We start from the raw sequence: 72,089 nt of genomic DNA, 5'->3' as shown, positions 1-72,089 counted from the left end.
ATACTTGAACATCCTTTAAGTCAGATTAATCATGATTAAACGTCAAGTTGACTTAGGATTAGTTAACTTAAAGTGTCACATTTTGGAGCAACTAATTCTGTGCTTTGTGTACTTTAATAGTATACTAAGTGTACTACAACATACTTTTTTGAACAACTTAAGTTACACTTAGTATACTGTAAGTATATTGTTTTTTTATGTAATATAAACGAGCTTGATTAGTATATTTTGAGCGTACTATTTTTGTGATTGAATTACATTTAAAATATACTTATAATGTATTTTAAGTATATTGGCATTACATATTTTATATATTATTGGTGTGATTATAATATGCTACAGTTACAGTTTTGGTTTATTATAATTATAATGTAGTGTTTTTCTTATTATAATGACATAGAAATCGTTACTAAAACAAAAACATTAAAAAATCAGTTCCAGTGTAGGGGCCCCTTAGTGGCCCTGGGGCTCTAAGCGGCTGCTTAGTTTTCTTATGCCTTGGGCCGGCCCTGGGTTGCACACTTTCCGAAGAAGGGCCACAGAAAGATAATGATTGTTGTCTCAGTCCTTAATTCTAAGTTCCTCATGATACATTTGCTTTGTGGACTCCTCTTCCTGTTGAAGCTGAAAGTCAATCACTGTAGAGTATTGTGGGATTAACAGCCTTAATGCCAGCCTCCTCTATTCAGTCCTTCATGGCTCTAACATCTGGCACCAACACCTTAACCAAAGTCCTTCCAGACTTGTTAAATTTTTAATGAAAAAAAACCCACAAGTTTAACAGACTGAATAATAAAACTCATGTTCATTCTGGCTTCACATAAGAGGGTTTTGAAGGACATTTCTGACATGTTCTCAGTGTTGCTTCAAACAGTTGGTGGAGATCAGGATGTCGTCTAGGTCAGTTTTTCCCAACCCTGGTCCTCAAGGCACACTGACCTGCAGGTTTTAGATGTTCCCCTGCTCCAACACACCCCACTCAGTAACACCCTGTCAGCCAGCCATCAATTGAAGTCATGTGTGCTGAAGCAGGGGATTGCCTAAACCGTGCAGGGCAGTGTGCCTTGAGGAGCAGGGTTGGGAAAAGTTGATCTAAGTAGGCAAAGACAAATCTGTTCAGAATGTCCCTGAGGACATTGTTAACTAGTGCCTGGAAAAATACTGAGGCGTCAGTTAAGCCAAAAGTCCTAACTAGGTGTTCAAAATGTCCAGAGTGCTTTGTAAAGGCATTCTGTCACTCTTCACTTTCCCAAATGCATAGGGATGAAGATACGTTTTTATGTATAAACTACACATGATGAATATAATCAAAGCTAATGAATCAGCCTGAGCAGCTGAAGTATATGATCATTTCATGAAGACAAACATTAAATGTTCACCTGCAGGGTGAAGAAGCAGCTGCAGCTCCACAGGTTTTTTCCTGATTGAGGATGAAACAAGGTTCACTTCCATCCTCATCTCTTTTCAGCACTTGAGGCCTCACTCACAAAACGCTCCAGTATTTGTCTCATGTATCCTTCAGGCTGTTTCACCAAACAGTTAAAATGCTCTCATAACAAGACAGACAGGCTCATTCCATTCATGTTGTGGTGATTATGAATGCAGCTCATAATCACAATGATTTTAGATAAAGCGCTATCTTTTCAATCAACAACCATATTAAAAACTAATTACACCATTTCCACAATGTCTGGTTTTATGTTCTACACCTTCTGTCCTTCAGCAGATTGTAAAATGACATAAATACAACAATTCATTAAAATTAATGTTTTTAGTTTTTATTTGATAAAACTCACCCACCACCACGCCCTGAGCAGCACTTACTTCATTCACACACCACCCACATGTTCGATGTCAGAAAACCCTTTTCAGTTTGTCCAAGACAAATCTCACTGCTTTCCATCCTCTGAGGATAGAAGGGAGATGTTTTTTGTTTTTTTTATTACATTTGGTGAAATACATTGAACCATGTGATCCAATGTGATGCAGAGGCTGGTGCGTCAGATGATGAACCAGATGGTAACTGAGTGTGAAGACGAAATGCAATGAAAAACATCTGGAAGAGCAAACACTTGTTTATAGATCATGTCTGCCCTCTGTGTGTGCAGCAGCATCTTTCCACCCCCCAGCTCTCCATGATCTCCTGCTCCACCCAAACTGTGCTCTATTTAGCCTCCACCATTCCCACCTACCCCCCCACCCCCCTCCAACCTCCCCCCATGCCTCCACCCTCACCCCCAGTCTGCCTGAGAGACTATCTGTACATCCTGCATTATTTCCCTGTGTGCTTTTGAAGTAAAACTTTCCTTAGTAGGTAATTCTATGTGTATGCCTGCAGTGGCAGCCAAAGTGTTTTAGTGTGTAGGCGGGTGTGCGTGTGTGTGTGTGTGTGTCTGTGAGGCGTGTGTTGTGCAGTTGATATCATAGCCAGTTTATCAGCAGCTGGCTCTGATTGGAATTGAGCCTGAGGACAGGAAAGTAATATACTGTTGAAGTGAGATCTCCTCTCATCAGATCTCAGGATTCAATGTTTATGTGTGTGTGTGTGTGTGTCAGATCTCTGATGGGCCAGATATTATTACTGTGCAGAAGTAATATGCTTCCTAAGTGTATAAGAGCAACAATGAGATGCATGACTGAGAAATACTGAACAATTATAATTTGATTCTTTTTATTTGTCATGCAACAGTGTAATTAAATCACCTGAAACTACAAACCTCAGTGACAGGCTATACTGTAGAAGATCAAATCTAGATTTGACCACCTTTGGTGCTCAGTTATTTTTGAAACTAGAAAATATTTTCTATAGAGAAACATGAACCTTGTGTTCACTTTGTTTTGCTATTATTGTGTTTTTTTGAAGTATTCACTTAATATATGTCTTCTCTTTTGTTTTTTGTTTTTTTAACTAACTTAAATATTTAAAATGATCTAATAAATGTAGCAAAACAAAGATTACATGACTTAGTAAGATAAGTTTTTAAAGGATTTTATTCATAAAGTAAGAAAGCTCTCCAAACCAAACTAGCCTAAGATGGGATTCACATGTAAGTATCGACCAATCACGATCCCCCAAAATGAAGGAAATCGGTGCTCAGTAATCAACTGGTCGGTAAATCAGTTGGCCAATAAATGCATCCTATATTATACATGTATTTAATGCCAGAAATGCAATATGTTTATAGCAGGTGTGTGAATGGTCTAATGATTGGGCTCCTGATTGCAGCCAGTCCACATTGTTAGCAGAACTAGAGGGCCCCAAAACCACATTTAGCTTAATTTTGTTGGTACAAATGACTCAAAGTGTTAAGAAGAGAAATGTTGAGGATACAGTTAGTTGTTTTCTGCTCCGGCTCTGGCACTACGCTCTTCTTTCTTTCTTGAGGGAAGCTATCCAGATTCACTTCTTTTATTTTTTTCTTTTTAATTACAGCTAATACTGACACGGTGTGGCATTATTGAAAATTACACCAGTCAAACGCAATATAATAAACAGTAACTCAGGTAAATTTTGCCTTCCTGTCTTTACTCTGTAGATTCCAGTACAGATTGGACCATGAAACAAAATCAACCCATCGAGTGAAAAACTGCCAACCTTCACAGGTGAAAACTATAACAAAAGATGTACATTTATGAAGTAATTATGAGTTTTGGCAAATCACAAACAGCAATTTTTTAGCTAACAGGAAAATTCCAAAATATTTTAGACCAACATGTTCAACTAGTCCTGGATCCCTTTAAATTCTACCCAAATAACTTATTGGTGTTTTACCTCCCCCACTTTGAATCAAATCACAGTACTTTACTCTGGTATCGGACCCAGAGCACCACTAATTTATATGCAAGTCTGAACAATCCAAATTAACATAGAACATTTAGCCAGCCCCTCCTCCTCTATAGAAACCAGTTTGAGCTCAACCTGGAATAATTAAACAGTTACCAGATACAAATGCAGGTGAAAGTCTCATGTTCGAGGGTAGTCTGTGACCCACATGCAGAATCAAACCTGTGAAGCAACAGTAAGTTAAGAATTTATTTACAAAATGTACCATCACAGGTTTCTTGCAGGTGATTCTTTGGATCGGGTCCAGGGATCGTCTGGAAGCGGAGAGACGGGTCAGTGACGGTGCAAGGAGAGGACAGAATGTCTGATAGGACAGCAGGAGAAATTAGTTCAGGTCTCCTGGAGGGCTTCTCAGTGGGGGGAGGAAGAAGCAGGCTAGATACGGGCAAACAATTGAGGGGTCAGAGGCAAGTTTCTCCAGCAAGAATGAGCTATGAACTGAAGCAAATGAGCAGGCAGGTGAGGTTCAGAGCTGCAGGTGGGACTGTGGGTTTGGGTTCTGGCTAATACCTGGAGATGAGACACAGAGAGACAGAGAGACAGAGCTGAGGTTTTCTCAAGAAAGTCACAATAAACCTAGAGTTTTGCTGGAGAAGGTCTAGCAGTTAGAGGCTACCCCACTATAGGAGAGGTGAGGACTAGCAGCTCCTTGAATTCTCTCTGGCTGATCATCCCAACAAGCAGCAGATGCACAGACTCTGCTCCAGGCTGCTCCCAACAGGGAGACAATGAGGAGAGAGACTTCCATAAACCCAGATCCTGACAGAAAGAAGCCAAGCCTTTTGTTATTTCCTCCTGTGAGAGAACGCCGTTCCTCTTACTGGTGTTACTGGTGAGAGGTAGTTCTCCCAAAGCCTCTTAAAGTGGCTGAAGATCTGCTGTTTGTCCTTCCAAAGACACAGAGCATGAAACACACAATGACATTTAACTGTGCAGTTTTGGGCCACATGGAGGCTTGTAACATGTTCTGGAGACAAATGAAGTTTCATAAGCATGATTACTGTTGATCTACTTGGTTAATTCAAAGAAATGACATTGTCTAAACTGTTTCTGTCAGCCAACAGAAAAAGATTTAGTAGAGTTTGAACATGACTGCACTGTAAAAATATCCATATATGAACATTCAGGACAGGCTTCATAGATCTAATATCTACACAGTTCACATCGCACTTCAATATTTATATTTGTTATTAAATGATATCAAAAGCATCAATTACTGCCAATTTGAACTTTTCTAATAATTCCCAAGTACTTTAAGTGCAGCCATGTCATGTAACAGAACCATCAAGATGAGTTGGTGATTTTTACATGAAAGATTCCTCAGAAAGCAGAAAAAAGCTTTGACTGACTTAAAACTCTTTAAATGTACATACAGTCCCTCATTATTGTTATGCATCTATTGCAATAATATTCTTCAGTGATGTCACTGAGGGCCAAATGAGCATTATTGTGGCCCTCAGAGGCCCAGTAGAAACTGTATGACAGGATATATTTTACTAAATGCAATGTCATATAAAGTGAATTTGTAACGAACTCATGAACAAGATATATTTCTGTATTTAACTATTTATTTCAGTAATTACTGAATTCAAATGTTACATTGTTTTGAGTAACAAAGGACTTAATTAGAGTTCAGATAAATGATCGTCTTTTTCATCCTTGCCCCCCTCTTGCACCCCATAGATATTTTTCTAGATCCGCCCCTGCTTGCACTTTTATCTGTCTGGTATTTGTAAAAATTGTTTTAGATTAGAATGTTTTTGTGGGTACCAAACATGTCCATGATGAAATCAGAGAAGTAAAGCATGTATCTAATTCCTCTTTAAACCTCTGATGACCACATTTGGCCTGTGGGCCTTCAGTTTCACACTTGTGATGTAGATAAGACACCCAGTCGTTTGCTTGGTGCAGAAGGTGAGTACCACCATTCAAAAACAAATGCAACCCTTCACTCTTTTGTTCCTTCGAATGTCCTGGATTCAGAGAGGACTGCATATAATCTGGGCTCCTTGCAGAGAGAGACATTCTTCTTCCCAGAAGGACAGAGCAGACCTCACATTTTCTACTGTTATTCCTACAGACTTTTGAGGATCTGTTGGAACTGCTGAGCACAGCCACATTTGAGAGGACAAAACTCAAACCTGGATTTCTTTCAACTGTTTTTTGTTGTTTTGTCTCGTGGACTGTTGACCACTTTGCAACATTTTGGAGGATAAAAACCAGCTTGGAGATTTTTCTGCTCTTGGTTTTGAGCTCATAACAACAGGTAAGTTCCACACTTTACAAAATTCCTCCCTTGTGTTCTATTTAGTCTGTAAAGCAACAATACTAACAGATTTGGATCTTTTCATGAAGTCACTCGTGTTAACAAGCTTTTGTTGCCTTTTGTATAAACAGTCATTTTCAATCAAGCTAAGGTTTTAAGACAGTGTACCATGTCTAATATTAATTTACATTTTTACAGAGACAATGAATCCTAAAGGAGTTTGTCCTGAAGAAGAAGCCTTGCACTTCATTGCTTCTGAGAAGGACAAAGACATATTTCAGAAGAAATTCATCAGTGAAGACAAAGGTATGATTTTGTTTGAGAATATAAACTTTTGTGTTTTCTGAAGAAGGTTCTACTTTTAAAGAACCTCATTTGGGTTGGTGTGGAGTACACTGAGCTGCATATTGCTGCAGTCTGTGTTTATTATCTATATAACTATTATATGTTCTCAAGCAAGGTTCAGCCAGTTTGAACATTGTGGGACTGTAAATGCAAAGCTCAATGAAACCCTGGTCATGTTTTTCAGGTCATGGAGTTATTGCCACCAGAAACATTGAGCCAGGAGAATTCTTGCTGGAGTATGTTGGAAGACATATCTCTGGCTCTGAAGGAGAGGACCTGGTTAAAGAGTATTCAGCTGAAGATGCAGCATTTTTGCATTTCTATAACTTCCAAGGACAAAACTTCTGGTGAGTACAACTGCATGAACACCTGAACTTTGAATTTAAGCCCAGGAATAAATATAATTGATCTCTTTTTTTCAGCATTGATGGCAGTAAAGATACAGCAAGACTTGGAAGATTCATAAATGATGATCACATCAAGCCAAACAGCAAAATTAAAATAGTAAGTAACACAGTCAGAAGTCTCTGTTAATGTAGTAACTGTTTTATTTAACAAACCTACTGAAATAATTGATGTCTGTACCTATGTGACCAACAGATATTGGATGAGCAACAAAAACCACATCTGTGTGTATTTGCAAAGACAGAAATTCTTGCAGGAGAAGAAATCGTCTACAACTATGAAAACCCCAACTGTCAATGGCGACAGGTATGTAACTATTATTAAATATATTTATATTTTATTCAAAGCATGTTTTAGCAAATGTTATGAATCTCAGATATTACTTTTTCATCTCTCATTTTTACTATATTGTTAATGAGCTTTAAGTGGCATAAAAGTTAGCAAACATTTTAAAATTCAAAATACAAAAATACTGTCACTAGCATTACCAGGGATTTCAACCTCCCCCCTAAAGTTCCGAAAGAGGGTCAAAAGACCCTTAGTCCAAACTGACGACTCTGATGGCTCAAATTAGCATCCCTTGTTCAATTGTTAATATGGCCATTGCCTGAGGAATCAGCAGGGGGGAGGAGAGCCGAACTCACAAAAGGATTCCACACTTCTGTACCGTCAGGCCAGAGGGTAGGAGTGTGAATAGTCCATGTTGGGGGTGGGTGCGATCTATGATGGAGGCAGCTCTACAGAAGACTCTCCTGTTGGTAATGCTCTTCAGAGAGGGTTGGGTAGTTTTGAAGCATACATGAAGTGTTTTTGGAGAGATGTGACCTTTTGCAGCTGATCCATGATGTTGTGCAGCATTATCCAGGTCATTTTGCCAAATGTACATATAGTTTGCAAAACATACAATCTGTTTCAAGAAATATGCAAAGGTTTTTCTAAAAGAAATTAGTAATGTTTTTCTTTTATATAAAGCTAAGTGGGTTTTAAATGACAGTTTAGAAATAAACTAACCAAATTAATTGTGTTGATCCACCTCAAAAAAATCATGCAAAAAGTGTAAGCAAAAGAGATCTGGGAGACTTTGCACATGCAAATTTGCATGCAGCCTTTTGTGCTGTGGAGGATAAATAACTGACTGCTTCATCTATTTAGTTCACAAGAAACAAAATGCAGAAGAGGTTCACCACTCAGGAGGCATTGGAACTGATTCTGAGCAGTGCCAACCCTTGTGATTCAGATGGAGAAGACATAGACCTTCAACCGGATTCGGACTCTGAGCCGTCTTCAGGTTAGATTTCTCAACCTACCTATTTTATTTTCCTGACTATTTTTTATTTAGAACCAAACAAAAAGTTAATTTGAAACTGTTTATCTTGCAGATGAGGAGACTCTCCCTCTACCAAAAAAGAGAGCTCGTTTGTCAGAGACCGCAAAAGATGGCACAGTGTGGCGGGAAGAACAAGTGGGGACACGTCTCCATTTCACTCCAATAGAACCGTACGCCACAGATGGAGAGCCAAGCGCTGAGGCCAGACAAAGTATCCGGAGTCGCCTTCAGAGCTTCCTCTGTTTTATCACTCTTGACATGCTTCGTAGTATTCAAGAATGGACTACTCAACATGCACGTCACACGGAGCAGCAGGATTGGTTCATGGATCTCCCAGAACTAATGGCATTTATTTCAGTCATTATCTTGCGGGGGGTGACCAAGGTTCCATCACTGTGTGACAGCTGGTCAGCAAACCTGGCAAACCCAAGGATCATTGCAACTATGGCCCGAAACCGCTTCCAAGACATCATGCGACACCTACGCTTTGATGACCTGTTTACACGCAGTGAGCGAGCGGGGACCGATAAGTTTGCTGCAATCTCCGATGTTTGGGGATCGTTTGTCACTAACTGCATCGCATCCTACAACCCTGGTCGACACATCACTATTGGTGAACAGCTTTTTCCATCAAAGACTCGCTGCTGTTTCTTGCAATACATTGCAACAAAACCGGACAAGTTTGGCATCAAATTTTGGGTGGCTTGCGACTTGAAATCAAAGTACATCTGTAATGTCTTCCCATATCTTGGAAAGGACCCCAGTCGTCCCAGCGGGGAGAAACTGTCCGAGACTGTAGTGATGAGGCTGATGGAACCGTTCATGGACAAGGGCAGAACTGTAACCACGGACAATTTCTTTACATCACTGTCACTTGCACAACGACTGCTTAGCCGGAAAACCACTATCCTCGGCACAGTCAACAAGAGACACCGGGAAATTCCTCAATCCGCTAGACAGATGGATCGCACTGAATTCACCACTCAGGTGTTTTCAACCACTGGTGCCACGCTGACCGTGTATGCGCCCAAACGGAAGAACGCCGTTTATGTTCTCAGCAGCATGCACAGCGTGGTTGAGACTGAGGATACCACCAAAAGGAAGCCAAACACGGTCACACAATACAACAAAACAAAGTGCGGTGTGGAGGTGATGGACCAAATGGTGCGGGAGTACAGCGTGCGTGCAGGAACACGGAGATGGCCAGTTGCCGTGTTCTACAACATGATCGACATGGCAGCACTGAATGCACATGTGCTTTATCAGGCATGCATTGGGGTGCAGGAGAGACGGGTGGACTTTCTGGTTGAGCTTGCAAAAGAGTTGGGTAACTCTCATGTGAGTGGGAAGAAGGCACACAAGGAGAAACTGCTTCGGCAACAACCTTCCACACCCAGCTCAGGCAAAAGAGCGAAGTGTCAGGTCAACCATCGATGCAGGAACAATTGTGCAACTGTGAGATGCGTTGACTGCTACAAATACACATGTGGCAAATGCACCAGGGTCATACCCTGGCAGTGCCAGGTATGTTCCGACAGTGCAGACAGACTGCTGAGTGAGTCCTGAAATGCCAGTCACACAAGGACATGCCACTCACACACACACACACGCAGCACCCCACTGTGCCTAGTGTAAATATGTGTGGAATTGTTTTATTTCTTGTATTTTTTGTATTGTTTTTAATGACAAAAATAAAAAGCATTTAAACAAATAACAGTTGTTCTTTTGTATATTTCTCATGCTGTAATTTCAGTCCTCTTGACTTAGACACAAATACTTCTGGTCATTGCTCACAGCTGTACCTGGCTGTAAAATTTCTAATTCTCCATTTAAAATATTAAAATTAATTCATCGTGCTTTTTTGCGAAAATAAAACTAAGTTAAATATAATATATATAATCTTTATATTATAAAATACAATATACTGAATAGAACTAACTAGACAGTTAGTTGGGAGATAAGCTTTCCCACTTCCTTTGGTGTGCCAGTAATGGCCTTATTTACAGAACACAAGCGCCTGTTCACACCTGCTTATAGGATGCTAATTAAAATCCTTCAGGTCAGTCGACCCGTCTCTGGGCTCCAAAGGTAGAAATGTTAAATGACCCTTCTCTGGTAATTCTAGTGAGATACCAAGCCAGCGAGTCACTATCTATCAGTCTGGAGAGGTTATGTTAAAGTCTTTGGATGTTCAGAGAGTCACAGAGAGAAACATCCACAACAACAATGGAGACCCTTTCTGAGGACCCAGCCAACCACGATAACTCCAAAAGCTCAAAGACGACTCATCCAGGACGTCACTGAAGACCAGAACAACATCTAAAGCTCTGCTGCCTTGGTTAAGGTCAAAGGTCAGGATTCAACACAAAGAGACTCGCTTGGAAAGTTCCAAGACCAAAACCACAGCTGACCAAAAAGAACACAAAGGCCTGTCTCACAATCTACAAACAGTCTCTTGATAACTTTGAAGAAAATATTCTGTAGACTGATTCAGAAATCATGCAATACTGACTGAGAGCCACAAAAAAACATGTGACGTTGGGTTATTCTACTTATTACAGTCTAAATAGAGGAATAGACGGAAAAGAAAGTCAGGTCCAGATGTTCATTAGACTGTAACAAACACACTGCACAATGAGCAAACACAGTTCCATCCTGCTCCACACATCCAAGACCATTCTGGTAAAAACCAGCCTCTACTTCCACACTTTGCTTCATCCAGACTAAAATGAAAACAGAAAACTGCTTAATTAAAACAGTTTGTTCAATATCCCCTGTGTTTACAAAGGAAGACAAATATTTTCTGTCTTTCAAAGTTTCTTTTTAATGTGATGGAAAAATCTGGCGACCATTTTGATAGATTACACAGACCTGGACACTTGGTGCAGATGTGCAGACAGTTCCAACTTTATGCACAGAGAACATCTCAGAGGTCACTATATCAACAAATAGAACAGAACAATAGAACAATCTAGAACAGCTGAACCACTGACATGAAGAGTCTTGGCAACATCTAAAAACTTCAACTGGTGAAATATTACATTTCAAAATGTCATCACTGCATTGAAAAGTTAAATATAGTAAGTTTGATGATGACACAGTGAGCATTTTCTCTTCCACTTGTTGAATATTGATTAAGCAGAATAACAATGAAATGCAATTAAATATCATTAGAACCATCTGAAAAATTTGATGGGAAAAAATGAACTGACAGGATCTTTTTTGACACAGTTTGTTAAAAGGACAGACAACAGAAAACTCTAGAGCAGGGGTTTTCAAAGTATGAAAGGGTGAGCCCCCCTCCAAGGAGCCCAATGCCTGCTGCGCCCCCGCGGAGGTGGAGTTAGTAAAACTCCGCCTTCAGCCCCCGCTCTGGCCAAAACCAGTGATGGCATAGTTACTTTGAAAAAGTAACTTTAATCGGACTACTGATTACTCCTTGAAAAAGTAACTTAGTTATATTACTGACTACTTGACTTGGAAAGTAACTAAGTTACACTAAAAGTAACTTTTTAGTTACTTTCAGCAGCTGCTAACAACAACGCTCTGCCTCCTGTGAAAATCACATTGATCTTTGCTAATACTTAATTGGAAGTTATTTTATAATGATAACATTAACAATGTGTCTCCACTGATAAGGTTGAACTGAAGAGGAGATTGTACAAAAAACAGTACAAAAATAAAAAACATGAGTAATTTGTGTGGTCCACTGTTGTCTGGAAAACTCAAAGAAGGATTTTAAAGCCCCCCTCCCCCCAGCCTCCAGGATCTGCGTTACGCCCCTGAGTTTGATGTCGCAGCGCACAGAGCTCCTCCTGCAGCTCCACAGCTCAGATGGCTGCGACACTTACCGTAATATTAATAATTATAACGGTGCTAACTTGCCATTATAACTATTGCCAACTACGGACACGTTTATTCGTGGCTGTTTTCACGTTTATTGCGCTGTTCATATTGGTTTCGATATTTTAGTTTTCTGGAGCGCAACGCGAAGCTCGATGTCATTGAGAGGTAATAAATTAAGTTGACATTAACAAAGACACAGCGGGACGGATCATCCGGGAAATGATGAACAGGGAGAGACTGACTAAAACTAGCTTAATGACGGACAAATTCTGGGATTTATTATGAGTCTCTGCTTATTTCCAAGCCCAAATGAGCAACTTCACGTTCAAAAACAGCCCAAAGAGGCGCTTAACCCGCCGTCATTAAACTTGCAGCGTTTAATTTTTAAAAGATGTAGCCCAAAGCCGCTATAATAATCGGACTTGGCGACAGAAACTGAAAATAGTTCCAGTTTTTCCACCAACAAAATGCGCATCTCCCTCCATTGTTTACATTTCTGTTGCATAGAGACGTCGGTCACTCGACAAGACGCGTAGAGGAAATACGATTAAATAACAAAAGAAGATAGTAACGCAGTAACGCAAAAAATGATTTTGATAAGTAACTGTAGTCTAACTACTGGATTTGAAATAGCAACGCGTTAGATTACTCGTTACGGAAAAAAGTGGTCCGACGTCAGAAACGTTACTGACATCACTGGCCAAAACATCCTCTAAGGTGGGAAACATTTCCACTGATCCCCGCTCCACACACGCACCCCACAGTACCAACTTTTTCCTAAATCCACAGAGTTGATCGTAATGCGTAAAAGACGCTTTCTCTCACATCAGTAGACAGCAAGCAGATAGCTTTTTCCGGTTTACTTTTTCCTCGCTGCGCCTCCCCTAAAGTGCTCTGGCGCCCCCCAGGGGAGGCGCGCCTCACACTTTGAAAACCGCCGCTCTAGAGCGACCTCCACTCCAAACTGGGGTTTCTTTTGATAACTTCTTTTGTTGTTTTTGGAGGATCAGCAAATAACTTATTGGTGTTTTACCCCCCCACTTTGAATCAAGTCACAGTACTTTACTCTGGTATTGGACCCAGAGCACCACTAATTTACATGCAAGTCTGAACAATCCAAATTAACATCGAACATTTAGCCAGCCCCTCCTCCTCTGTAGAAACCAGTTTGAGCTCAACCTGGGACAATTAAACAGCTACCAGATACAAATGCAGGTGAAAGAAGCCAAGCCTTTTGTTATTGACTCAACCCTTACAAAAGAATCCCACAAAAATCACATCTGGTTCCCATTTTCCACATGTGGTTCACATAATCCATATTTTCACAATCCATGAAAATAATCACGTTTTCACATGTGCAAACATGTGATCACATGTGGGTCACATTTTCCACATGTGGTCAAGTATTTTGTTCATGTGTTCAATGTTTCTTGCATCTTGTGATCACATAATTCTCACATGTGCACCACTTGTTTTTTTAAACGTCAATATCATTAGATTGCCTGTCATATGCATCTTACATTTCTCAATATTTTTAAGTACTTGACTGTGTTATTATAGTTACACAGTTAATATATATTTAATGAATGTACAACATAAATGTTCATATTTTAGAAATGTTATATGTCAACAACGGAATACATCTGACAAGTAAACACTGACATCCATCTGTAATGTAATTCAATTATTTCAATGTTTTAAAAACATTGAAACATGTTGCATATTAAGCAACATGTCAACAATAAAAATCAATGTTAATATGACAGAGTTGGCACAAAAGATCATTTTCGTCAGTTCTCCTAAGGCAGACAACAATACAAACATGACCACAAACATAAAGTTATAATAAAAACAGGATGCCCTAACAAAATATACAAACTGACTTGACCAGACTAAAAGTATGTATAATATATATATATATATGCATTGTCCAATAGTTTGAACATGACTGCACTGTAAAAATATCCATATGTGTGAGAATGATTTGAATAAAGACCATATATGAACATTCAGGACAGGCTTCATAGATCTAATATCTACACAGTTCACATCGTACTTCAATATTTATATTTGTTAGTAAATGATATCAAGAGCATCAATTACTGCCAATTTGAACTTTTCTAATAATTCCCAAGTATTTTAAGTGCAGCCATGTCATGTAACAGAACCATCAAGATGAGTTGGTGATTTTTACATGAAAGATTCCTCAGAAAGCAGAAAAAAGCTTTGACTGACTTAAAACTCTTTAAATGTACATACAGTCCCTCATTATTGTTATGCATCTATTGCAATAATATTCTTCAGTGATGTCACTGAGGGCCAAATGAGCATTATTGTGGCCCTCAGAGGCCCAGTAGAAACTGTATGACAGGATATATTTTACTAAATGCAATGTCATATAAAGTGAATTTGTAACGAACTCATGAACAAGATATATTTCTGTATTTAACTATTTATTTCAGTAATTACTGAATTCAAATGTTACATTGTTTTGAGTAACAAAGGACTTAATTAGAGTTCAGATAAATGATCGTCTTTTTCATCCTTGCCCCCCTCTTGCACCCCATAGATATTTTTCTAGATCCGCCCCTGCTTGCACTTTTATCTGTCTGGTATTTGTAAAAATTGTTTTAGATTAGAATGTTTTTGTGGGTACCAAACATGTCCATGATGAAATCAGAGAAGTAAAGCATGTATCTAATTCCTCTTTAAACCTCTGATGACCACATTTGGCCTGTGGGCCTTCAGTTTCACACTTGTGATGTAGATAAGACACCCAGTCGTTTGCTTGGTGCAGAAGGTGAGTACCACCATTCAAAACAAATGCAACCCTTCACTCTTTTGTTCCTTCGAATGTCCTGGATTCAGAGAGGACTGCATATAATCTGGGCTCCTTGCAGAGAGAGACATTCTTCTTCCCAGAAGGACAGAGCAGACCTCACATTTTCTACTGTTATTCCTACAGACTTTTGAGGATCTGTTGGAACTGCTGAGCACAGCCACATTTGAGAGGACAAAACTCAAACCTGGATTTCTTTCAACTGTTTTTTGTTGTTTTGTCTCGTGGACTGTTGACCACTTTGCAACATTTTGGAGGATAAAAACCAGCTTGGAGATTTTTCTGCTCTTGGTTTTGAGCTCATAACAACAGGTAAGTTCCACACTTTACAAAATTCCTCCCTTGTGTTCTATTTAGTCTGTAAAGCAACAATACTAACAGATTTGGATCTTTTCATGAAGTCACTCGTGTTAACAAGCTTTTGTTGCCTTTTGTATAAACAGTCATTTTCAATCAAGCTAAGGTTTTAAGACAGTGTACCATGTCTAATATTAATTTACATTTTTACAGAGACAATGAATCCTAAAGGAGTTTGTCCTGAAGAAGAAGCCTTGCACTTCATTGCTTCTGAGAAGGACAAAGACATATTTCAGAAGAAATTCATCAGTGAAGACAAAGGTATGATTTTGTTTGAGAATATAAACTTTTGTGTTTTCTGAAGAAGGTTCTACTTTTAAAGAACCTCATTTGGGTTGGTGTGGAGTACGACACTGAGCTGCATATTGCTGCAGTCTGTGTTTATTATCTATATAACTATTATATGTTCTCAAGCAAGGTTCAGCCAGTTTGAACATTGTGGGACTGTAAATGCAAAGCTCAATGAAACCCTGGTCATGTTTTTCAGGTCATGGAGTTATTGCCACCAGAAACATTGAGCCAGGAGAATTCTTGCTGGAGTATGTTGGAAGACATATCTCTGGCTCTGAAGGAGAGGACCTGGTTAAAGAGTATTCAGCTGAAGATGCAGCATTTTTGCATTTCTATAACTTCCAAGGACAAAACTTCTGGTGAGTACAACTGCATGAACACCTGAACTTTGAATTTAAGCCCAGGAATAAATATAATTGATCTCTTTTTTTCAGCATTGATGGCAGTAAAGATACAGCAAGACTTGGAAGATTCATAAATGATGATCACATCAAGCCAAACAGCAAAATTAAAATAGTAAGTAACACAGTCAGAAGTCTCTGTTAATGTAGTAACTGTTTTATTTAACAAACCTACTGAAATAATTGATGTCTGTACCTATGTGACCAACAGATATTGGATGAGCAACAAAAACCACATCTGTGTGTATTTGCAAAGACAGAAATTCTTGCAGGAGAAGAAATCGTCTACAACTATGAAAACCCCAACTGTCAATGGCGACAGGTATGTAACTATTATTAAATATATTTATATTTTATTCAAAGCATGTTTTAGCAAATGTTATGAATCTCAGATATTACTTTTTCATCTCTCATTTTTACTATATTGTTAATGAGCTTTAAGTGGCATAAATGTTTGCAAACATTTTAAAATTCAAAATACAAAATTAGTGTCAAAGGTTAAAACAAACCAAATTCTGTATAATAATGAAATGCTGTAATTGTCGTTTCTTTCAGAAGACAACTTCATTCTCTTTTAATGAACACATGGAAAACAAGGTAAAGAAGTGTGGAAGTTTTTTCTTCATCTATATTTATTGAATAAATTCATAAAATGTTCCTATTATGTTTATGCTGTAGCAGAAAGATAATGCATAAGATAATTGGTACTCTAACGTCTCATTGTTTTTTTGTTGTTTTTTTGTTTAATTTTAAAGGAATCCCGATGGAAGAGCTCACTAGAACGTCTCAAGTCAGAGTCTGACGTGATGGAAATTGATGGCCTTGTATTCTCACCAAACATAAAGATTGGAAATGGATGCAATGGACTAGAAGTCTTTCCAGGACTCTTCCACAACAGCCCTGTGGCAGTCAAGCGATTTCTTAAACATACCAACAAAAGCCAATTGAAAATAGCTAAGTTTCTCTGTTCAGACAGATTAAAAACAAGACATCTGTTGCAGCCCCTTACTGTGATTGAAGACACTTACTTTGTCTATTTAGTCTTGCCTCTTTGTGAATATAGTCTCAAAGACCTGATTGAAAATAAGGATTTTCCTGAGAGACAAAACCTGACTGAGCAGTGGAGACTGGGAATCTGTCAGGAGTTATTGCTGGGACTTCAGGAACTCCACTCACATGGAATGTTGCACGGAGACCTGAAGCCTGAAAACATCCTGTTTGGTAAAGGAAACTTAATCTGCAAACTGTACAGTCATTTTATTCACAAATGTTCATAATGAAAATGTTAATTTTGGTTAAATTATGTTTTGATATTTATGTGACTGAAGATATTTTATTTGTCTACAGATATCAACAATAAAATGTGTATTGGAGACTTTGGAGAAAGCAGAAATCAGGATCTTGGAGAACCTGCATCATTTTCACAATTAAAAAGAATTTTGTCCTGGACCAGTTATGAGGCTGTTGGAGTTATAAACAGCAAATACAAGAAGGAGTCAGATATCCAGGTGTGTTGACCTCAAAATGCTCATTTAATTGTATACTAGATACTACGACTGTTTGTTGCTCTATAATTTTGTTCAATCATTAATAATAATAATAATAATAATAATAATAATAATAATAATAATAATAATAATAATAATAATAATAATAATAATAATAATAATAATAATAATAATAGTTATTATTATTATTCACTCTGTATAGTTTGACTTTGAGGACATGGTTTTAATGTAATCCATTACATTTTAGGTAGCAGGGTGCTTGGTGCATTACATCTTGACAGATGGACAACATCCCTTTCAAACTACAACACCATACTTCAGTGATGCCTTTGGACTGAGTCTTAACATCAGAAAGGCCAACTTCACTCTTCAGTGTGAGAAAAGATGGAGCGGACTAAAAGACATCATTACCCGGATGTTGAGTACATCACTTGAAGAACGTCCCACCATTGAAGAATCCCTAAAGGCTGTCATGTGTAAGTAGCATTGTTTAGAACTTTATGGGCTGGAAAACACTATCTTAAATTATACATAAATATTGATTAACCCTATTTTGTCTTATTTACAGGTTTGTCACATCAGTCTGATTATTCTGGAACCACAAACAACACTGGGCTTGAGAATCAAAGTGCAGTAAGTTTTTAATCCACTGCCTACTTACTTGATATATTCATTGATATTTTCATTAATTCACTACGTTTTGTTATTACAGGATGGAATCCACACAACAAATTACCCCAACTGTCAATGGCGACAGGTATGTAACTATTATTAAATATATTTATATTTTATTCAAAGCATGTTTTAGCAAAGTTTATGAATCTCAGATATTACTTTTTCATCTCTCATTTTTACTATATTGTTAATGAGCTTTAAGTGGCATAAATGTTTGCAAACATTTTAAAATTCAAAATACAAAATTAGTGTCAAAGGTTAAAACAAACCAAATTCTGTATAATAATGAAATGCTGTAATTGTCGTTTCTTTCAGAAGACAACTTCATTCTCTTTTAATGAACACATGGAAAACAAGGTAAAGAAGTGTGGAAGTTTTTTCTTCATCTATATTTATTGAATAAATTCATAAAATGTTCCTATTATGTTTATGCTGTAGCAGAAAGATAATGCATAAGATAATTGGTACTCTAACGTCTCATTGTTTTTTTGTTGTTTTTTTGTTTAATTTTAAAGGAATCCCGATGGAAGAGCTCACTAGAACGTCTCAAGTCAGAGTCTGACGTGATGGAAATTGATGGCCTTGTATTCTCACCAAACATAAAGATTGGAAATGGATGCAATGGACTAGAAGTCTTTCCAGGACTCTTCCACAACAGCCCTGTGGCAGTCAAGCGATTTCTTAAACATACCAACAAAAGCCAATTGAAAATAGCTAAGTTTCTCTGTTCAGACAGATTAAAAACAAGACATCTGTTGCAGCCCCTTACTGTGATTGAAGACACTTACTTTGTCTATTTAGTCTTGCCTCTTTGTGAATATAGTCTCAAAGACCTGATTGAAAATAAGGATTTTCCTGAGAGACAAAACCTGACTGAGCAGTGGAGACTGGGAATCTGTCAGGAGTTATTGTTGGGACTTCAGGAACTCCACTCACATGGAATGTTGCACGGAGACCTGAAGCCTGAAAACATCCTGTTTGGTAAAGGAAACTTAATCTGCAAACTGTACAGTCATTTTATTCACAAATGTTCATAATGAAAATGTTAATTTTGGTTAAATTATGTTTTGATATTTATGTGACTGAAGATATTTTATTTGTCTACAGATATCAACAATAAAATGTGTATTGGAGACTTTGGAGAAAGCAGAAATCAGGATCTTGGAGAACCTGCATCATTTTCACAATTAAAAAGAATTTTTTCATGGATCAGTTTTTAGTCTGTTGGATTTATAAACAGCAAATACAAGAAGGAGTCAGATATCCAGGTGTGTTGACCTCAAAATGCTCATTTAATTGTATACTAGATACTACGACTGTTTGTTGCTCTATAATTTTGTTCAATCATTAATAATAATAATAATAATAATAATAATAATAATAATAATAATAATAATAATAATAATAATAATAATAATAATAATAATACTAGTTATTATTATTATTCACTCTGTATAGTTTGACTTTGAGGACATGGTTTTAATGTAATCCATTACATTTTAGGTAGCAGGGTGCTTGGTGCATTACATCTTGACAGATGGACAACATCCCTTTCAAACTACAACACCATACTTCAGTGATGCCTTTGGACTGAGTCTTAACATCAGAAAGGCCAACTTCACTCTTCAGTGTGAGAAAAGATGGAGCGGACTAAAAGACATCATTACCCGGATGTTGAGTACATCACTTGAAGAACGTCCCACCATTGAAGAATCCCTAAAGGCTGTCATGTGTAAGTAGCATTGTTTAGAACTTTATGGGCTGGAAAACACTATCTTAAATTATACATAAATATTGATTAACCCTATTTTGTCTTATTTACAGGTTTGTCACATCAGTCTGATTATTCTGGAACCACAAACAACACTGGGCTTGAGAATCAAAGTGCAGTAAGTTTTTAATCCACTGCCTACTTACTTGATATATTCATTGATATATTCATTAATTCACTACGTTTTGTTATTACAGGATGGAATCCACACAACAAATTGCTTGCCAGAAACTTTAGATGAGCCAGACATTGTAGAGAGTACTGTCAGCGATCTGCTTGACATTTCTGACTCTAACCCGTTGCTTTCATCAGAAGAGGAATTTTCTGAGTTTGAAATGGTAAAAAAAGATTTAATTATACAAGCAGCGGTGAAGAAAATCATAACTGTGTATAAAGAAGTGATGCGAATTAATAAGCAAAGTAATTAATAAGCTAATTTTTTTTTCAGACCGTCAAGAAAAAGCGTTCCCGTTCTCTGATGATCTCAGATGAAGAAGTAGATGATGACTCACAATCAAAGGAAGAAGAAACTACAGAACAGGAAGTAATCATCAGAGAAACACCTTCTGAACCTGAACAGAAATCACAGGGCAGTAAGTCTCAACAACATAAAGTCACAGTAAAAAGATCTTCAAACACTGCACACCAACGTGTCTATGACAAGAAGAATTATTGTCTTTACTGTGGAAAACCTTACGCAAAAGTCACAAGACATCTGAAGCAGATGCATTCAGACCAACCTGATATGGCCAAGGCACTCGCACACAGGACAGGATCGAAAATGCAATCCTTGCTTTTGAGCAAAGTAGTAAACATGGGAAACTATGAACACAACTGTTCTGTCCTGTCCTCTGGGGAAGGACAAATCATCCCAAAAAGGCAAGCAACAAGTAAGGTAGCTGCAGAGGACTACCTACCTTGCAAGTTTTGCTTTGCTATGTATGTGAAGAACGATCTGTGGAGACACCACAGGCGTTGCAAACTCCAAGAGAAAGGAGCTGCCATTGTGACAAGAAGAATTCAGGCAAGTTCTTCCATGATGATACCCACGAATGCTAAGATTTCCATTGGACTTAAAACGGTTATCCAGGGAATGATAGATGACAATATCTCGCTGTTAGTAAAGGCCGACCCCCTTATTATTTCACTGGGTGAGAGAATGTTCCTCAAAAATGGAGAAGTTGGACGCCATCGAGCAGACATCAGAAATAAGATGAGGGAACTTGCCAGACTTGTTCTTGTGGCAAGAGACATTGACAAGGATGTTGTCTTTTTGAAGGACATGATCTGCCCAAGAAAATTCAACACGGTTCTTAAAGCAGTAAAACAGATGACTGGGTTTAATGAGGTATCCAACAGATTTAAAGTTCCTTCAACAGCACTAAAACTGCGGCATTCTCTTGTGAAAGTCTCATACATTTTGCAAGGAGATGCGCAGCGTCAAAGGGATAATGACTTAAAATCAAAAGCAGAGAAATTTTCCAAGTTAATTGAACTGTACTGGTCAACACATGTGTCATCCAATGACCTGAAAACACTTTACCAGAAGAAATGGAACATGTCGCAAATACTGCCTTTGTCAGAAGACATTAAAAAGCTCCAGGACCATCTGAAAAGCCTTGAGGTGGTCTGCAAAAAAAATCTCAATGATCAACCAACAACAAAATCATGGAGTGAACTCGCTCAACTCACTCTGACACAGTTAATACTGTTCAATCGCCGTCGTGAAGGAGAAGTCTCAAGGATGGAAGTCAACACATATTTACAAAGGAGCAAACACAGCATGCATGATGAAGTTTTGGAGAGCCTTTCAAAGTTTGAAAAAAAACTTTGTGAGAATCTCACCAGAGTAGAGATACGGGGGAAAAGGGGCCGCAAAGTACCTGTGCTGTTCCCAACAAATATAAAAGAGTCTGTGGAACTTCTGATTAAAACTAGAGAAGAGGTTGGGATTTCCCCCACCAATCCCTACATTTTTGCTCGTCCATTGTTTGGCTCCCAAGAGAGCATTCGTGGATGTGACTGCTTAAAACGGTTTGCTGAAAGCTGCGGAGCTAAAGAACCACAGAATCTCACATCTACCAAACTACGGAAGCATATCGCCACAGTTTCACAGCTCCTAAACCTGCAAACTCACGAGCTAGACCAGCTGGCAACTTTCATGGGACATGATATTGAGGTCCACAGGGAATATTACAGACTACCTGAAGAAACACTCCAAGTGGCAAAAGTCAGTAGACTTCTTTTTGCTCTCCAAGGTGGAATGAGTAAATTCAATGGGAAATCTCTTGACGACGTCACACCAAACATCAACTGTAAGTGAAAGATTTCAAAATGTATCTTCTTTCTATGAAATGAAGCAAATTTGATTTTTTGTTTTGTGAACCAAAAATAAATGTTGTGCTTAAGTATTTACTGTAAACATTTTGTTGCAGCTGAGGAGGAGTTTAGTGACTCGGATTCAGATGTCCAATCTGAAGGGACTCCAGTCAAAAAGAGTCAAAAAGGTAACATTTTCCTCTACATTTACTATGTTAATGGAAAAGAAAAAAAAATCTTTCCACTTATTTTTAAATGATCATACCACTTCAATCTGTAGTGCTAACTAATTGCTAACTATGTTTTTCAGAAACTTCAAAGGATGTAAACCGTGAAGAAAGCACTGCATCACGCAAGGCAACTGGGGGCATTAAAAAGTTGCCATTGCCATCAAGTAAAAACGGTATGTTATTCAATTCACTACATGGGATACTGTTTGCAGTATCAAAAATAGTAAAGAAGCTGATCTTCAACCAGATTGCTCTCTTCCTATTACCTCTGGATCCTAACACCAGAGTGCTAATCCCAAATCAGCTGATCTCTGCAGAGGGAGAAATCACATACAATGTGTCTGCAAGACGTCTCTTTTATTTACAGAAATTACAGCATGAATATAATGGCACAAAGTCTCTCCCTCTCCCAAATGGGGGATGGGTTTCCGACCTATTGATAAAATCTCAAACAGTTTTGTCAGAAAATTCCACACAGCATCACATGGGAGTCACATTCTGCTGACTTTCTAACATCAAACAGATTGTGCTGACCACCTGTGGACCAGAAAACAATGGGCAACATATTACCATTTGGCTCTGGGTTATGAAACCCAGAAAACCTGTTTGAAGCCAACAAAACAATGTTTGCTGATACTCCAGTGTCTATATGGAAACTCTTGACTTTTATTTACCGTATTTGGTGTTAGCGATTTTTATTAATCAATTTATTCATTTTCCTCCTTCTTTTACAAACAGAGAAATCCAGAAAACGCTGGTCAGACGCCGAGATAAAAATCGTCAAAGAGCATTTCAAGGACTTCCTGAAGGAACTGAAGATCCCTGGGAAATTGGACTGTCAAAAATGCTTAAATAATAATCAGATCCTAAAGGATAATGGAAGAGACTGGAAAGGAATAAAATATTTTGTGCACAACAAAATTGCAGCTCTAAAGAAGAGGTAACAACAGTAAGGCCAGCAATGATTGGGACCTAAATTCTGGCAAATGACATGATGTTAACCACCTGGATACTGGGAGCTTGCATTAAGGTAGTCCATGTAAATGGATCATCGGCATTTTGAATTTAAAACCTGAGCGGTGGAGGCAGAGGGCTGATCATCCTGAGCCCAATTCTGATGGAGGCTTCTTCCTGTTAACAGGGAGTTTTTCCTTGTTGTGCCCTGAGAGAACATTTGTTGGGACTTGGCTAAACTGAATTGAATTGTTGTGGTTAGTTAAGCTAATTCCTTCTCTGTCAGGTCCTACTTATTTTTTTCCCTTTATCTTTTTTGTTCTTGTCAGAATATTAATACCACTGTTTTAGAAATTGCATTATTATTATTATTGTTTTGTTTTTTTATCAATTATTGTTTAAAAGTTTTATCACTGAGGACAGTGTACAGTAATACTGTCCTACTGTACAGCTTATGAGAATCTTCATTTGACAATCTGTCTTGATAGTTTATTATGTGAAAAGCCATTTGTGCAGTAAAAGCATGTGAGAAACTCACAGCTTATGATTGTGTGATTGAATGTAGTTCAAAGTACTTCAAATAAAGTTTGACTTACAATACAAACCCATCTGCATTTGGGCACTTCTTTCTTGAGTTTCGCTGATTGCAAAAGCTGGAAAATGTCTTAAAAAACAACAATAAAAGCATAAGGGGTTAATTGTAGTGTTATTGTTTATTTTCAACAATTTTGGACTTTGCATGTCATTTTGTGCTACTTATGTCATTTTACAACAGTCATCAGGGATCCCTGTCATTCCATATAAACCAAGTGTGGTCCTTTTCAACAAATCAACAAAAAAATTGCTCTCAGATAAATACAGATTATGGCAACAAGTACATTACAGTTGAATGTAAAATATCACGCATGTTTAAAAAGTAGACATCTGTTAATATGTGTCTCTCACATGTAGTGTACTCGAGACCACTTACCTCATTTGGTCTCGGGCGCTGAGAACTCGGAAATGTATTTCAAGACCGGTCATGACCGCAACTGTGGAAATATCACTAAATTGAAAAACATACCGATTAAAATCCAAGCAATTACGTGATTGAATAATGAAGTGTTTCTGTTACCACTGTCACACATCGCCTCCTCCTTTCACTCGCACGCGGCACTATAAACCTGCGCAGTGGTTTTCTCTGAGTGGCAGATGTCTGTTTAATGTTAGTAACATAAATCATCACAAGTTCGATGGCGACATGTTTAGCAGCGCTTCGCTTTCACAGACGGTGGACTACGTCTAACTTTTATCGTCACTTAGAAAAGAAACTCAAAGAAAGGTGAGACTTTCTGTGTACGTGATGTTAGCGAAGCTAGCTGTGCAGGGACAAATTGTAGGGAAAAAAAGCTGTCACTCACTGCGCAGAATGCGGAGGTGTTGACCGATATGTCCCAGGTATGGGACAACGCGGTGACCAAAGTCTGAACAACTATCTAATTCAGGAACGATCCGATTCTTCTGAACGGCTCTTTACTAAGAATGATAGGACTGGAGCCTCACTGAGAGCCGTTCTTTGTTCTTCTAATGCTCTGTGTACACTGCAGTAGCTATTATTATGTTATTTATTTATATTGATATTTATTTAGTTAGCTAATAAGTAAAACACAAGAACGGAAGAGCACCTGATGCTCAGGTGATGATGAGAAGCACTTCTTTGTGGAGCCTGTGTCATCAATCTAAATACCTCACTTTGCTTTTACATATTTATGCATGTAAGTATTTAGAATCCTCATTCAGGCACATGTGTGTTTAACATGTGACACACCAGAGGAATACGAACAAAGTTACAAAGTGATGATTTTCAAGACAATATTGGTTGAGGAGTACTTTTAAATAACAGTCTTTTTTTTTTTTTTTACAAAACAAAAAAACAAGACAAAAAAATAAAAGTTGTATTTTTATTTTGTTTGTTTTCCCGGGCTTTTCTTTGTTTGCATTTTTTTTTTTTTTGCGGGGATAATGATTAAATGATTAAAATGTGATATCTAATGACATTACATTTTAATCATTTATCTGTGATCATGACCTCTATCCCATTTGTTTGGTTTAAATTACCTCTATAATTCTAATTAATGTACAAAAATACTTTACTTTAAGATTGAATGTGGGTCACAAATGCAGTGATGATATTTGTTGTTCTTACTGTGTGTGTGTGTGTGCATATAATGATTACAGCATCTAGAATGGTCTTCTGTTTGAGTTCATGGAGGCTTTCACAAAAACAGACAGATGAGCTTCATTCCAGCTCTGCTGACGGTTGTTATGATCACAAGAACAGATCGAGTTTAGCAACTTGTTAGTTGTACTTAATTCTAGCTCAGCATGCAAAACCCTGCAGAACTCCATGCATGTGAGTGCTGTGTGTTGCACACATGTGAAGGAGTTGCCCAGAGGAGATGCTCTGTGGAATCCAAGCAGCTCTGCTAACAGAAACAATGTGAACCTCCTGAGGTCTTGATGATGTGTTTTCCTCCCTGTGGGGAACTTTGATATATGCTGAATACTCCGCTGACTTCTTCCACCACATGCCTGCACTCAGTAGAGATGCATGTGAAGCTGACAACAATTCTAAAATCATTCCTGATAATGTATACAACCTACAGCAAGAAACATAAAAAAAATAAATAAATCAGCTGAAGAGGAGACAAAGGGCCTGTCATGCAGAGGCTCAGCGTTTAGAATGAGGCATGACAACAAAAATGCAGTTGAGGTGGATTTATTCAGAAACTGCAGGTCACATTTGCACCAACATCATTTTACAGAGAGCCAAAGAAGCTGGCTTTTATACCTTGAGCAATTTCACCATCCATACCAAGGAAATGGAGAGTCAAAGATAAAAAAGACGTAAACCTAACTGACAATCTGCAGCAGCACCTGCAGCATTTGTCTCCCTTTGCTGCTCCACGCTGCCAAGGAGACACCAGGAAAGGTAAGAACTCAGACAATTGTTGAACTCAAATTAAAGCAACAGAAATTCTCAAAACAAACAAACTGTCATTTTCCCCACATTCTCTCTGTACAGGAAGGAAAGTCCGTCCTCCAGCCTGAAGGAATGTTCAGCTAAATGTCACAATGCAACTGAAATAAAGAAATGAGAAACATTTGAAAAATCATCATATCAATATCAATATCACATATTAGACCTGCATTCTGTGATTGGTTGTTTGTGGAGGTGATAAATTTGAATGTCTATGTCATATCTGCTTATTAATTCCAAAAATGTACTATTTTGTCAATTTCTCTGTGAACATCCTCAGGTGCAAAAGTCTGAAATTGGATGAGTTTTTCTCTTCCTGCGATGTCTTTAGTATTTTTTTTTTCTAACTCAACATTTCAGGATAGAGGAAGCTGTTTGATGCTGTGCCTGGAGGAGCAGCGCAGTGTTCCTCTCACAGTCAGTTATTTTTGATAGTGAGCTGTGTAAATAGAACTGATTGGATTCAACAATCCAAAACATGTTCCTGCTCCGACCCTGGAGGACCTCACCCTGGAGGGTCATGAAGAAGAAATCTCAGTGCAGCCATGAGAGGACTGTGACTTTAATTCAATTTGAATCAGTATAAAGATCAGAACTTCCTGGAATAAGGAAGCTTTGGCATGAGGCTAATAATGCTGTTCAGGTCTCTTAGCAGCAGCCAATAGGATCCCTTCATAATACTGGGCAGCCATAAGCAGTTGCTCTGTGGCTTTTCAGAGTCGTTGTTTTCAGGGTTTAAAGCAAAAGAAGACTTAAGAAGCAGGAAGAAAAGGAAAATTGTAAAACTCACCTCATGATCAAATCTGACTGTGTATTAGAGCCGAAAGAAAAAAAAAAAACTCGGACATTTTTAGTTAACTTCAGATTTATTTAGTTATTTATTTAGAAAAGTTTGGAAATTTCTGAGTTCCAAAAGTAAAAAAAGTAAAAAATTCTTTAAAAGTTCTGAGATTCACAAAACTTCTGAGTCCTTTTAAGAATTTTTTAGTTTTTTTTCAATTTCCTGTCTACAGTGGTTCTAAAACGCTGTTGTACAAATTGAATATAATTGGCAAAGTATACAAAGAAAATGTCTACCTTCTAAAAGTCATAGCTTTGTGGACAGATAGTGGACATAAAGTGTTTGCCCTTTCTTCATGTCCAGTTTATTTATACAGATAATCTGTCATCATGTATCGTTTATGGCTATGCATACACATAAACCTGTGTTTAATTCTGAAACCTAGAAAGGCCATTTTTCTTGCTCAAGTCCCAGTAGTAGTGTACCTGTTCTCCTCTCTCATCTGCACCAGTCAGCCACTGTTCTGATCAGTAATCAGATTACTTTCTACTCTGTATTCTCTTGTTACTTCCCCACTTTCTCTCTTTCTTTCTCTCTCTCTGTCTCTCTCTCTCTCCTTTACTGTCATCTTTGAGTAATTGTAAGTTTATTGTCTTTTTCATTTAAAGAACTAACTACTACCTTCTGCCTCCCACTCTGCCTGAATTTGGGTTCAGCTGCTGCAATATGACAATCATAGAGCAACTATTGGATTACTTAAACATGTCAGTATTTCTATATCAGAGTAGGAAGGACTTGTTTTTCTCCAACATGTTGCTCTCTGGAGAGGAGGAAGCAAACGGTGTTTTACACATTTCTATAAATGTTTATTATTGTCTCATCATCTGTGTGAACAGGTTCTCCCCTGAAGCTTTGTTGGCAGCTTGATGTTTGTGCTTTATGATCCGTGACAGTTTTTAGACACAAGTTTGATTTGGACCGACATGGTTGGTGCATCTTTGTTTACTGTGGGAAGGAGAAACAATGTCCGCCCTGCACTGGCGCTCCACTCAAACCAGACTGCTTCCCCCTGCAAATCTCACTGCTGTCATTATGTTTATAATAATAATAATAATAATAATAATAATAATAATAATAATAATAATAATAATAATAATAATAATAATAATAATAATAATAATAATAATAATAATAATAATAATAATAATAATAATAATAATAATAATAATAATAATAATAATAATAATAATGATAATAATAATAATAATAATAATAATAATAATAATAATAATAATAATAATAATAATAATAATAATAATAATAATAATAATAATAATAATAATAATAATAATAATAATAATAATAATAATAATAATAATAATAATAATAATAATAATAATGATGATAATAATAATAATAATAATAATAATAATAATAATAATAATAATATGCTCCATGCAGGTTTGCATGAGAGTCTGCTGTTTCATTTTTAGAATGAAATATAAAACAAAGATTCCTCTCATTCTTTGATCTTTTTTATCATCACATTTTAATACTTCATCATTTCTGACTCCAACAATAGTAACAATCATTCTCATGATAAAAAAAAATTAGATACAGTATTTAACTCTGCAGCAATCTATGCTTTATCTGCCCATCATTTGGAAGGTTAACACACACACACACACACACACACCCACACACACACGTTTTTTCTATACAGAGTGAAACTGTGGCATCATTGTTCTAAGAAAAAAACCAACACTTGTTCAACATTTATTGGCACAAGTTCATTGGTTATTTTGGGTGAGGCCTGCATACACAGTAGGACTATTTAGGTCAGTTTTTAGTCGACATAAGACAATCACCAGAAGAGAAAAAATCTAATTATTAATAACTTAGAGTGTTTTGTAACAGATAATGGCTAAATCTTCCTAAAAGGAACATGTAGCTGACGATGCTGTTATAAGTGCAAAGTTTGAAGTTTTCTCTTTGTTGTCTCATTTTCTTACTTCCATCCATTTACACCCAATTTAACCACAGCAAAGAAGAGAATCTTAAAACCAATCAAAGTAACATCAGAGACTCAGTTTGCAAACAGAAAATGAGCTACGACATTTAGAGAGAAATGAACAGATGATTTTCAAAGCAGAGACAAATATATTACAGTTATAAGCTCCAAAAGTAAACACAAGCCAATGAATAAAGGGAGCAATATAAATGGATTGAAGGAAAAATATCAATTTAGTCTGCAGTGAATGTTAGATACATAATCACATTTCTTTTCTTGCTTATTGTCTGATCAGCGTCAAATGAGGTCATCAGAACGTCTGAACTGTAATAATTGTTGGAATAATCTCCTTTCCTGTTGATAGCAGTTTGCTTTTATATGTAGTTTCATTAACAGCATCTCAGAGGCAGAATGAAGACTCCTGTCCAGTGCGTCCGCCTGCAGACATGTTTATTTTCAGAAAATGAGACTCCAGCAATTTGCACTCTGAGGAAATAGAAACCAGTGGGAGCCGAGCACCGCTGTTATTCATTTCAAATATGCAGTCGCTCAGCAGGAACGCTGAAGCACATGTTCACTGAAGCCTGCATCGGGTTATGGTTCTGTTTCAGATCACTGAGGCTCCTGAAGCCTGCTGCAGGAACACCGCCTCCCAACGCTGCTTAGAACCTTCAAGTTTTTCACTCTTTGCCACCACACCAAACCAAAATGTGTCAACTTGTGTTTGTTGAAAGCAGGAGCACGATGCAGGTAAGAACTTGGAATATTAGAATGTTGAAGATTTAATGAAAAAAACAAACAACAGCCTCGCTGATCTTGAACAGGCTGAACAGGACATGTAGCACAGACAGGGTAATGGAAAATCCAGTAATGGACAATAGAAACCAAGACACTAAATACTGAGGGAGGGGGTGAAAATTGACAAAGGAACCAAGTGAACTAATCAGAGGTGATGTGAAAGAGTCGCCCAGAGGAGATGCTCTGTGGACTCCAAGCTGCATTTCAATGTAGATACTGGAAGACGCCCCTTCTTTACTCTTGTGTCAAGTCCTTTAAATGGGGTTCTCCTTGCTTGTCTTTTATTGAGCTCCATGAACTTTGAGCAACTTTCTCATCCTTGTTGAACAACAGCCTCCTAACAACATGATGCTGCCACCACCATGTTTCTGTGTCCTATGTGGCTGAAGGCAAACAAGCTTCTGCTGGATTGTGGAATATAGGACTAAACGTTTTAATGCTTTTCTGGTTAGCGCTCCAGGAAAACCTTTATCCTCCATCATTTGTGGCTATGCTAGCTAGCCTTAGCATTCATGGCAGGCTCTGTTGTGTAGCTTAGCAGAAAGCTAGTAATGTAATGTAATGTAACACATGACATGTTTTGGTCTTCATTTGTCGTTAACTTCATATGGTAACAGAGTTTCCAGTTGAGAGTCAGTGCCAAACCATGACAAATCCAGCATTTTGTGAAAAAACATGTCAGAGCTCTTCTATTTACACATGCAGCAAGGCACATGCCTGTTCTCCAAAACCCAAACCTTCAGGCTGCAATCAGAGAAATGTTAGCGCAAACTGAACATCAGTCTTAGAGGAGGCTGAGTAATGAGGAAGACAAGACACCAAAATGAGACAAGGACCAGACCAAGAACAAGGAACACAGGTGGGTTTGAATACACAGGGAGACAGTCACATGACAGGTTTGTTTAGTAATGAGTAAAAAGCTTTCCAAACCAACCTGGCACTGTGTGAAAAAGTATTCAACCCCTCAGCATTCTAACTGACTGTTGGCAGAAACCACTGCTAACAATGAGGCTTTTCCATCACTGTGCAGGATCGTTGGCCCAATCCTCTTCAGGGTTTCCACTCAGCTAACACTGCAGGATTAGCTGACTGGAAGTGGGAACATTCTGTTTAAGGTCATGCCACAATATCTTAAGCTGATCTAATTCCACACATGGACTAAACCATTTCTAAATCTTAATCTTTTTGGGGTATTTTATTGTATTTTTTTACTTTATCCATTCAGTGGTGGACGTGCTGGTCCACTTGACCTTAAGCTGACCTATTTTCTATATAGGGCCAGAAATATGCACTCTCTAGGCACACAAAGGCATTTTATAGCACAATTAAGTAACTATTATCTTGAGTTGTCATTAAAATACTATATATCAAATATGACTTAAAAGAAATGACTTCATAATTTAATGCCTTGAAATTGGGCCTCTGCCTCTTTAAAAATTCCTGCTCTTTCTGGAACTCCTTCAGGAAGCCATCACAACAGGATTGATCTAATGCATTTTTAACCCTCCTGTTATGTTTCTGGTCAAATTGATCTGTTTTAAAGATTTTTTTTTTTTTTTCAAAAAAAGTTGTAAGTATTTTTTTTTTTTTTGCATGACACTTTTTCTATTAGTCTTAATAGGTACATTCTACGTATAAATTGAAAATGTATTCATTTTACACATTTGCAACCCCTCCTGCATCTACTTTTTACATACATACTGTTCGGGTCAATTTGATTAAAATATGTCTAATTCTATATATTTTTTTTGCAGCTAGGAACCATATTTCTCCACACACATATACCCGCATGTGCATGCACACAAGCCCACTTTCTGACTATTCTCTTTACTTCATGAGGAAACTGCGAGAAAGCAGGTGTTCATACCTCTTTTGAAGGGAACCTTTTCTGTTCCAGTGGACAAACTCCGCCCACTCTGAGTGACACTCAGCAGAAGTGGAGGAAAACATGAAAACTCTGCATGACTCATTTATCTTGATTTTAATCAGCGGGTCAATTTGACCCAGATCACTATATGTGTCTCAAGTTCAATTATAAACATCACCCATTGAAAAAAAATAAAATAAAAATGTAACCTAAAATTATTTGCTAAAAATCAATTTCAACAAAATTATTGTTTTGTTTGTAGGTTTTTTCAGTGGACATAAAATATGTAAATTCCATTTTTTATGTCCAAATGAGTAAATGAGTAAGTTGTCATCATTGATCCTTTATTTGTGAGAATAAAAAAACATCATTGCACAAATATTGATTGAAATGGTTAGTAGTGGAGTTAATAATCAGATAGAAAAATGTTTTGGAGGAATTTTTTGGTTTCTGACACTATTGCATGATTAAACAGATTTAACAGATGATTTAACTGTCAGTAAAAGCTGATTATTAGAACGTAGGGTTCTGGACACGGACTGAGATTTTAAAAGTTCCAGAAGATAAGGGGGAGCTAATCCATTTAAAGCTTTATAAGTTAATAAGAGAATCTTAAAATCTATTCGATAAAAAACAGGCAGCCAATGTAAAGAGGCCAGTATGGGCCTTATATGGTCACGCTTCCTGGTTCCTGTAAGAAGCCGAGCCGCTGCGTTCTGGATCATTTGAAGTCGCTGCATCTGTGATTTATCCAGACCTCTATATAATGAATTGCAATAATCCAAACGAGATGTGATGAAGGCATGGATAAGTCCTTCAAAGTCTTTTAAACAAAAATAAGATTTAACTTTAGCTAAAATACGCAGGTGATAAAAACTTGATCTAACGACAGAGCTAACTTGTTTATCTAGCTTTAAACAACTATCAAAAGTAAAACCAAGATTCCTAGCAGAGGTCTGACAAAACCGAGCTAAAGAACCAAGAATCATGCATAAAAATGCATTTTATTTATTTATTTGAACCTCACTTGGTTTAAATGGAATGACAGGGAATCACTGATGGCAAGCACAGAATGACAAGTTCCCACTGAGTTAGCATAAAGAGACACAATTTCCAAGATGGCTGAAAAAATAAATAAGACAAGATTTAGCAGTTAAAATATGAACAAAACCTAATTTGTAGTTTAATTTTTTCTTAACAATGTGACATTGTTGTCACTGCTTCCTGAAATGTGATGTACTGGAAAAACATGAGTGACACATTATTAAACCATTTCAGATATGGGACTGATGATCTAACCAAAGAGCAATAGGTTAATATGTAAAGGAAAATATGAGGTACAGCAAGTTTAGAGTTTAGATGTTTTATTAAACATTTGTTTAATTTTGATTTCAATAAAACTCAAGAAAGAAGTTTCCAAAGTCAGAACGTTTGGGCATGTATACATGAGTTACTTATGAATAAGCAAAAAAAAAAAAAAAGAGTTTAAAAAAATTAGGACATGAGAGTGAAGGCATTAGCTTAACTAGCTACAGCAATTCAATTCAGTTTATTTGTACAGTGCCACATTACAACGAATGTTTTCTCAGAGCACGGTACATAAAAGCCAATCAGTAAAAGTGATCAATTTTAAAAAGAACACAGCAGAATCTTCACTTTGTTGCAGTCTCCTGTTAAAAGGAAGAAGAAGAAAGAAGAAACCTCCATCAGAATAATCAGCCTTCTGCCTTGACTGGCTGGTTTGAGCATAGCTCACATTTTAAATTCAGAATGCTGATGATACATTTACATAGACTACTAACACTTAGTACCTTACATCCATTCTCCGATTTTATGAGCACATGGAAGACTTTCCAGGGCATTGGATGACACATGTGTTGACCAATCGAATTCAATTAACTTGAGAAAATCCTCTACTTTTGTTTTTAAGTCATCATCCCTTTGACGCAGTGCTTCTCCTTGCAAAATGTATGAGACTTTCAAAAGAGAATAGCCCAGTCTTAGTGCTGTTGAAGGCTCTGCAAATCTGTTGGTAAACTCATTAAACCCAGTCATCTGTTTTACTGCTTTAAGAACCATGTAGAATTTTCTTGGGCAGATCATGTCCTTCAAAAAGACAACATCCTTGTCAATGTCTCTTGCCACAAGAACAAGTCTGGCAAGTTCCCTCATCTTATTTCTGATGTCTGGTCGATGGCGTACAACTTCTCCATTTTCGAGGAACATTCTCTCACCCAGTGAAATAATAAGGGGGTCGGCCTTTACTAACAGCGAGATATTGTCATCTATCATTTCCTGGAGAACCGTTTTAAGTCCAATGGAAATCTTAGCATTCGTGGGTATCATCATGGAAGAACTTGTCTGAATTCCTCTTGTCACAATGGGAGCTTCTGTCTCTTGGAGTTTGCAACGCTTGTGGTGTCTCCACAGATCCTTCTTCATGAACATACCAAAGCAAAACATGCAAGGTAGGTAGTCCTCTGCAGCTACCTTACTTGTTGGTTGCCTTTTTGGGATGATTTGTCCTTCCCCAGAGGACAGGACAGAACAGTTGTGTTCATAGTTTCCCATGTTTACTACTTTGGTCAAAAGCAAGGATTGCATTTTCGATCCTGTCTTGTGTGCGAGTGCCTCGGCCATATCAGGTTGGTCTGAATGCTTCTGCTTCAGATGTCTTGTGACTTTTGCGTAAGGTTTTCCACAGTAAAGACAATAATTCTTCTTGTCATAGACACGTTGGTGTGCAGTGTTTGAAGATCTTTTTACTGTGACTTTATGTTGTTGAGACTTACTGCCCTGTGATTTCTGTTCAGGTTCAGAAGGTGTTTCTCTGATGATTACTTCCTGTTCTGTAGTTTCTTCTTCCTTTGATTGTGAGTCATCATCTACTTCTTCATCTGAGATCATCAGAGAACGGGAACGCTTTTTCTTGACGGTCTGAAAAAAAATTAGCTCATTAATCATTTTGCAAAGAAAAGGATATCTTATTCACATCACTTCTTTATACACAGTTATGATTTTCTTCACTGCTTCTTAAACATACTCCAACATGCTCCAGCAAGAATTCTCCTGGCTCAATGTTTCTGGTGGCAATAACTCCATGACCTGAAAAACATGACCAGGGTTTCATTGAGCTTTGCATTTACAGTCCCACAATGTTCAAACTGGCTGAACCTTGCTTGAGAACATATAATAGTTATATAGATAATAAACACAGACTGCAGCAATATGCAGCTCAGTGTCGTACTCCACACCAACCCAAATGAGGTTCTTTAAAAGTAGAACCTTCTTCAGAAAACACAAAAGTTTATATTCTCAAACAAAATCATACCTTTGTCTTCACTGATGAATTTCTTCTGAAATATGTCTTTGTCCTTCTCAGAAGCAATGAAGTGCAAGGCTTCTTCTTCAGGACAAACTCCTTTAGGATTCATTGTCTCTGTAAAAATGTAAATTAATATTAGACATGGTACACTGTCTTAAAACCTTAGCTTGATTGAAAATGACTGTTTATACAAAAGGCAACAAAAGCTTGTTAACACGAGTGACTTCATGAAAAGATCCAAATCTGTTAGTATTGTTGCTTTACAGACTAAATAGAACACAAGGGAGGAATTTTGTAAAGTGTGGAACTTACCTGTTGTTATGAGCTCAAAACCAAGAGCAGAAAAATCTCCAAGCTGGTTTTTATCCTCCAAAATGTTGCAAAGTGGTCAACAGTCCACGAGACAAAACAACAAAAAACAGTTGAAAGAAATCCAGGTTTGAGTTTTGTCCTCTCAAATGTGGCTGTGCTCAGCAGTTCCAACAGATCCTCAAAAGTCTGTAGGAATAACAGTAGAAAATGTGAGGTCTGCTCTGTCCTTCTGGGAAGAAGAATGTCTCTCTCTGCAAGGAGCCCAGATTATATGCAGTCCTCTCTGAATCCAGGACATTCGAAGGAACAAAAGAGTGAAGGGTTGCATTTGTTTTTGAATGGTGGTACTCACCTTCTGCACCAAGCAAACGACTGGGTGTCTTATCTACATCACAAGTGTGAAACTGAAGGCCCACAGGCCAAATGTGGTCATCAGAGGTTTAAAGAGGAATTAGATACATGCTTTACTTCTCTGATTTCATCATGGACATGTTTGGTACCCACAAAAACATTCTAATCTAAAACAATTTTTACAAATACCAGACAGATAAAAGTGCAAGCAGGGGCGGATCTAGAAAAATATCTACAGGTAACAAGAGGGGGGCAAGGATGAAAAAGACGATCATTTATCTGAACTCTAATTAAGTCCTTTGTTACTCAAAACAATGTAACATTTGAATTCAGTAATTACTGAAATAAATAGTTAAATACAGAAATATATCTTGTTCATGAGTTCGTTACAAATTCACTTTATATGACATTGCATTTAGTAAAATATATCCTGTCATACAGTTTCTACTGGGCCTCTGAGGGCCACAATAATGCTCATTTGGCCCTCAGTGACATCACTGAAGAATATTATTGCAATAGATGCATAACAATAATGAGGGACTGTATGTACATTTAAAGAGTTTTAAGTCAGTCAAAGCTTTTTTCTGCTTTCTGAGGAATCTTTCATGTAAAAATCACCAACTCATCTTGATGGTTCTGTTACATGACATGGCTGCACTTAAAGTACTTGGGAATTATTAGAAAAGTTCAAATTGGCAGTAATTGATGCTTTTGATATCATTTAATAACAAATATAAATATTGAAGTGTGATGTGAACTGTGTAGATATTAGATCTATGAAGCCTGTCCTGAATGTTCATATATGGATATTTTTACAGTGCAGTCATGTTCAAACTCTACTAAATCTTTTTCTGTTGGCTGACAGAAACAGTTTAGACAATGTCATTTCTTTGAATTAACCAAGTAGATCAACAGTAATCATGCTTATGAAACTTCATTTGTCTCCAGAACATGTTACAAGCCTCCATGTGGCCCAAAACTGCACAGTTAAATGTCATTGTGTGTTTCATGCTCTGTGTCTTTGGAAGGACAAACAGCAGATCTTCAGCCACTTTAAGAGGCTTTGGGAGAACTACCTCTCACCAGTAACACCAGTAAGAGGAACGGCGTTCTCTCACAGGAGGAAATAACAAAAGGCTTGGCTTCTTTCTGTCAGGATCTGGGTTTATGGAAGTCTCTCTCCTCATTGTCTCCCTGTTGGGAGCAGCCTGGAGCAGAGTCTGTGCATCTGCTGCTTGTTGGGATGATCAGCCAGAGAGAATTCAAGGAGCTGCTAGTCCTCACCTCTCCTATAGTGGGGTAGCCTCTAACTGCTAGACCTTCTCCAGCAAAACTCTAGGTTTATTGTGACTTTCTTGAGAAAACCTCAGCTCTGTCTCTCTGTCTCTCTGTGTCTCATCTCCAGGTATTAGCCAGAACCCAAACCCACAGTCCCACCTGCAGCTCTGAACCTCACCTGCCTGCTCATTTGCTTCAGTTCATAGCTCATTCTTGCTGGAGAAACTTGCCTCTGACCCCTCAATTGTTTGCCCGTATCTAGCCTGCTTCTTCCTCCCCCCACTGAGAAGCCCTCCAGGAGACCTGAACTAATTTCTCCTGCTGTCCTATCAGACATTCTGTCCTCTCCTTGCACCGTCACTGACCCGTCTCTCCGCTTCCAGACGATCCCTGGACCCGATCCAAAGAATCACCTGCAAGAAACCTGTGATGGTACATTTTGTAAATAAATTCTTAACTTACTGTTGCTTCACGGGTTTGATTCTGCATGTGGGTCACAGACTACCCTCGAACATGAGACTTTTACCTGCATTTGTATCTGGTAACTGTTTAATTATCCCAGGTTGAGCTCAAACTGGTTTCTATAGAGGAGGAGGGGCTGGCTAAATGTTCTATGTTAATTTGGATTGTTCAGACTTGCATATAAATTAGTGGTGCTCTGGGTCCGATACCAGAGTAAAGTACTGTGATTTGATTCAAAGTGGGGGAGGTAAAACACCAATAAGTTATTTGGGTAGAATTTAAAGGGATCCAGGACTAGTTGAACATGTTGGCATAAATATTTTGGAATTTTCCTGTTAGCAATCAGGAGCCCAATCATTAGACCATTCACACACCTGCTATAAACATATTGCATTTCTGGCATTAAATACATGTATAATATAGGACGCATTTATTGGCCAACTGATTTACCGACCAGTTGATTACTGAGCACCGATTTCCTTCATTTTGGGGGATCGTGATTGGTCGATACTTACATGTGAATCCCATCTTAGGCTAGTTTGGTTTGGAGAGCTTTCTTACTTTATGAATAAAATCTTTAAAACCTTTTTGTACTAAGTCATGTAATCTTTGTTTTGCTACATTTATTAGATGATTTTAAATATTTAAGTTAGTTTAAAAAAAACAAAAGAGAAGACATATATTAAGTGAATACTTCAAAAAAACACAATAATAGCAAAACAAAGTGAACACAAGGTTCATGTTTCTCTATAGAAGATATTTTCTAGTTTCAAAAATAACTGAGCACCAAAGGTGGTCAAATCTAGATTTGATCTTCTACAGTATAGCCTGTCACTGAGGTTTGTAGTTTCAGGTGATTTAATTACACTGTTGCATGACAAATAAAAAAAAGAGTCAAATTATAATTGTTCAGTATTTCTCAGTCATGCACCTCATCGTTGCTCTTACACACTCAAGAAGCTTATTACTTCTGCACAGTAATAATATCTGGCCCATCAGAGATCTGACACACACACACACACGAACACGAACACACACAAACATTAAGCAATGAGACACTGAAATCTAAACAGCGTAAAGTTCTGGTTAGTTTATCCACAGATTATATCAAGGAGCAAACAGAAGAGGATGTTCAGGAGCTGCAGCCTGAAGCCTGCAGCAGATCTTCTTCTGATCTGCTGCAGCAGCTCTGTGATGTCTAACAGCTCTGCAACAGGCATACTGAGAGACACACACAGGCTTCTGGTTGGGGTTTTTCTTTGTTACCAGGGAGGTGGAGCTCAGACAGTGCATACCTCAGTTGTCAGGAGTTGCTGTTGGGAAGCCAGTAGTTTGTCTCTTGGTTTAAACTCAGAGGTGATCCTACACAGTTTTAATTTTGACAGGGCTTTTTTTTTTTTCTTCTTTGGGAAAATGACAAACTTTTGTGCATTTTATTGATTTATCTAGGCTACAAAACCAGAACTTAAACATTTATTTGGAGATCCTAGTTTTTTGAACAAGTACTTATGAAAGAAATGTATTAAAATACTTAATTATCCGTCTAGAGCAGGAACCTGTAACTCCAGTCTTCGAGGTTTGGTCACCAGCAGTAATGGCATAGTTACTTTGAAAAGGTAACTTTAATTGGATTACTGATTACTCCTTGAAAAAGTAACTTAGTTTGCTGACTACTTGATTAGGAAAGTAACTAAGTTACATTAAAAGTAACTTTTTAAGTTACTTTCAGCAGCTGCTAACAACAACGCTCCACCTCCTGTAAAAAACACATTGAGCTTTGCCAATTCTTAATTGTAAGTTATTTTATAATGATAGCATCAACAATGTGTCTCCACTGATAAGGTTGAACTGAAGAGGAGATTGTTTAATGGTAACAACTGTACAAAAAAAAGAGAAAAAAAGAACGTGAGTCATCTGTGTGGTCCACTTTTGTCTGGAAAACTCTTAAGAAGGATTTTAACCCCCCGCCCTCCCAACCCCACCAGGTTCTATGGCCCTGCGTTTGGTGTCAAAGCGCACAGAGCTCCTCCTGCAACTCCACTCAGATGGCTGCACAGATTTATGTCACTTATCTTAATATTAATAATTAGAGTGGCGTTAAGTTGTCATTATAATTATTGGCAACTACGGACACGTTCATTCATGGTTGTTTTCACGTTTATTGCGCTGTTCAAATTGGTCTCGATGTTTGTAGTTTTCTGGAGCGCAACGCGAAGCTCGACGTCATTCAGAGATAATATACTAACTTGACATTAACAAAGACACAGTGGGACGGATCATCGGGGAAATGATGAACAGGGAGAGACTACCTTAATGACGGACAAATTCTGGGATTTATTATGAGTCTCTACTTATTCCCAAGCCCATATGAGTAACTTCACGTTCAAAAACGAGCCCAAAGAGGCGCAACCCGCCACTCATTAAATTTGCAAGCGACTTTAAAAAATGAAGCCCAAAGCCGTTTATAATAATCGGACTTGGCGGCAGAAACTCAAAATAGTTCCAGTTTTTCCACCAACAAAATGCTCATCTCCCTCCATTGTTTACATTTCTGTCGCATATAGAGACGTCGGTCACTCGACAAGACGAGTAGAGGAAATATGATTTAATAACAAAAGAAGATAGTAACGCAAAATGATTTTGATAATTGTAGTCTGACTACTGGATTTGAAATAGCAACGTGATTACTCGTTACTGAAAAAAGTGGTCCGACGTCAGTAACGCGTTACTTTCTAATGCGTTACTGACGTCACTGGTCACCAGTAACTGTAATTGGACCAACCACACCTGAATCACTTCCTCAGTGTGAGAAAAGTTTATGTACTGGGGAACTTGGTTACTGAACAGGGAACAGATGGCTTATTAGAAACAGGTTGCAGGTGTGATGGGAGAGAGCTGAGACATGGAGAAAGTGGCACAGGGGGCGACAGAGAGCACACTAACTGGGTTACAACGAAAATTAATTACACATGACACAAACTAGGATTACTAAGAAAGGACTGAACTAAAGTAAAACAGAAACAAGGCTGGCCTAGTCAAATAAAGAGACTAAGAACAGAATGAGAAAAGAATCAACAAATCAAAATCCCAAAACAACCCATGTCCTGACACATTTTGTCTTGCTGATCCCATGTGTCCATGATTCCAAAGAAACGGTGTGCAAGCATGTTTTCCAGGAGAAAACTCCAGGCTTTCATCTGCAGACTTCTGTCATGTCAGAACGTCCTCCTGCTTTCTGCTTCTGCCGTCCCACTGAGAACTTCTGTTCTTTAATGAATTACCCAGCATGTGAGTGGACACCAACATACACCTGTACACATGCTGGAAACCATGTGTGTGTGTGTGTGTGTGTGTGTGTGTGTGTGTGTGTGTGTGTGTGTGTGTGTGTGTGTGTGTGTGTGTGTGTGTGTGTGTGTGTGTGTCTTTGCATGGTTGAAAGCACTAATGTCTGAGGCAACGATGCCCCCTGCAGCCTGTTCTGCTTTGAACTGCAGAAAGAAAATACTTTCTGCTTGTCGTTGATTTTCAGGTTAATTAAAGTTTGCCCAGAGTTTTGTGTGCATGTCTGCTTGTGTCTGTGAGATTTGAGAGTCTTTATGCTAAAACAGAGCAGTGAGGCACAGTGAGACAAACATCAAAGAGCAGATTTAGATGCAGCTTTACCTCAAACAGCAATGGAGTGCAGTGAAGAACCTTATTGTGATGATGAAATGTTAAAGAGATCGGAGCAACCCGACACAGCAGGAAGACGGCTAGTCAGCTGGAAGAGCAGAGCCAGACGGTCTGACTGATGTGGGATCAGTGCTACACATGAGGGATCTGCTGTTAAAGTGGAGCGATGTGACCTTAGAAGGATTCTATCATGAGAACAGAGCAGCTAGCATTAGGAAAGGCACAGACACCATGGAGAAGTGCTTTATTTATTATTGTAGTTCCTGAAGAAATGGAATTGTTGACTTAACAACTATATATACCGTATTTTTCTGACTATAAGTGGCTACTTTATTCCTACGCTTTGAACCATGCGGCTTATAGCCTGGTGCGGCTTTTCTGTGGATTGTTTTTTTCAACCGCCAGGGGGCTCTTTAGTAGGAAGTGAATCATTGGAAGTCAAAATTGGAATTCAAAGAAGAAAGTGCTAATTTTTATTTAGAACAAACACATGCTAGTGCATGTGTTTGTTCTAAATAAAAAATATTTAGGCACTACTGAGAAATTTCTTCAAACTCATATGATGCAGCTTTTAAGTTGAGGGCTATCGATCCGACAGTACAGGAAGGAAATAGAGCCGCTGCACGTAAACTCCGCGTGAACGAAACCAGACGGAGCGCTGCGCCTTAATAAATCTAGCAGATTTATTAGAACGCTGCCCTCTGCTGAGGAAATAACAAAAGGCTTGGCTTCTTTCACCTGCATTTGTATCTGGTAGCTGTTTAATTGTCCCAGGTTGAGCTCAAACTGGTTTCTAGAGAGGAGGAGGGGCTGACTAAATGTTCTATGTTAATTTGGATTGTCGGATTGTTGCATATAAATTAGTGGTGCTCTGGGTCAAGTACCAGAGTAAAGTACTGTGATTTGATTTAAAGTGGGGGAGGTAAAACACCAATAAGTTGTGCGGCACTTCTTCTGGTGCGGTTTATGTATGTACATGTCCAGTTGTTTTTTATTTGGGGTTGTTTTATTCTAGGTGTGCTCTATAGTCCAGAAAATACGGTATATATATATATATATATATATATATATATATATATATATATATATATGTATTTATATATATATATATATATATATATATATATATATATATATATATATATATATATATTCTATACATCATTATTATTATTTCGGCCCTCCTCCAGTGTCTCCTCCTTCCTCTGTTACTGTCCATCATCCGGTTAATTACCCTAATATGTGCTCACCTGCATCATTGTTCTCTGCTGGATCCTGGCCTCTTGCCCTGCCACTATTTTGATAATCAGATATACTTTCTAATCTCTAAAACCTTTATTTCCCTTTTGTATTCTGATGCGAGGGACAATCACATTTCAAAAGTCTTGAGACCGGAAGCTCCGTCTAGCCTAAACAGCAAAGAGTTTTAGTTTGAACCACAGCACATTGAAATCAATGGATGATTTTGATTTTTACATCAAAATCACCTCTTGTGATTTCGAAGTAGAACTTGCACATGCAGAGACGGCCATTTTACTTTAGCATACAAGAGATAGTGATGAGTTACTGCTCCATCATTTGTAATAAACATCATAGTTATACATGTTATACATTCATAATACATCAACCATAGTCAATAAATCAGAAGGAAAGTTGGTTCCAGTGTTTTCTTATATTCAAAAAGAAAATGTTTATTTCAAACATGTTGATAAACAATTCTCAGCACCTTCATTCATCTAAAGCCACAGTTCATGATTCCATGAATTAATCTCTGCTGATTAAATCGAAATAGAAAGATAACTATCAGAGAAATCACAGGATGGCTTAACAAACGACAGGAAACCTCTTTGTTTGTTTCTGAGTAATATTCATCCAGTTTGATATTTACTGAATAGGTCGGACTTATCTTGTCTCTTCTGGCTCTTTTAACTGGAAAAGAACAAGTGTCGTCGACAGTGCCTCTCTGAGACGTTACTGTTTGCTGCCCCCAAGTGGCCAAAACAGGAGCTACACTAAACTGCTGCCCAGTACATCCATGATCATCTTGATCGGGGCCTCCTGAACACCATTCAAGAAAATGTGACATGTTGACTAACAACAAAAGCTTCACAGTGTTCATAGTTTATAGGAATTAAGATGTATTTTAGCATGAAATAACCACAATTTAAGATACATATTTAAAAGTGTGGGTAATGAGTTTTTGTTGTTGTTTTTATCTTCAGCACTGCTTCTTCTTTCTTTGATACATTTATGTCATACTGAAGACATTTAAACCAGTTCACGTGTTTCAACACCTTTATTAGAAAATATATTAGAATTATGAAAGGACTCATTATTTTCACTAAGTTTCAAACATTCTTGAGTTACTTTTTTTGAGTTACTGGAGTATGTTTTCATCTCACCCTGTTCCCTCTCCAACACCAGCACTAATTACGTATGTACTGAAAACTTCTGCAATCACAACGGAGGCCCTGATGTCTTTGCTGAACATTTATTGCTAGTTTTCTGAACAAGGAAAGGCACAAACTTACCGTATCACGGCAACTCAAACCAAGGAAAAAATAAGATGTTGACAAAATCAAGTATGTAACTTTTATTTAAAAAAAAAATTCTTTTGCATATTTGTTCAAACTGTCATCATGTTCTTACAGTATATAATATCAGAGAAATAATCTGTAAAGGAAAAAAAAAAGAAGTGGTTCAGAACCAAACATGAAGAAGCAGCATTCAGCTTCTATGAACACAAATCTGGAATAAACCTCAGGAGAACTGCAAAACGTTATCAATACATTTGATATAAATTTGATTATGGTTACTCTTGATGATTTTGATGATGGCATTTGACAAAATCTAATGTTTATTTGTTGATTATTGATTACCATGTTATCATGTAAACAGTAACCAATTATCTGCAAAGCACTTTGAACTCTCTTATTGCTGAAATGTAAAAAAGAAAAAAAAAAAGAAGAAGAAGAAGAAAATTGACTTCCATCTGCAGGAGAACGAGAATTATTTTGTTTTTAGCAGGACGATGACTTGAAGCAACCAGTTGAAGCTACACAGAGACAGATGGTGTATATTCCACTGGGCTTTGACAGGAGTGGCCCAGTCAAAGCCCAGAGTTCAACCCAAAATAGAATTTGTGGCAGGACCTGAAAAGCACTGCTTACAGCTGATCCCCACCAACCTGACAGAGTTGGAACAATTTAAGACTAGAGGAGAAGTAAAACATGGAGTCTACAGAAACAGTTTATTAATGTAAAGGAGGACATGCAGAATGTTGGTGTGACAAAGGAGAAAGCTACAGACAGGACAAGTTAGAGGAAGATCCACCTGATGATCATGTGGATATTTATGATTATCATAAATAATTGTCCATTACTGGATTTTCCATTACCCTGTCTGTGCTACATGTCCTGTTCAGCCTGTTCAAGATCAGCGAGGTTGTTGTTTGTTTTTTTCATTAAATCTTCAACATTCTAATATTCCAAGTTCTTACCTGCATCGTGCTCCTGCTTTCAACAAACACAAGTTGACACATTTTGGTTTGGTGTGGTGGCAAAGAGTGAAAAACTTGAAGGTTCTAAGCAGCGTTGGGAGGCGGTGTTCCTGCAGCAGGCTTCAGGAGCCTCAGTGATCTGAAACAGAACCATAACCCGATGCAGGCTTCAGTGAACATGTGCTTCAGCGTTCCTGCTGAGCGACTGCATATTTGAAATGAATAACAGCGGTGCTCGGCTCCCACTGGTTTCTATTTCCTCAGAGTGCAAATTGCTGGAGTCTCATTTTCTGAAAATAAACATGTCTGCAGGCGGACGCACTGGACAGGAGTCTTCATTCTGCCTCTGAGATGCTGTTAATGAAACTACATATAAAAGCAAACTGCTATCAACAGGAAAGGAGATTATTCCAACAATTATTACAGTTCAGACGTTCTGATGACCTCATTTGACGCTGATCAGACAATAAGCAAGAAAAGAAATGTGATTATGTATCTAACATTCACTGCAGACTAAATTGATATTTTTCCTTCAATCCATTTATATTGCTCCCTTTATTCATTGGCTTGTGTTTACTTTTGGAGCTTATAACTGTAATATATTTGTCTCTGCTTTGAAAATCATCTGTTCATTTCTCTCTAAATGTCGTAGCTCATTTTCTGTTTGCAAACTGAGTCTCTGATGTTACTTTGATTGGTTTTAAGATTCTCTTCTTTGCTGTGGTTAAATTGGGTGTAAATGGATGGAAGTAAGAAAATGAGACAACAAAGAGAAAACTTCAAACTTTGCACTTATAACAGCATCGTCAGCTACATGTTCCTTTTAGGAAGATTTAGCCATTATCTGTTACAAAACACTCTAAGTTATTAATAATTAGATTTTTTCTCTTCTGGTGATTGTCTTATGTCGACTAAAAACTGACCTAAATAGTCCTACTGTGTATGCAGGCCTCACCCAAAATAACCAATGAACTTGTGCCAATAAATGTTGAACAAGTGTTGGTTTTTTTCTTAGAACAATGATGCCACAGTTTCACTCTGTATAGAAAAAACGTGTGTGTGTGGGTGTGTGTGTGTGTGTGTGTGTGTTAACCTTCCAAATGATGGGCAGATAAAGCATAGATTGCTGCAGAGTTAAATACTGTATCTAATTTTTTTTTATCATGAGAATGATTGTTACTATTGTTGGAGTCAGAAATGATGAAGTATTAAAATGTGATGATAAAAAAGATCAAAGAATGAGAGGAATCTTTGTTTTATATTTCATTCTAAAAATGAAACAGCAGACTCTCATGCAAACCTGCATGGAGCATATTATTATTATTATTATTATTATTATTATTATTATTATTATTATTATTATTATTATTATCATTATTATTATTATTATTATTATTATTATTATTATTATTATTATTATTATTATTATTATCATCATTATTATTATTATTATTATTATTATTATTATTATTATTATCATTATTATTATTATTATTATTATTATTATTATTATTATTATTATTATTATTATCATTATTATTATTATTATTATTATTATTATTATTATTATTATTATTATTATCATTATTATTATTATTATTATTATTATTATTATTATTATTATTATTATTATCATTATTATTATTATTATTATCATTATCATTATTATTATTATTATTATTATTATTATTATTATTATTATTATTATTATTATTATTATTATTATTATAAACATAATGACAGCAGTGAGATTTGCAGGGGGAAGCAGTCTGGTTTGAGTGGAGCGCCAGTGCAGGGCGGACATTGTTTCTCCTTCCCACAGTAAACAAAGATGCACCAACCATGTCGGTCCAAATCAAACTTGTGTCTAAAAACTGTCACGGATCATAAAGCACAAACATCAAGCTGCCAACAAAGCTTCAGGGGAGAACCTGTTCACACAGATGATGAGACAATAATAAACATTTATAGAAATGTGTAAAACACCGTTTGCTTCCTCCTCTCCAGAGAGCAACATGTTGGAGAAAAACAAGTCCTTCCTACTCTGATATAGAAATACTGACATGTTTAAGTAATCCAATAGTTGCTCTATGATTGTCATATTGCAGCAGCTGAACCCAAATTCAGGCAGAGTGGGAGGCAGAAGGTAGTAGTTAGTTCTTTAAATGAAAAAGACAATAAACTTACAATTACTCAAAGATGACAGTAAAGGAGAGAGAGAGAGACAGAGAGAGAGAAAGAAAGAGAGAAAGTGGGGAAGTAACAAGAGAATACAGAGTAGAAAGTAATCTGATTACTGATCAGAACAGTGGCTGACTGGTGCAGATGAGAGAGGAGAACAGGTACACTACTACTGGGACTTGAGCAAGAAAAATGGCCTTTCTAGGTTTCAGAATTAAACACAGGTTTATGTGTATGCATAGCCATAAACGATACATGATGACAGATTATCTGTATAAATAAACTGGAGATGAAGAAAGGGCAAACACTTTATGTCCACTATCTGTCCACAAAGCTATGACTTTTAGAAGGTAGACATTTTCTTTGTATACTTTGCCAATTATATTCAATTTGTACAACAGCGTTTTAGAACCACTGTAGACAGGAAATTGAAAAAAAACTAAAAAATTCTTAAAAGGACTCAGAAGTTTTGTGAATCTCAGAACTTTTAAAGAATTTTTTACTTTTTTTACTTTTGGAACTCAGAAATTTCCAAACTTTTCTAAATAAATAACTAAATAAATCTGAAGTTAACTAAAAATGTCCGAGTTTTTTTTTTTTCTTTCGGCTCTAATACACAGTCAGATTTGATCATGAGGTGAGTTTTACAATTTTCCTTTTCTTCCTGCTTCTTAAGTCTTCTTTTGCTTTAAACCCTGAAAACAACGACTCTGAAAAGCCACAGAGCAACTGCTTATGGCTGCCCAGTATTATGAAGGGATCCTATTGGCTGCTGCTAAGAGACCTGAACAGCATTATTAGCCTCATGCCAAAGCTTCCTTATTCCAGGAAGTTCTGATCTTTATACTGATTCAAATTGAATTAAAGTCACAGTCCTCTCATGGCTGCACTGAGATTTCTTCTTCATGACCCTCCAGGGTGAGGTCCTCCAGGGTCGGAGCAGGAACATGTTTTGGATTGTTGAATCCAATCAGTTCTATTTACACAGCTCACTATCAAAAATAACTGACTGTGAGAGGAACACTGCGCTGCTCCTCCAGGCACAGCATCAAACAGCTTCCTCTATCCTGAAATGTTGAGTTAGAAAAAAAAAATACTAAAGACATCGCAGGAAGAGAAAAACTCATCCAATTTCAGACTTTTGCACCTGAGGATGTTCACAGAGAAATTGACAAAATAGTACATTTTTGGAATTAATAAGCAGATATGACATAGACATTCAAATTTATCACCTCCACAAACAACCAATCACAGAATGCAGGTCTAATATGTGATATTGATATTGATATGATGATTTTTCAAATGTTTCTCATTTCTTTATTTCAGTTGCATTGTGACATTTAGCTGAACATTCCTTCAGGCTGGAGGACGGACTTTCCTTCCTGTACAGAGAGAATGTGGGGAAAATGACAGTTTGTTTGTTTTGAGAATTTCTGTTGCTTTAATTTGAGTTCAACAATTGTCTGAGTTCTTACCTTTCCTGGTGTCTCCTTGGCAGCGTGGAGCAGCAAAGGGAGACAAATGCTGCAGGTGCTGCTGCAGATTGTCAGTTAGGTTTACGTCTTTTTTATCTTTGACTCTCCATTTCCTTGGTATGGATGGTGAAATTGCTCAAGGTATAAAAGCCAGCTTCTTTGGCTCTCTGTAAAATGATGTTGGTGCAAATGTGACCTGCAGTTTCTGAATAAATCCACCTCAACTGCATTTTTGTTGTCATGCCTCATTCTAAACGCTGAGCCTCTGCATGACAGGCCCTTTGTCTCCTCTTCAGCTGATTTATTTATTTTTTTTATGTTTCTTGCTGTAGGTTGTATACATTATCAGGAATGATTTTAGAATTGTTGTCAGCTTCACATGCATCTCTACTGAGTGCAGGCATGTGGTGGAAGAAGTCAGGAGTATTCAGCATATATCAAAGTTCCCCACAGGGAGGAAAACACATCATCAAGACCTCAGGAGGTTCACATTGTTTCTGTTAGCAGAGCTGCTTGGATTCCACAGAGCATCTCCTCTGGGCAACTCCTTCACATGTGTGCAACACACAGCACTCACATGCATGGAGTTCTGCAGGGTTTTGCATGCTGAGCTAGAATTAAGTACAACTAACAAGTTGCTAAACTCGATCTGTTCTTGTGATCATAACAACCGTCAGCAGAGCTGGAATGAAGCTCATCTGTCTGTTTTTGTGAAAGCCTCCATGAACTCAAACAGAAGACCATTCTAGATGCTGTAATCATTATATGCACACACACACACACAGTAAGAACAACAAATATCATCACTGCATTTGTGACCCACATTCAATCTTAAAGTAAAGTATTTTTGTACATTAATTAGAATTATAGAGGTAATTTAAACCAAACAAATGGGATAGAGGTCATGATCACAGATAAATGATTAAAATGTAATGTCATTAGATATCACATTTTAATCATTTAATCATTATCCCCGCAAAAAAAAAAAATGCAAACAAAGAAAAGCCCGGGAAAACAAACAAAATAAAAATACAACTTTTATTTTTTTGTCTTGTTTTTTTGTTTTGTAAAAAAAAAAAAAAAGACTGTTATTTAAAAGTACTCCTCAACCAATATTGTCTTGAAAATCATCACTTTGTAACTTTGTTCGTATTCCTCTGGTGTGTCACATGTTAAACACACATGTGCCTGAATGAGGATTCTAAATACTTACATGCATAAATATGTAAAAGCAAAGTGAGGTATTTAGATTGATGACACAGGCTCCACAAAGAAGTGCTTCTCATCATCACCTGAGCATCAGGTGCTCTTCCGTTCTTGTGTTTTACTTATTAGCTAACTAAATAAATATCAATATAAATAAATAACATAATAATAGCTACTGCAGTGTACACAGAGCATTAGAAGAACAAAGAACGGCTCTCAGTGAGGCTCCAGTCCTATCATTCTTAGTAAAGAGCCGTTCAGAAGAATCGGATCGTTCCTGAATTAGATAGTTGTTCAGACTTTGGTCACCGCGTTGTCCCATACCTGGGACATATCGGTCAACACCTCCGCATTCTGCGCAGTGAGTGACAGCTTTTTTTCCCTACAATTTGTCCCTGCACAGCTAGCTTCGCTAACATCACGTACACAGAAAGTCTCACCTTTCTTTGAGTTTCTTTTCTAAGTGACGATAAAAGTTAGACGTAGTCCACCGTCTGTGAAAGCGAAGCGCTGCTAAACATGTCGCCATCGAACTTGTGATGATTTATGTTACTAACATTAAACAGACATCTGCCGCTCAGAGAAAACCACTGCGCAGGTTTTTAGTGCCGCGTGCGAGTGAAAGGAGGAGGCGATGTGTGACAGTGGTAACAGAAACACTTCATTATTCAATCACGTAATTGCTTGGATTTTAATCGGTATGTTTTTCAATTTAGTGATATTTCCACAGTTGCGGTCATGACCGGTCTTGAAATACATTTCCGAGTTCTCAGCGCCCGAGACCAAATGAGGTAAGTGGTCTCGAGTACACTACATGTGAGAGACACATATTAACAGATGTCTACTTTTTAAACATGCGTGATATTTTACATTCAACTGTAATGTACTTGTTGCCATAATCTGTATTTATCTGAGAGCAATTTTTTTGTTGATTTGTTGAAAAGGACCACACTTGGTTTATATGGAATGACAGGGATCCCTGATGACTGTTGTAAAATGACATAAGTAGCACAAAATGACATGCAAAGTCCAAAATTGTTGAAAATAAACAATAACACTACAATTAACCCCTTATGCTTTTATTGTTGTTTTTTAAGACATTTTCCAGCTTTTGCAATCAGCGAAACTCAAGAAAGAAGTGCCCAAATGCAGATGGGTTTGTATTGTAAGTCAAACTTTATTTGAAGTACTTTGAACTACATTCAATCACACAATCATAAGCTGTGAGTTTCTCACATGCTTTTACTGCACAAATGGCTTTTCACATAATAAACTATCAAGACAGATTGTCAAATGAAGATTCTCATAAGCTGTACAGTAGGACAGTATTACTGTACACTGTCCTCAGTGATAAAACTTTTAAACAATAATTGATAAAAAAACAAAACAATAATAATAATAATGCGATTTCTAAAACAGTGGTATTAATATTCTGACAAGAACAAAAAAGATAAAGGGAAAAAAATAAGTAGGACCTGACAGAGAAGGAATTAGCTTAACTAACCACAACAATTCAATTCAGTTTAGCCAAGTCCCAACAAATGTTCTCTCAGGGCACAACAAGGAAAAACTCCCTGTTAACAGGAAGAAGCCTCCATCAGAATTGGGCTCAGGATGATCAGCCCTCTGCCTCCACCGCTCAGGTTTTAAATTCAAAATGCCGATGATCCATTTACATGGACTACCTTAATGCAAGCTCCCAGTATCCAGGTGGTTAACATCATGTCATTTGCCAGAATTTACCTCTTCTTTAGAGCTGCAATTTTGTTGTACACAAAATATTTTATTCCTTTCCAGTCTCTTCCATTATCCTTTAGGATCTGATTATTATTTAAGCATTTTTGACAGTCCAATTTCCCAGGGATCTTCAGTTCCTTCAGGAAGTCCTTGAAATGCTCTTTGACGATTTTTATCTCGGCGTCTGACCAGCGTTTTCTGGATTTCTCTGTTTGTAAAAGAAGGAGGAAAATGAATAAATTGATTAATAAAAATCGCTAACACCAAATACGGTAAATAAAAGTCAAGAGTTTCCATATAGACACTGGAGTATCAGCAAACATTGTTTTGTTGGCTTCAAACAGGTTTTCTGGGTTTCATAACCCAGAGCCAAATGGTAATATGTTGCCCATTGTTTTCTGGTCCACAGGTGGTCAGCACAATCTGTTTGATGTTAGAAAGTCAGCAGAATGTGACTCCCATGTGATGCTGTGTGGAATTTTCTGACAAAACTGTTTGAGATTTTATCAATAGGTCGGAAACCCATCCCCCATTTGGGAGAGGGAGAGACTTTGTGCCATTATATTCATGCTGTAATTTCTGTAAATAAAAGAGACGTCTTGCAGACACATTGTATGTGATTTCTCCCTCTGCAGAGATCAGCTGATTTGGGATTAGCACTCTGGTGTTAGGATCCAGAGGTAATAGGAAGAGAGCAATCTGGTTGAAGATCAGCTTCTTTACTATTTTTGATACTGCAAACAGTATCCCATGTAGTGAATTGAATAACATACTTTTTTACTTGATGGCAATGGCAACTTTTTAATGCCCCAGTTGCCTTGCGTGATGCAGTGCTTTCTTCACGGTTTACATCCTTTGAAGTTTCTGAAAAACATAGTTAGCAATTAGTTAGCACTACAGATTGAAGTGGTATGATCATTTAAAAATAAGTGGAAAGATTTTTTTTTCTTTTCCATTAACATAGTAAATGTAGAGGAAAATGTTACCTTTTTGACTCTTTTTGACTGGAGTCCCTTCAGATTGGACATCTGAATCCGAGTCACTAAACTCCTCCTCAGCTGCAACAAAATGTTTACAGTAAATACTTAAGCACAACATTTATTTTTGGTTCACAAAACAAAAAATATCAAATTTGCTTCATTTCATAGAAAGAAGATACATTTTGAAATCTTTCACTTACAGTTGATGTTTGGTGTGACGTCGTCAAGAGATTTCCCTTTGAATTTACTCATTCCACCTTGGAGAGCAAAAAGAAGTCTACTGACTTTTGCCACTTGGAGTGTTTCTTCAGGTAGTCTGTAATATTCCCTGTGGACCTCAATATCATGTCCCATGAAAGTTGCCAGCTGGTCTAGCTCGTGAGTTTGCAGGTTTAGGAGCTGTGAAACTGTGGCGATATGCTTCCGTAGTTTGGTAGATGTGAGATTCTGTGGTTCTTTAGCTCCGCAGCTTTCAGCAAACCGTTTTAAGCAGTCACATCCACGAATGCTCCCTTGCGAGCCAAAAAATGGACGAGCAAAAATGTAGGGATTGGTGGGGGAAATCCCAACCTCTTCTCTAGTTTTAATCAGAAGTTCCACAGACTCTTTTATATTTGTTGGGAACAGCACAGGTACTTTGCGGCCCCTTTTCCCCCGTATCTCTACTCTGGTGAGATTCTCACAAAGTTTTTTTTCAAACTTTGAAAGGCTCTCCAAAACTTCATCATGCATGCTGTGTTTGCTCCTTTGTAAATATGTGTTGACTTCCATCCTTGAGACTTCTCCTTCACGACGGCGATTGAACAGTATTAACTGTGTCAGAGTGAGTTGAGCGAGTTCACTCCATGATTTTGTTGTTGGTTGATCATTGAGATTTTTTTTGCAGACCACCTCAAGGCTTTTCAGATGGTCCTGGAGCTTTTTAATGTCTTCTGACAAAGGCAGTATTTGCGGCATGTTCCATTTCTTCTGGTAAAGTGTTTTCAGGGCATTGGATGACACATGTGTTGACCAGTCCAGGTCAATTAACTTGGCAAAATCCTCTGCTTTTGATTTTAAGTCATCATCCCCTTGACGCAGTGCCTCTCCTTGCAAAACGTATGTGACTTTCACAAGAGAATGCCGCAGTTTTAGTGCTGTTGAAGGAACTTTAAATCTGTTGGATAACGCATTAAACCCAGTCATCTGTTTTACAGCGTTAATAACCGTGTTGAATTTTCTTGGGCAGATCATGTCCTTCAAAAAGACAACATCCTTGTCAATGTCTCTTGCCACAAGAACAAGTCTGGCAAGTTCCCTCATCTTATTTCTGATGTCTGCTCGATGGCGTCCAACTTCTCCGTTTTTGAGGAACATTCTCTCACCCAGTGAAATAATAAGGGGGTCGGCCTTTACTAATATTGTGATTTTGTCATACACCATTTCCTGGATAACCGTTTTAAGTCCAATGGAAATCTTAGCATTCGTGGGCATCATCATGGAAGAACTTGTCTGAACTCTTCTTCTTGTCACAATGGCAGCTCCTTTCTCTTGGAGTTTGCAACGCTTGTGGTGTCTCCACAGATCGTTCTTCACGTACATAGCAAAGCAAAACTCGCAAGGTAGGTAGTCCTCTGCAGCTACCTTACTTGTTGCTTGCCTTTTTGGGATGATTTGTCCTTCCCCAGAGGACAGGACAGAACAGTTGTGTTCATAGTTTCCCATGTTTACTACTTTGGTCAAAAGCAAGGATCGCATTTTCGATCCTGTCTTGTGTGCGAGTGCCTCGGCCATATCAGGTTGGTCTGAATGCTTCTGCTTCAGATGTCTTGTGACTTTTGCGTAAGGTTTTCCACAGTAAAGACAATAATTCTTCTTGTCATAGACACGTTGGTGTGCAGTGCTTGAAGATCTTTTTACTGTGACTTTATGTTGTTGAGACTTACTGCCCTGTGATTTCTGTTCAGGTTCAGAAGGTGTTTCTCTGATGATTACTTCCTGTTCTGTAGTTTCTTCTTCCTTTGATTGTGAGTCATCATCTACTTCTTCATCTGAGATCATCAGAGAACGGGAACGCTTTTTCTTGACGGTCTGAAAAAAAATTAGCTTATTAATTACTTTGCTTATTAATTCGCATCACTTCTTTATACACAGTTATGATTTTCTTCACCGCTGCTTGTATAATTAAATCTTTTTTTTACCATTTCAAACTCAGAAAATTCCTCTTCTGATGAAAGCAACGGGTTAGAGTCAGAAATGTCAAGCAGATCGCTGACAGTACTCTCTACAATGTCTGGCTCATCTAAAGTTTCTGGCAAGCAATTTGTTGTGTGGATTCCATCCTGTAATAACAAAACGTAGTGAATTAATGAAAATATCAATGAATATATCAAGTAAGTAGGCAGTGGATTAAAAACTTACTGCACTTTGATTCTCAAGCCCAGTGTTGTTTGTGGTTCCAGAATAATCAGACTGATGTGACAAACCTGTAAATAAGACAAAATAGGGTTAATCAATATTTATGTATAATTTAAGATAGTGTTTTCCAGCCCATAAAGTTCTAAACAATGCTACTTACACATGACAGCCTTTAGGGATTCTTCAATGGTGGGACGTTCTTCAAGTGATGTACTCAACATCCGGGTAATGATGTCTTTTAGTCCGCTCCATCTTTTCTCACACTGAAGAGTGAAGTTGGCCTTTCTGATGTTAAGACTCAGTCCAAAGGCATCACTGAAGTATGGTGTTGTAGTTTGAAAGGGATGTTGTCCATCTGTCAAGATGTAATGCACCAAGCACCCTGCTACCTAAAATGTAATGGATTACATTAAAACCATGTCCTCAAAGTCAAACTATACAGAGTGAATAATAATAATAACTATTATTATTATTATTATTATTATTATTATTATTATTATTATTATTATTATTATTATTAATGATTGAACAAAATTATAGAGCAACAAACAGTCGTAGTATCTAGTATACAATTAAATGAGCATTTTGAGGTCAACACACCTGGATATCTGACTCCTTCTTGTATTTGCTGTTTATAACTCCAACATCCTCATAACTGGTCCAGGACAAAATTCCTCTTATTTGTGAAAATGATGCAGGTTCTCCAAGATCCTGATTTCTGCTTTCTCCAAAGTCTCCAATACACATTTTATTGTTGATATCTGTAGACAAATAAAATATCTTCAGTCACATAAATATCAAAACATAATTTAACCAAAATTAACATTTTCATTATGAACATTTGTGAATAAAATGACTGTACAGTTTGCAGATTAAGTTTCCTTTACCAAACAGGATGTTTTCAGGCTTCAGGTCTCCGTGCAACATTCCATGTGAGTGGAGTTCCTGAAGTCCCAGCAATAACTCCTGACAGATTCCCAGTCTCCACTGCTCAGTCAGGTTTTGTCTCTCAGGAAAATCCTTATTTTCAATCAGGTCTTTGAGACTATATTCACAAAGAGGCAAGACTAAATAGACAAAGTAAGTGTCTTCAATCACAGTAAGGGGCTGCAACAGATGTCTTGTTTTTAATCTGTCTGAACAGAGAAACTTAGCTATTTTCAATTGGCTTTTGTTGGTATGTTTAAGAAATCGCTTGACTGCCACAGGGCTGTTGTGGAAGAGTCCTGGAAAGACTTCTAGTCCATTGCATCCATTTCCAATCTTTATGTTTGGTGAGAATACAAGGCCATCAATTTCCATCACGTCAGACTCTGACTTGAGACGTTCTAGTGAGCTCTTCCATCGGGATTCCTTTAAAATTAAACAAAAAAACAAAAAAAACAATGAGACGTTAGAGTACCAATTATCTTATGCATTATCTTTCTGCTACAGCATAAACATAATAGGAACATTTTATGAATTTATTCAATAAATATAGATGAAGAAAAAACTTCCACACTTCTTTACCTTGTTTTCCATGTGTTCATTAAAAGAGAATGAAGTTGTCTTCTGAAAGAAACGACAATTACAGCATTTCATTATTATACAGAATTTGGTTTGTTTTAACCTTTGACACTAATTTTGTATTTTGAATTTTAAAATGTTTGCAAACATTTATGCCACTTAAAGCTCATTAACAATATAGTAAAAATGAGAGATGAAAAAGTAATATCTGAGATTCATAACATTTGCTAAAACATGCTTTGAATAAAATATAAATATATTTAATAATAGTTACATACCTGTCGCCATTGACAGTTGGGGTTTTCATAGTTGTAGATTTATTTCTTCTCCTGCAAGAATTTCTGTCTTTGCAAATACACACAGATGTGGTTTTTGTTGCTCATCCAATATCTGTTGGTCACATAGGTACAGACATCAATTATTTCAGTAGGTTTGTTAAATAAAACAGTTACTACATTAACAGAGACTTCTGACTGTGTTACTTACTATTTTAATTTTGCTGTTTGGCTTGATGTGATCATCATTTATGAATCTTCCAAGTCTTGCTGTATCTTTACTGCCATCAATGCTGAAAAAAAGAGATCAATTATATTTATTCCTGGGCTTAAATTCAAAGTTCAGGTGTTCATGCAGTTGTACTCACCAGAAGTTTTGTCCTTGGAAGTTATAGAAATGCAAAAATGCTGCATCTTCAGCTGAATACTCTTTAACCAGGTCCTCTCCTTCAGAGCCAGAGATATGTCTTCCAACATACTCCAGCAAGAATTCTCCTGGCTCAATGGTGGCAATAACTCCATGACCTGAAAAACATGACCAGGGTTTCATTGAGCTTTGCATTTACAGTCCCACAATGTTCAAACTGGCTGAACCTTGCTTGAGAACATATAATAGTTATATAGATAATAAACACAGACTGCAGCAATATGCAGCTCAGTGTACTCCACACCAACCCAAATGAGGTTCTTTAAAAGTAGAACCTTCTTCAGAAAACACAAAAGTTTATATTCTCAAACAAAATCATACCTTTGTCTTCACTGATGAATTTCTTCTGAAATATGTCTTTGTCCTTCTCAGAAGCAATGAAGTGCAAGGCTTCTTCTTCAGGACAAACTCCTTTAGGATTCATTGTCTCTGTAAAAATGTAAATTAATATTAGACATGGTACACTGTCTTAAAACCTTAGCTTGATTGAAAATGACTGTTTATACAAAAGGCAACAAAAGCTTGTTAACACGAGTGACTTCATGAAAAGATCCAAATCTGTTAGTATTGTTGCTTTACAGACTAAATAGAACACAAGGGAGGAATTTTGTAAAGTGTGGAACTTACCTGTTGTTATGAGCTCAAAACCAAGAGCAGAAAAATCTCCAAGCTGGTTTTTATCCTCCAAAATGTTGCAAAGTGGTCAACAGTCCACGAGACAAAACAACAAAAAACAGTTGAAAGAAATCCAGGTTTGAGTTTTGTCCTCTCAAATGTGGCTGTGCTCAGCAGTTCCAACAGATCCTCAAAAGTCTGTAGGAATAACAGTAGAAAATGTGAGGTCTGCTCTGTCCTTCTGGGAAGAAGAATGTCTCTCTCTGCAAGGAGCCCAGATTATATGCAGTCCTCTCTGAATCCAGGACATTCGAAGGAACAAAAGAGTGAAGGGTTGCATTTGTTTTTGAATGGTGGTACTCACCTTCTGCACCAAGCAAACGACTGGGTGTCTTATCTACATCACAAGTGTGAAACTGAAGGCCCACAGGCCAAATGTGGTCATCAGAGGTTTAAAGAGGAATTAGATACATGCTTTACTTCTCTGATTTCATCATGGACATGTTTGGTACCCACAAAAACATTCTAATCTAAAACAATTTTTACAAATACCAGACAGATAAAAGTGCAAGCAGGGGCGGATCTAGACAAATATCTATGGGGTGCAAGAGGGGGGCAAGGATGAAAAAGACGATCATTTATCTGAACTCTAATTAAGTCCTTTGTTACTCAAAACAATGTAACATTTGAATTCAGTAATTACTGAAATAAATAGTTAAATACAGAAATATATCTTGTTCATGAGTTCGTTACAAATTCACTTTATATGACATTGCATTTAGTAAAATATATCCTGTCATACAGTTTCTATTGGGCCTCTGAGGGCCACAATAATGCTCATTTGGCCCTCAGTGACATCACTGAAGAATATTATTGCAATAGATGCATAACAATAATGAGGGACTGTATGTACATTTAAAGAGTTTTAAGTCAGTCAAAGCTTTTTTCTGCTTTCTGAGGAATCTTTCATGTAAAAATCACCAACTCATCTTGATGGTTCTGTTACATGACATGGCTGCACTTAAAATACTTGGGAATTATTAGAAAAGTTCAAATTGGCAGTAATTGATGCTCTTGATATCATTTACTAACAAATATAAATATTGAAGTACGATGTGAACTGTGTAGATATTAGATCTATGAAGCCTGTCCTGAATGTTCATATATGGTCTTTATTCAAATCATTCTCACACATATGGATATTTTTACAGTGCAGTCATGTTCAAACTATTGGACAATGCATATATATATATATATTATACATACTTTTAGTCTGGTCAAGTCAGTTTGTATATTTTGTTAGGGCATCCTGTTTTTATTATAACTTTATGTTTGTGGTCATGTTTGTATTGTTGTCTGCCTTAGGAGAACTGACGAAAATGATCTTTTGTGCCAACTCTGTCATATTAACATTGATTTTTATTGTTGACATGTTGTTTAATATGCAACATGTTTCAATGTTTTTAAAACATTGAAATAATTGAATTACATTACAGATGGATGTCAGTGTTTACTTGTCAGATGTATTCCGTTGTTGACATATAACATTTCTAAAATATGAACATTTATGTTGTACATTCATTAAATATATATTAACTGTGTAACTATAATAACACAGTCAAGTACTTAAAAATATTGAGAAATGTAAGATGCATATGACAGGCAATCTAATGATATTGACGTTTAAAAAAACAAGTGGTGCACATGTGAGAATTATGTGATCACAAGATGCAAGAAACATTGAACACATGAACAAAATACTTGACCACATGTGGAAAATGTGACCCACATGTGATCACATGTTTGCACATGTGAAAACGTGATTATTTTCATGGATTGTGAAAATATGGATTATGTGAACCACATGTGGAAAATGGGAACCAGATGTGATTTTTGTGGGATTCTTTTGTAAGGGTTGAGTCAATAACAAAAGGCTTGGCTTCTTTCACCTGCATTTGTATCTGGTAGCTGTTTAATTGTCCCAGGTTGAGCTCAAACTGGTTTCTACAGAGGAGGAGGGGCTGGCTAAATGTTCGATGTTAATTTGGATTGTTCAGACTTGCATGTAAATTAGTGGTGCTCTGGGTCCAATACCAGAGTAAAGTACTGTGACTTGATTCAAAGTGGGGGGGTAAAACACCAATAAGTTATTTGCTGATCCTCCAAAAACAACAAAAGAAGTTATCAAAAGAAACCCCAGTTTGGAGTGGAGGTCGCTCTAGAGCGGCGGTTTTCAAAGTGTGAGGCGCGCCTCCCCTGGGGGGCGCCAGAGCACTTTAGGGGAGGCGCGGTGCGAGGGAAAAAGTAAACCGGAAAAGCTATCTGCTTGCTGTCTACTGATGTGAGAGAAACGTCTTTTACGCACACGATCAACTCTGTGGATTTAGGAAAAAGTTGGTACTGTGGGGTGCGCGTGTGGAGCGGGGATCAGTGGAAATGTTTCCCACCTTAGAGGATGTTTTGGCCAGTGATGTCAGTAACGTTTCTGACGTCGGACCACTTTTTTCCGTAACGAGTAATCTAACGCGTTGCTATTTCAAATCCAGTAGTCAGACTACAGTTACTTATCAAAATCATTTTTGCGTTACTGCGTTACTATCTTCTTTTGTTATTTAATCGTATTTCCTCTACGCGTCTTGTCGAGTGACCGACGTCTCTATGCAACAGAAATGTAAACAATGGAGGGAGATGCGCATTTTGTTGGTGGAAAAACTGGAACTATTTTCAGTTTCTGTCGCCAAGTCCGATTATTATAAGCGGCTTTGGGCTTCATCTTTTAAAAGTCGCTTGCAAGTTTAATGAGCGGCGGGTTGCGCCTCTTTGGGCTGTTTTTGAACGTGAAGTTGCTCATTTGGGCTTGGAAATAAGCAGAGACTCATAATAAATCCCAGAATTTGTCCGTCATTAAGCTAGTTTTAGTCAGTCTCTCCCTGTTCATCATTTCCCGGATGATCCGTCCCGCTGTGTCTTTGTTAATGTCAACTTAATTTATTACCTCTCAATGACATCGAGCTTCGCGTTGCGCTCCAGAAAACTAAAATATCGAAACCAATATGAACAGCGCAATAAACGTGAAAACAGCCACGAATAAACGTGTCCGTAGTTGGCAATAGTTATAATGGCAAGTTAGCACCGTTATAATTATTAATATTACGGTAAGTGTCGCAGCCATCTGAGCTGTGGAGCTGCAGGAGGAGCTCTGTGCGCTGCGACATCAAACTCAGGGGCGTAACGCAGATCCTGGAGGCTGGGGGGAGGGGGGCTTTAAAATCCTTCTTTGAGTTTTCCAGACAACAGTGGACCACACAAATTACTCATGTTTTTTATTTTTGTACTGTTTTTTGTACAATCTCCTCTTCAGTTCAACCTTATCAGTGGAGACACATTGTTAATGTTATCATTATAAAATAACTTCCAATTAAGTATTAGCAAAGATCAATGTGATTTTCACAGGAGGCAGAGCGTTGTTGTTAGCAGCTGCTGAAAGTAACTAAAAAGTTACTTTTAGTGTAACTTAGTTACTTTCCAAGTCAAGTAGTCAGTAATATAACTAAGTTACTTTTTCAAGGAGTAATCAGTAGTCCGATTAAAGTTACTTTTTCAAAGTAACTATGCCATCACTGGTTTTGGCCAGAGCGGGGGCTGAAGGCGGAGTTTTTACAACTCCACCCCCCTCCGCGGGGGGGGGGGGGGGCGCAGCAGGCATTGGGCTCCTTGGAGGGGGGCTCACCCTTTCATACTTTGAAAACCCCTGCTCTAGAGTTTTCTGTTGTCTGTCCTTTTAACAAACTGTGTCAAAAAAGATCCTGTCAGTTCATTTTTTCCCATCAAATTTTTCAGATGGTTCTAATGATATTTAATTGCATTTCATTGTTATTCTGCTTAATCAATATTCAACAAGTGGAAGAGAAAATGCTCACTGTGTCATCATCAAACTTACTATATTTAACTTTTCAATGCAGTGATGACATTTTGAAATGTAATATTTCACCAGTTGAAGTTTTTAGATGTTGCCAAGACTCTTCATGTCAGTGGTTCAGCTGTTCTAGATTGTTCTATTGTTCTGTTCTATTTGTTGATATAGTGACCTCTGAGATGTTCTCTGTGCATAAAGTTGGAACTGTCTGCACATCTGCACCAAGTGTCCAGGTCTGTGTAATCTATCAAAATGGTCGCCAGATTTTTCCATCACATTAAAAAAGAAACTTTGAAAGACAGAAAATATTTGTCTTCCTTTGTAAACACAGGGGATATTGAACAAACTGTTTTAATTAAGCAGTTTTCTGTTTTCATTTTAGTCTGGATGAAGCAAAGTGTGGAAGTAGAGGCTGGTTTTTACCAGAATGGTCTTGGATGTGTGGAGCAGGATGGAACTGTGTTTGCTCATTGTGCAGTGTGTTTGTTACAGTCTAATGAACATCTGGACCTGACTTTCTTTTCCGTCTATTCCTCTATTTAGACTGTAATAAGTAGAATAACCCAACGTCACATGTTTTTTTGTGGCTCTCAGTCAGTATTGCATGATTTCTGAATCAGTCTACAGAATATTTTCTTCAAAGTTATCAAGAGACTGTTTGTAGATTGTGAGACAGGCCTTTGTGTTCTTTTTGGTCAGCTGTGGTTTTGGTCTTGGAACTTTCCAAGCGAGTCTCTTTGTGTTGAATCCTGACCTTTGACCTTAACCAAGGCAGCAGAGCTTTAGATGTTGTTCTGGTCTTCAGTGACGTCCTGGATGAGTCGTCTTTGAGCTTTTGGAGTTATCGTGGTTGGCTGGGTCCTCAGAAAGGGTCTCCATTGTTGTTGTGGATGTTTCTCTCTGTGACTCTCTGAACATCCAAAGACTTTAACATAACCTCTCCAGACTGATAGATAGTGACTCGCTGGCTTGGTGACTCATCTGTTGATTTCATTTTCATCAAAACATGATGTGTTGCTTTATTAGGTCTTCCAGCCTATCTCATGTTGTCAGACTGGTTCTGTTTAAGTGATAACGCTACAGCTTTTGTTGTAATCAGACCTGAAGACAAACAAACATCTGTGTATAATTTGATTTAGCAAGGAGGAAATGACTTTGTTCATATAAGGGCAGTTTGGTTTGGAGAGCTGTTTTACTTTATAAATAAAATCCTTTAAAAACTTATTTTACTAACTTATGCAATCTTTGTTTTGCTACATTTATTAGATGATTTTAAATATTTAAGTTAGTAATAAAAACAAAAGAGAAGACATATATTAAGTGAATACTTAAAAAAAACACAATAATAACAAAACAAAGTGAACACAAGGTTCATGTTTCTCTATAGAAGATATTGTCTAGTTTCAAAAATAACTGAGCACCAAAAGTGGTCAAATCTAGATTTTATCTTCTACAGTATGGTCTGTCACTGAGGTTTGTAGTTTCAAGTGATTTAATTACACTGTTGCATGACAAATAAAAAAAATTATCAAAAAAATTATAAAAAATCAAATTATAATTGTTCAGTATTTCTCAGTCATGCACCTCATCATTTCTCTTACACACTCAAGAAGCTTATCACTTCTGCACAGTAACAATATCTGGCCCATCAGAGATCTGACACACACACACACACGAACACACACAAACATTAAGCAATGAGACGCTGAAATCTAAACAGCGTAAAGTTCTGATTAGTTTATCCACAGATTATATCAAGGAGCAAACAGAAGAGGATGTTCAGGAGCTGCAGCCTGAAGCTCTGTGATGTCTAACAGCTCTGCAACAGGCATACTGAGAGACACAGACAGGCTTCTGGTGGGGGGCTTTCTTTGTTACCAGGGAGAAAGTGGCACAGGGGGCGACAGAGAGCTGGGTAACCAGGAAAATTAATCTACACATGACACAAACTAGGATTAATAAGAAAGGACTGAACTAAAGTAAAACAGAAACAAGGCTGGCCTAGTCAAATAAAGAGACTAAGAACAGAATGAGAAAAGAATCAACAAATCAAAATCCCAAAACAACCCATGTCCTGACACATTTTGTCTTGCTGATCCCATGTGTCCATGATTCCAAAGAAACGGTGTGCAAGCATGTTTTCCAGGAGAAAACTCCAGGCTTTCATCTGCAGACTTCTGTCATGTCAGAACGTCCTCCTGCTTTCTGCTTCTGCCGTCCCACTGAGAACTTCTGTTCTTTAATGAATTACCCAGCAGGTGAGTGGACACCAACATACACCTGTACACATGCTGGAAACCATGTGTGTGTGTGTGTGTGTGTGTGTGTGTGTGTGTGTGTGTGTGTGTGTGTGTGTGTGTCTTTGCATGGTTGAAAGCACTAATGTCTGAGGCAACGATGCCCCCTGCAGCCTGTTCTGCTTTGAACTGCAGAAAGAAAATACTTTCTGCTTGTCGTTGATTTTCAGGTTAATTAAAGTTTGCCCAGAGTTTTGTGTGCATGTCTGCTTGTGTCTGTGAGATTTGAGAGTCTTTATGCTAAAACAGAGCAGTGAGGCACAGTGAGACAAACATCAAAGAGCAGATTTAGATGCAGCTTTACCTCAAACAGCAATGGAGTGCAGTGAAGAACCTTATTGTGATGATGAAATGTTAAAGAGATCGGAGCAACCCGACACAGCAGGAAGACGGCTAGTCAGCTGGAAGAGCAGAGCCAGACGGTCTGACTGATGTGGGATCAGTGCTACACATGAGGGATCTGCTGTTAAAGTGGAGCGATGTGACCTTAGAAGGATTCTATCATGAGAACAGAGCAGCTAGCATTAGGAAAGGCACAGACACCATGGAGAAGTGCTTTATTTATTATTGTAGTTCCTGAAGAAATGGAATTGTTGACTTAACAACTATATATATATTTTGTATTCTGATGCGAGGGACAATCACATTTCAAAAGTCTTGAGACCGGAAGCTCCGTCTAGCCTAAACAGCAAAGAGTTTTAGTTTGAACCACAGCACATTGAAATCAATGGATGATTTTGATTTCTACAACAAAATCACCTCTTGTGATTTCGAAGTAGAACTTGCACATGCAGAGACGGCCATTTTACTTTAGCATACAAGAGATAGTGATGAGTTACTGCTCCATCATTTGTAATAAACATCATAGTTATACATGTTATACATTCATAATACATCAACCATAGTCAATAAATCAGAAGGAAAGTTGGTTCCAGTGTTTTCTTATATTCAAAAAGAAAATGTTTATTTCAAACATGTTGATAAACAATTCTCAGCACCTTCATTCATCTAAAGCCACAGTTCATGATTCCATGAATTAATCTCTGCTGATTAAATCGAAATAGCAAGAGAACTATCAGAGAAATCACAGGATTTCTCTGATAGAAATCAGAGAAATCCTGATTTCTATCAGGAAAGGACTGAACTAAAGTAAAACAGAAACAAGGCTTTGTTTCTGTTTTACTTTAGGAAACCGCTTTGTTTGTTTCTGAGTAATATTCATCCAGTTTGATATTTACTGATTAGGTCGGACTTATCTTGTCTCTTCTGGCTCTTTTAACTGGAAAAGAACAAGTGTCGTCGACAGTGCCTCTCTGAGACGTTACTGTTTGCTGCCCCCAAGTGGCCAAAACAGGAGCTACACTAAACTGCTGCCCAGTACATCCATGATCATCTTGATCGGGGCCTCCTGAAAATGTGACATATTGACTAAGAACAAAAGCTTCACAGTGTTCATAGTTTATAGGAATTAAGATGTATTTTAGCATGAAATAACCACAATTTAAGATACATATTTAAAAGAGGTTTTTTTTTTTTTTTATTATTTGCAGCACCGCTTCTTTCTTTGATACACTTATGTCATACTGAAGACATTTAAACCAGTTCACGTGTTTCAACACCTTTATTAGCAAATATATTAGAATTATGAAAGGACTCATTATTTTCACTAAGTTTCAAACATTCTTGAGTTACTTTTTCCTTCTTCCACAGTGGGGGATGACCAAATACTAACCACTTTGTTTCTGGACTGTTAGAAGAAGTTACTAGAGTATGTTTTCATTTCAACCTTTCTTCTTGAGAAGAATTAAGAGAAGCTTCAGAAGGGTTTGTTTTTGTCTGCTTTTCTGTTGCCTAAAACAACTGAAGGATTCATCAGAGAGAAACATTTTGCTGCTAAACTAGCTAGACACCTGGAAGGAAATTGCAAGGTTGTAGTCCATGGAGAAGACTGTCTGCAGAAAGATGTGGTGCTAACTCCATGACTTTTTATCTTCATGCTCAGAGTGTGTTTTGACATATGCTGAAGTAGGAGGAGTGTCTACAGGTGGGCTGTGAAAGGTGTGTGTCAACACAAATCTCACTCAACTACATTAACCAGAGTGGACTGTTCATCTTTGGGTGAAGAATGAGAGACTCAAGGGACTGACGGACAACCTGACAGCCTGACAAACAGTCCACCCCGTACAACTGTCTTGGGGCAAGGCTGAAAAGTAAATCACATTCTTTAGATCTGTTGAGACTTTTAACAGGATGGAAGAGACCTAATGGGAACCGACTGCAGCTAGGCCAACACTGAGCAGAGCTGTTCCTTCTCCAACACCAGCACTAATTATCTAGTGAAAACTTCTGCAATCACAACGGAGGCCCTGATGTCTTTGCTGAACATTTGTTGCTAGTTTTCTGAACAAGGAAAGGCACAAACTTACCGTATCACGGCAACTCAAACCAAGGAAAAAATAAGATGTTGACAAAAGACCAAAACCACGTATGTAACTTTCATTAAAAAAAAAGTCTTTCTTTTGCATATTTGTTCAAACTGTCACCATGTTCTCACAGTATATAATATGAGACACATAATCTGTAAAGGAAAAAGAAAAAAGAAAAAAAAGAAGTGGTTCTGGTCTCCAGAATCAGAACCAAACATGCAGAAGCAGCATTCAGCTTCTATGAACACAAATCTGGAATAAACCTCAGGAGAACTGCAAAACGTTCTCAGTACATTTGATATAAATTTGATTATGGTTACTCTTGATGATTTTGATGATGGCATTTGACAAAATCTAATGTTTATTTGTTGATTATTGATTACCATGTTATCATGTAAACAGTAACCAATTATCTGCAAAGCACTTTGAACTCTCTTATAGCTGAAATGTAAAAAAGAAAAAAGAAGAAGAAGAAGAAGAAGAAGAAGAAGAAGAAGAAGAAGATTTTTGATTTTTAACAATACATTTATTGTACAATAATTCAACAATAAAAACGTTACATAAATCAGGTCAAAGATACTAAAACAAAATAAATTATTACATTAACACTTTGTTATATTTTAGTTCTCCCTGATCGGAAATGATGCACAAAATATTATTAAATCCCCACAATTTTAAAAACCCCGACAAATTCCCGGTGACTCTGTAGAAGCAAAACTCTAACCTCAACCTTGCCCTGATGTTCACCTTCCACAGAGTCACCGCGTCTAATTGAGGTCCACCCTGCATTTTGTCCCTTCGAGTTATATAAATAGCCATCTTGGCCTCGGCTAATAAATAATTTAAAATCCGGGATTTAAAACTAGTGGATCGACTATAATGTACACCATTTATAAAAACAGAATTAGTAAAAACCACGCCAAAGAGGCTAAAAATGCTTGCTAAAAAATTTAAAAAACTAGTTAACCGTACACAATCCATAAAAACATGAAAAACACTCTCGGACAAACTGCAAAAAGGACACTCGTTTAAAACCCCAGGACTGATGACCGATAAAAACGAGTTCGTGGCGATGGCGCCATGCAGGATCCGCCACTGCAGATCACCAGTCCTTTTCTTTATTGGAGGCTTGTATAAAGTCCTCCACTGAGGTTTTTGCCCTCCCAGTTTGTCAGTCCATACGCTGACGGATCTTTTGCAAAGAGTTCTCTTGTTCAGGATCTTTACGTAGTATTTATACAGTATTTTTGGCCCCGTTTTGCAGAGCTCCAGCCCTAATCCTGGGCTGTGCAGCAGGGGGCCACTTTCCTCCCCAAAATTGGGATCCAGGGACACGTCAGGAACGGGTCATTCTGATCGGGCAGACACTCTTTTGTGGCGTGTAAATGCAGAAGCCGCCTCTCCCCAGCCGTCATTCGCTCCTTCACCCTCTCCAGGAAGCGTTGTGTCAGCCTGGCGGACCGGATCTTCAACAGTGTGCTGACCTCCTGGACGTTGGCAAAGTCCGGTCCAGCCACCTCCACCAGACGCCGCAGGGTCACCGTCCCGGACCTGGACAGCGCTTCAGAAAGGCCCGGCACGGTGCTGTCGCAGACGTCTAATCTCGCTCCACAGATCAACGGTTCTTCTAAAAGCCAATGCAGAGAATTATGCGATTTTGTCCTGTGCAGTTTAAAAAAGGCACAAGATTTTAAAACGCTTTGATAAAATTGAGGCAACCCCTTTAACTTTAAAAAACTAAAATCAGTTAAAAACAGAGCAGCATCCAGCCCCAGAAAATTAACGCGTCTGAGAATGCAACTGGCCACGTCCTTCCATACAGGGGAACCTGTCAAATACTTTTGGAGGAACTGTAATCTAAAAGTAGCCGTTCTACTGGCTAGGTGGACGAGGCCCTGGCCCCCCTCCTCTCTCGGTAAAAACAAAACAGACTGTGGCACCCAGTGTAGACCGTTCCAAAAGAAGTTGACCATCTCTGTTTGGATTTTTGCAAGTAGCCCAGATGGTGGGTCTAACACTGCAAGTTTGTGCCACAGCTGTGAAGCGACTAGATTGTTTAAAACCAGCACTCTACCTCGGTAGGACATTTGTGAATGTAGCCATTTCCACTTTGATAACTTGTTTTTAATTTTTTCTTCAACATTTTCCCAGTTCTTTTTTACAACATATTTATCGCCTAAAAACACACCGAGATATTTAAAACCATCCTTTTTCCATGAAAGACCCTGAGGGAGAACTGGGAGCCCGTCGGACCACTCGCCGACTGCCAGGGCTTCGCTCTTTCCCCAGTTCACCCTCGCAGCGGACAGAGTTGAAAACTTTTTTGTGATCTCGGTTAAAACAGTGACATCCCGCTGATCTTTAATAAAAACAACGACATCGTCAGCGTAGGCAGATAAAACCATATTGTTCCTAAAACCGGGTAAAACCAGACCATGGACAGTCGAGCGTATTTTCTGGAGGAGGGGTTCCAGGGAGAGTGCGTAGAGCATCCCCGAGAGCGCGCAGCCCTGTCGAACGCCTCTACACACCCTAAAAGGAGCACACAGGCTGCCGTTGATCTTCAGCACACTCTCAATATCACTATACAAAACCTGGATCTTGGCGATAAGACCCTCGCCGAACCCAAACCTCCTCATGGTTTCCCAGAGGAAGCCGTGTTCGACGCGGTCGAATGCCTTTTCTTGATCGAGTGAAATCAAGCCCGTTTGCAAACCCAATGAACCGGAGACCTCCAAAACGTCCCGAATTAGGTAGATGTTATCTACCATGGACCTGCTGGGGACACAATAGGTCTGATCCCGGTGGATGACCTGCTCCATAGCCCTTCCCAGCCTAGTGGCCAGGGCCTTGGAGAGGATTTTGTAGTCGGTGCAGAGGAGGGACACGGGGCGCCAGTTCTTGATGTCCTGCAGGTTCCCCTTTTTGGGCAGCAGGGTGATCACTGCCCTGCGGCAGGACAAGGAGTGAACCAGTAAGCAGGCTCGTAGACGTCCAGCAAGTCTTGGGCCAGAAGATCCCAGTAGGCCTTGTAGAACTCCACCGTGAGCCCGTCAACGCCTGGGGACTTCTGGCCCTGCATGCTGAGGAGGGCTGTGTGGAGCTCCTGGAGCCCCAGAGGGCGCTCCAGCTCGGTGTTGGTCTCCTCGGAGACCTGAGGCAGTTCGTCACAGAACTCCTTCAGCAGTTCCTCGTTCTCTTTATATTCACTGTGGAACAGAGAACGGTAAAACTCCACAGCCCTCCTCCTGATCTGCCCTGGTTCACTCAGTTGCTGCCCCGTGTCCGACAGCAAAGAGTGGATCTGCTTCCTCTGCCCGTGCTTCCTCTCCAAGCTGAAAAAGAAGCTAGAGGGAGCATCCATCTCCGTGATGTTCTGGATCCGGGACCTGACCAATGTGCCTTGGACTTTATTCTCCAGCAGGTTTGCTAAAACTAGCCTTTTAGATTTGAGAGCTTCAATGTGCTCTCGATTTCCTGTGGATTCACTAAGTCGTTCTAACTCCACGATGTTCATCTCCAGATCTCTAATAGATCCGGTCATGTCACGAGTGACATTGAGAGTGTGCTGCTGACTCAGCAGTTTTATTTGCACTTTACCATGGTCCCACCACTGTCTCAGGCTGGTAAAATCAGACTTTCTCTGTCTAAAACCCGTCCAAAAATAACCTAAAATCTCTTTAAAACCCAGATCATAAGTTAAAGCCGAGTTAAAATGTTAGTAAGCGCTTCTAGGTAAAATGTTTCTAAAAAACACTACCTAAAAGCAAAGAGTGATCGGTAAAAGCCACCGGTAAAATCTGGCATGTTTTAAACACGTTAAAATGGTGTTTAAAACAATAAAAACGATCAAGTCGAGCTAAAGAGATTCGGTTTTCTTTAATGTGGGACCATGTACTGCCTGGAGCCTGCATGCATCCTCCTCCATACGCCCACCAGGCCGTGAGATTTGAGACCAGCTGCCGCAGAGCATGTTGGGCCGCTGGATGCGGCTCTGCATGATTACGATCTAAAAACTCGTTTTCCGTACAATTAAAATCCCCACCTATAAAAACATAATCTTCCGACCCACAATCACCCAGCCTTTCCCCAATTTTTTCAAAAAAACGCTTTTTCTCTGCATTGGTGATGGGAGCATAAATATTGATAAAAACCAGGCTAAAATTATCAAATTTTGTTTTGACTAAAAGACACCTCCCTTGAACGACGTGCTCAACTTCTGTGGAGTTTGGGGTGAAAGCTCTGGAGAACAGAAAGCCCACCCCTGCACTCTGGGAGGTGCCGTGACTTAAAATGACCTCCCCCCTCCACTCTCTGCCCCAGTCTGTTTCTATTAAGGAATCACTATGAGTTTCTTGTAAAAAAATGACGTCAATTTTCTTTTGGTTTAATGTTTGGTATATCAATGCACGTTTCTCTGCTTCCCTCGCCCCGTTAAGATTCAAAGATGCAATTTTAAAAGAATCCATATTGGGTAAGAAGCTAAAACCAAAACATAAAAACCTTATAAAAAATAATAAAATACTACTGTACATCATTTTCACTCAAAATTGTTTCCTAGCTTTGGACATTATTTTCTTTAATCTAAAAACTTCTGTATCTGTAAAACCTGATACCTCTTTGTTTCTGATATGATATCTTGCAGAAAAGTAAAACAGTCTCAAATTTGGAAAGTAACTTTCTATTTTTACTCCCCTCAATCCTTTGGTTTGTTGCAAAAAGGTTCTGTAAGATTCTACTGGGTACCTTGGTTCTTTACTGCTACTTTGGGTTATGGACACCTCACTCGTGTCAGAGAACCAGTCCTCATTGTCGCTGCTGTCTGACACCTCCTTCCTGTCTGCAACCAGCTTACTGGCCTGTTTACTGGCTTGCACAGCAGCCACCACATTTTTCCTTTTGCTGCGCCTTTTTATGGGGGTAGAAGCCTCCAGCTCCATCCCCTCCTCTGTTTCACCTGTCTCTCCCTCCGCTCCTGCTCCAACAACCGACTCTACACTGTTCCTCCTTTCATTCTGTCCACCCACCTCCTCCTCTACTCTCTCTCCCTGACCTCCACACACTAAGTGCTCCTCATTGCCCTTCACCTCCTCCTGCTCTCCCTGCACACCGTCTTTCTCCCCCTCAACACTTCCACCCTCACCACTATTCACCCCATCACCACACACCACCGTGCTCTCATCCATACCCACACACACACTCATTCCCAAAGCTCCCTCACTCACGACTTTACCTCTCTCCAGCTCTCCTGCAACGGGCTCCTCTACCACCACCGCGGGTTCCTCCGCCGCCTCCACGGCCTCCTCCGCAGCAGCCGCGGGTTCCTCCTCGGTGGGAGCGGGTTTCCCCGCAGCAGCCGCGGGTTCTTCCGAGCGGCAGCGGGAGCTCTCAAGCTGCCCTACCCTCACTAGGCGGGTTTCCAGGCTGCTCAGCAGCCGCCTGCTGCTTCGCCGGACCCGGCGGGGCCGGTCCGGCCCTGTCTGGGCACATTTTTATGATGTGGCCCTCTTGACCACAACCAAAACATTTCATGTTTGAAGACGTAGCAAACAAAACATAGTCAAAATCATCAATCCGTACATGAAAACGTAAGTTGAGCTCCTCATCTTTACGATTAAGAATCATAAACAGTTGTCTCCTGTGGGAGACAACATGTTTCAGCAAAGGTGATTTGCACCCCGTCGGAACTTTTTTGAGCGGCGACACCACCTTGCCGTGCCTCGACAACTCTTTAATTAAAAACTCGTCACTTATAAACGGGGGGACATTTGACAGTGTTACCTTCGTTGCAGGTAAAGTTAGCGGCGAGACTTGTAAAAACAAATCGCCGACAGAAACGCCCACCTCCACCAGCTGTTGAGCTTGCTCAACCTTTTCAACAAACAATACCACCGCTCC

At 38.3% G+C, this 72,089-nt stretch overlaps 2 protein-coding genes and 2 long non-coding RNA genes across 4 annotated transcripts; 2 read left to right on the top strand and 2 right to left on the bottom strand.

The window, feature by feature from the left end:
- The first annotated feature begins 3,561 nt into the window (after positions 1-3,561).
- Positions 3,562-9,792, top strand: LOC122847197. The gene is made up of 8 exons (XM_044144656.1): positions 3,562-3,603; positions 5,925-6,110; positions 6,309-6,416; positions 6,640-6,802; positions 6,878-6,959; positions 7,056-7,166; positions 8,013-8,148; positions 8,240-9,792. Exons 3-8 carry the CDS (start codon positions 6,314-6,316, stop codon positions 9,751-9,753), a joined length of 2,109 nt encoding a protein of 702 aa, XP_044000591.1. The 5' UTR covers positions 3,562-3,603; positions 5,925-6,110; positions 6,309-6,313; the 3' UTR covers positions 9,754-9,792.
- A 5,140-nt stretch (positions 9,793-14,932) lies between these two features.
- LOC122819430 (histone-lysine N-methyltransferase PR-Set7-like) lies at positions 14,933-20,375 on the top strand. The gene is made up of 6 exons (XM_044096165.1): positions 14,933-15,184; positions 15,383-15,490; positions 15,717-15,879; positions 15,955-16,036; positions 16,133-16,243; positions 20,364-20,375. The coding sequence occupies exons 2-6, from the start codon at positions 15,388-15,390 to the stop codon at positions 20,373-20,375; spliced, it is 471 nt and encodes a 156-aa protein (XP_043952100.1). The 5' UTR covers positions 14,933-15,184; positions 15,383-15,387.
- Positions 20,376-34,940: 14,565 nt separating this feature from the next.
- On the bottom strand, positions 34,941-35,942 carry LOC122819210. Its single transcript, XR_006368572.1, has 3 exons — positions 35,492-35,942; positions 35,186-35,293; positions 34,941-34,959 (listed from the first exon to the last, which is right to left on the bottom strand). It is a non-coding gene; the product is annotated as an uncharacterized LOC122819210 (long non-coding RNA).
- A 21,074-nt stretch (positions 35,943-57,016) lies between these two features.
- Positions 57,017-58,015, bottom strand: LOC122819207. The gene is made up of 3 exons (XR_006368571.1): positions 57,565-58,015; positions 57,259-57,366; positions 57,017-57,035 (listed from the first exon to the last, which is right to left on the bottom strand). It is a non-coding gene; the product is annotated as an uncharacterized LOC122819207 (long non-coding RNA).
- Positions 58,016-72,089: the final 14,074 nt, after the last annotated feature.

The sequence above is a fragment of the Gambusia affinis genome, linkage group LG17, assembly GCF_019740435.1.
Source record: "Gambusia affinis linkage group LG17, SWU_Gaff_1.0, whole genome shotgun sequence".
In the NCBI taxonomy this organism is placed as follows: Eukaryota; Metazoa; Chordata; class Actinopteri; order Cyprinodontiformes; family Poeciliidae; genus Gambusia; species Gambusia affinis.
Note: the sequence above shows the minus strand (reverse complement) of the source record. Positions and strands in the feature narration are given on the sequence as shown.

Bases quoted from the DNA above. Each gene is read 5' to 3' on its own strand.
- LOC122847197 (XM_044144656.1), top strand. From the start codon at position 6,314: ATGAATCCTAAAGGAGTTTGTCCTGAAGAAGAAGCCTTGCACTTCATT. The intron at 6,417-6,639 runs GTATGATTTTGT...CATGTTTTTCAG, and splicing joins ATTCATCAGTGAAGACAAAG to GTCATGGAGTTATTGCCACC. The intron at 8,149-8,239 runs GTTAGATTTCTC...TTTATCTTGCAG, and splicing joins GGACTCTGAGCCGTCTTCAG to ATGAGGAGACTCTCCCTCTA.
- LOC122819430 (XM_044096165.1), top strand. From the start codon at position 15,388: ATGAATCCTAAAGGAGTTTGTCCTGAAGAAGAAGCCTTGCACTTCATT. The intron at 15,491-15,716 runs GTATGATTTTGT...CATGTTTTTCAG, and splicing joins ATTCATCAGTGAAGACAAAG to GTCATGGAGTTATTGCCACC. The intron at 16,037-16,132 runs GTAAGTAACACA...TGTGACCAACAG, and splicing joins CAAACAGCAAAATTAAAATA to ATATTGGATGAGCAACAAAA.